Source organism: Capsicum annuum, chromosome 10 (genome assembly GCF_002878395.1).
Source record: "Capsicum annuum cultivar UCD-10X-F1 chromosome 10, UCD10Xv1.1, whole genome shotgun sequence".
In the NCBI taxonomy this organism is placed as follows: domain Eukaryota; kingdom Viridiplantae; phylum Streptophyta; class Magnoliopsida; order Solanales; family Solanaceae; genus Capsicum; species Capsicum annuum.
In genome coordinates this window covers 201342345-201414433 of record NC_061120.1, presented here as the reverse complement: position 1 = coordinate 201414433, position 72089 = coordinate 201342345, and the positions used below count along the sequence as shown (strand labels likewise).

General features: G+C 33.8%; 1 long non-coding RNA gene across 7 annotated transcripts; it reads right to left on the bottom strand.

Annotated features, from left to right (window-relative positions):
* Positions 1–47315: 47315 nt before the first annotated feature.
* On the bottom strand, positions 47316–56497 carry LOC107855232. Of its 7 annotated transcripts, none has more exons than XR_007046013.1 (3): positions 55913–56374; positions 48141–54621; positions 47316–47989 (listed from the first exon to the last, which is right to left on the bottom strand). It is a non-coding gene; the product is annotated as an uncharacterized LOC107855232 (long non-coding RNA). The 7 variants fall into 7 exon arrangements; XR_007046012.1 differs by having other exon boundaries at positions 48428–54621; XR_007046015.1 differs by having other exon boundaries at positions 47316–48631; positions 48718–54621.
* Between the last annotated feature and the right edge of the window lie 15592 nt (positions 56498–72089).

Below are 72089 nucleotides of genomic sequence, written 5' to 3'. Positions count from 1 at the left end.
AGGTCTAGAGGTGTCCTACCAATTGACATAATTTCTAACCCAAAGAATGACACACATGTCCTAAAAATTGTTATAAGAAGTGGAAAGGTACGTGATAAGCCCTTAAGAGGAGACTTGAATGAAAACTTGACCAAGGCTAAAGCAAAAGAGGTGATACCTCAAAGAAGAGAATCAAATGATGAGAAAGAGATTGAGAAAAGTGATGACAAAGTGGTTCAAGTTAAAAAGTCACAAGGTGAAGTAAGGACAATCATCCAAGTTCCTCTCTCGTTTCCTTAACGATTGCATAAAAAAGAGAAAGGTGACAAATTGAGGAAGTTTATGGAAAAACTTAGCAATTTGTCGATAAATATCTCATTGCTTAAAGAAATTAAAGAGATCTCGGGATACACTAATTTGATATAAAAATTAATGTCTGAAAAGAAACTTGTTGAAGGTGAAACCATTGAGGTTACTCATGGGTGTAGTGCTATCATGGATAGTAAAGTTGAAGAATAGAAAGATGACCCCAGAGTGTTCACCATTACTTGTACCATTGGGACACATGAGTTTGCAAAAGCTATATGTGACCTTGGTGCAAGCATCAACATAATGCCCTTTTTCATCTATAAGAATCTTTGCTTGGATACCCTTACACCGACCTCGATGTGTCTCTTGATGGTGGACTGGTCCATAAAAAGGCTGGTAGGTATATTGTTTGATGTACTTGTTAAAGTGGACAAGTTCATTCTCCTAGCAGATTTCATAGTATTAGATTATAAAACGGACTAAGATGTGTCTATTATCCTTGGTCATCCATTTTTGGCCACCGAGAGAGACATTGTCGATCTATAGATGGGGGATATAAAATTTAGGGTGCAAGAGGATGAGGTCTCTTTCAAAATTTGCAAGTCAAAAAAGCTAACCGCGGAGCTTTAAGTAGTATCTGTGGTAGATGTTGAAAATGAGGTAGTGAATGAAGAGGGGTTTGAGGACCCACCTTGAGAATGAATGAATGAAGATGTCGTGCCATGGCGATAACTAAGGCGCTAGGTGGGAGGCAACCCACAAATTCTATAAGAGTGACTCATATCCTTTTTATTATGTTTTTATAGTATAGATATTATCTTTTGCATTTGGATAACCCATGCATTTGTGGCACTTTGGAGTGCATTGGATAAGCTTGAAAAAGGGAAAGTGTGTAATTCTACTTTCAAAATTGAACAGGGAAAAATTTTGTGAAAATTGGGTAAAATACTGAACAGGGGAAAAGAGGGAAGCAGAATTGCACTCAGTTACTGTAATCGCGGTTCCTATGCGCTATCGCGATTACATGAGTGTCCGCAATCATGGTCCCCTGCCACGCGATCGCGGCTACTTTAGTCTTTTAATCCCTCGTTTTCCCATTTCTGTCACACTCCCTTTCAAAATTGTAATCTCTAATTTGGGCTGAAATCTGGCCAAGTTTGTGAGTTCAAAACAGCATCCTTGCATCCCTCATGTGTCACAACTCTGGTAAGTGTCATGAATCTGTGCTTTTATTTTTGAAAATAGGCCCTAGTATGCATGATTAATAAAGGTCCTAAGTTTTTATTATTATGCTTTCCATGTTGTCATACTTGGTATTAGTGTGATATTGGCTGCTTGATTAAGGTGTGCACATAAGTGGAGAAATCTTGATTACCCAATGATGTGTGAAAGAGGTAGACAAATAAGATATGCATACCAGGTATTTGATAAATTTCTCAAATGAACTTTCAATAGTGATATTTGTTTTCTAAAGGGCACATTTGCATACTTTTTAGGATTGTTCAAATGATTTTCATATACATCCATATATACATCCATATTGTAGAACACACTAGTAGCCTAAATTTGGAAGAGATCTGAGCATGCAGAGCTGATACGAAACCAGCCTAAGGTATCACAACTGCGGCCATGTACCGTGATCACGCCAATGCAAACGTAGTCCTGACTCGCGATCGGGCTAACTAAGGCTAGTTTCCTACCATGCCAAAAATCCAACACTTTTAATTTTTAGTCAAGCAATACCAAGCACCTAGCCCAATGAACTCTACTGAGTCATTAGGCATAGTTTGCATGATTAAAATGTCATTGAATGATATAATGTGTACTTAGTGCTTTCAGAAAAATCTCATGGACAAGTATGATCACATCTGATTCATGGCACCCAAAGGCTACACTCACTGCTACAGTGATTTTTCAAAGACAAAATTGCTCCTGAAAAGAGGGATTTTCTTGGAGAATGTGCTGGAGAAACTACCGGCCTTTCATGACAAACTTGAAGCCATAGGGTAGAAGTACTTCGCCTTGGATCCATGCATTACAAATGAATAATGGGTCCATGAATTTTATGATAATATCAATGAAGTATCTCTTTCGGACCCACTCAATGTGACTGTCAAGATTTGGGAAAAGCCGGTGAAAGTTGGGGATAAGAAAATCAATAATGTTTATGGGCTCAAGCATGCAGACATGGGTGAATTCAAAGCGAAGGGGTGTAAATCGGGGGGTTGGTTAGCACAATGCCTATGAACCGGAAGGGAAGTCTCTTGGACCAAGACTAAAAGCAACATCTCCATGAACGACTTCACTTTCAAGGATCGAATATGGTTACACATCATTTGTAGCCAAGTTTCTCTTTACACCTACATGACAACAGTCCCAAAATTACGCACTTGAATGGTTGCTTGTATTTTAGATGGCGTCCCATTGAATGTTGGTCAACTTGTGGTCAATGAAATAGATCATTTCAAGAACCAAGGTGGTACGAATCTCTTTTAATCCTCTTTGATAATTGAACTATGCAGGAGAGTGGGGGTAGAAGAGTATGCTAGTGATATATGGGTGTGCCCGAGTGCACCCATCTACCCATTGAGGATTTGAGGAGAGGGTGTACCCGACAAAAGCAAGGAAAAAAATATTGGCTTTGAAAATCCGACATATAGTGAGCCTGAGCCTCATAGGCCAACCACCATGGGACCTCTTGAAGAGATTGGAGTTAATATTACAACCATTAAAGAGTTTATGGCTAGTTTGCCCTAAGGATCGGGAGAACTCTCCACCACCCATCATTCATACATGTCACGTTCTAATCATGATGAGTACAAGGAGGACCAAAAAATCAAAAAGCTACCATTGATGGGCTTGATAAAGCCTACTCCTCATTTGAGGAGTCACACCAGGACCTCAGGAGCGTACATGAAAAAATTATCATAAGGGATAAAAATAAAGATGAATTCTTTATCAACATGTGGAAAGGGGTGAAGGGTTAATGGAAGGTCCTAAAACCCTGAGATAGACTTCTTTTTTCTTGGGTGGAGAGTGATAATAAGGCCCCGACTGAGTGGTCTGATGTTGAGGAAGATGGTGATGATGCAGAGTCCGGGAGTGATAGAAGCTCTTGATGTGGTTCCAAAGAGCACCCTTATCTCTTTTATCCTTGATTATTTATGCAGTGGGGACACTGCTACCTTTTTAGTTGGGGGTGTATCCTTTTCATTTGATTTGATCCTGTATTATTGATATTCTTGCATACTTTTATGCTCTTTTAGATAATTCTTATTTTCTTAATTTTGGATTATAATATTCGGCACTCTGATGGTGACCACATTTGCATGGATTAGTTACTTTGTTCTTGTTTTGTTAATTTGTGATTTGGGTTTCTAACCATAGATGCAAGGAAAGTTTGAGTACCTATGGCATTGATGATTTGGGATCACATTTACACTCATTGGTGAATTCTGAGTAACTATACGAGAGTTTTGCCCATACTATAGTTTGTAATATGAGACTATATCTTGGGTTGTTACTATGATTAGCAAATTATGCGTGGTGCTATACAAAATAAAGCAACCCCCTCCGTTTAAAATTTTTTGCAAAATTCAAAGGCATGGACATGAGTAATTTTGTGACGACACTCTCCCTCTTTCTATGACTCCAAAAGTTGACTATAGAAACATAGTAAATACTCCATCTTTGTCTTAAGTGGGAAGAGTAATTGGACCCCCTTGACAATATTCACATGCTATGTGAGTGAGCTTAATTGTCTACATCTCATGTGTACTTATACCATCTAGAACTTGCCCCATTAGCCTTTCAAAGTTAAATTTTGATTGTACTTGGTTGGAAAAATGATCATAGGCCAATTTGTGATTCTGGAAGCCCACTTTAGCCTAAAAGCCCTACCAATACATAGGAGTTACCCCTAGCCACCCTCTTTAAGCCTTTTGGCTTTTCTTTGGAAAATGCATTATAAGCCGTGACCCTTCTATTCATCCTCTCTTGAACCCTATCCTCTTTGAACTTAAGATTAAAAATTGAGGCTAAAATTCTAAGTTGGGGAAAAGAAAGTATAGTTGAGCCACGAAGTCATACAAAAGTGCCTACGAGCTTAAATAAGTAAGCATTTTGCTTTGGAGGAAGGAAGAGTCCATCAAAAGAATGAAGTTGCATGAAGCATGATGCAAATGTACAGAGTGAAGAAAAAAGGTGAAAAGAAATTAGGAAAAGAAAAAAAGAAAAATAGAAAAACTAGTAAAGTGAAAAGAAGTGGCCCAATAGCAAAGCATAAAAAGAGTTGATGTAGAATTTCAAGGAGGGTTTAACCTTATTGTCCTAAGTTGATATCCTATCATACCCTAAACCTACATTACAAGCTCAAAAATCCCTTTGTGATTCCCAGCCAAGTATGTTCATTGTAGTGGTGATTGAAAAATAAGGGCAAGCCTATGGCATGGTACTTGCTAACATGGAGAATTTCTTGAGAGAGTGAGTGTTTGCACTTAAATATCCTAGTTGCATGATTGGTAATTAGGTGTGTGAATGTTTCTTTTCTTGTGAGGAGGCATGTGAACTAGTTGTGGTGAGTGATTTTGTCATCTTCCACACAATGAAGTAATCAGAAGTATAACATGATTTTATTCAACATGTGAGTCATTTATAGAGTGTTAGTAGTTGTCACATAGTTTCTCCCCAAAGTCCATTGCACCCTTCTTCAATCTATTTTGTGATGAGGGCACCATTAAAATTATTTTATCCATGTGTAACAAGCTTTTTATGGTAGCAACCAAGTTGGAGTCTTCATGGCTATTAGGAACATAAATGGGGACATACATGGAGAGGGTATCATAGCAAAGAGTAGTGTTGCGTGAGGAAAAGTAAGAGTCTAAGTTGGGGGTGTTGATGAGTGGTAATCCTACCAGTCATTCACACTAATTATGTATGCATACTACCATATTTTGTATTAGAAAATGATACATTGTGTGGATTTAAATGCATTAACATCCATATTTTGTAGGTATATAGTTAAAAAGGTGAACATATGTGGAATGGAGTTAAAAAGAGAGCAAATATAAGCAAAAGGAGTGCAGTTAAAGAACTGAACCGGTCATCCTTAGTTACCGCGACTGCGGTTCTCAGGCCGCAATCACGATTAGTCAAGATGGTCAACATAAGTACAGTCGTAAAATACAACTGCGGTCGTATAACCGCGATCGCGATCAGATCTGTGCAATCGTGGTTCTGCGGGAATATGCCCATGGAAAGATTTGTAATATTGCATAGACGAATTCTAAACAATATATAAGAAAAAGCCTTTCTTCTTTGGGTATTGCTCACCTCATAAGATACTTTTGAATTCCAAAATTAAAACCCTTATTGGGAAAGTGTGTAACTAACTTTGGAGGCTTAATTTCTTAGAATCTTGGTGAAGAATGAATTCTTTGGATAATCCTTATGGTATATCTCTTTTTATTTTCTCCATGAGTAGCTAAGTAATTTGGTCTTGGGATTATGTTGAACTAAAGTGTAATTTATGTGTGGGTGTTGTTGTGTTTGCATGATTTTTAGTTGTTGAGTATGGATTCCACCATTACTTGAGCTTATGGGTTAGAATTTGATCGGTGAAAATCCCAAATCTCTAAATGGGTTTGATGGGTGAAAACCCCAAACTCTATAAACCCTTTATCATCCTCGAAAAAGGGATGAAGGTGAATATTAGGTAACTCATAACATCCTCAAAAAAGGGTTCTAGAGGGACAAGGCAATGGTGGACAATTAAGTCTATGGTTTACTAACTTTTGCAATCTTAGAAATGAGTGTATTGGGAGTGTAAATCATGTCAAGAGCATCATCCTAGAAATAGGGATGCTTGATTGAGGTTTTAGATGATTACGAATTGCACACTTGTTAGGTGCTCGAAAAATCCAATGGGTGAAATCGTTGTGGTTTTATTGAAAGATTAACCATAATGACTTTCGACCTAGCCTATCCCTTAGTTAACAACTATATTTCATGCTAAACCATTATTTACCCACATATTTTTACCTTTAGGTAGACAGAATCTCAATATTTGCCCTAAATATTGTTGATAAAAACAAAAAGTGTCATCTACAAATTTATTGCTAAAGATTGTTGCAAAATTCCCCAAACAAATCCACCATTTTATTTTACATGTCATTTTTTGTTTTGCATTTTGGGGAATCCCATAGAAATTTGAGCACCCATAGGGTTTGAAGTCTATAGTTCGCTCCTTGAGATTGGACCCCAATTCAACTTGAGTTATTTGACAACGACCGCCTCACCCCTCACCTCAAACATGGGAGTGATTTGAGGGTTATCAGTTCCCGCATCATCAATCTTATATTTCTTTTCCAGAACATTCCATAATTCTTTAGATGTCTTCATTACGCTGTAGACGTTGTATAAGTTATCTTGGAGGCCACTTAGGATGTAATTCCTAGATAGGAAATCCGAATGTTTCGCTATCTCTGTTATAGCAAATCGTTATTGGTATGAAGTTCCTTCGAGAACTTCTGGAGCATCTTCTGAAATAAACCTTTGAATACATAAGGTTGTTAAGTAGAAGAACATCTTTTGTTGCCATCTCTTGAAATCAATTCTAGAAAACTTTTTAGGCTTTTTTGCTAGTGCCATAATGGGTGGCGCACTTGTGCGACTGTTTGTGGCAGTATTAGTCACTGCCTCACTTGTCACACCATCAACATGACCTTCTGTAGTGATTTTTCATGTCATAAAAAGACAGTTAGCTTTTAGTATAAAAAATATAATTATTACAAGTTCGTAACAACTTATAAATACCACTTGTTTCTAGTTTAACAATGAAGTTTTTATATCTTCCAGTCGTTAATCGAATGATATTTAAATTGTGATGAAGATTTTATTTCTTTAAATCATTTGTTAAGTTCAAATAGAGTAGAAAGTTAAAGCTTTAATCTCCAGAAACCAAAACTATACAGATTGTGAAAAATTATTTCCTTAAGATTGTTGTTTCGGGTACACAATCTGAATGTTATTTTACATAAACTTCAACTAAGTTCAAGACCAAACTTGTCAAGAACAACTAGAAGTTTCAACAGCTTCAACATAAGATCAAGATGATTTTTTAATAGAAGTGTGTTAATCATTATTTAAAGAAAAAGATGAAGCAGAATTGAGCCAAGTCCTCTGAGTTCATGGAGTGTCCTTAAGGAAATAATTCTCCTCAAGTACCTAAGGTTGCAAAATTTTCCTCCCAGGATAAAATGGCTAAACAACCCGACAATAGTGGAACCTCAAATGATCGGATTCTCTTCGAACTAACTCAACGGGAGATGATTACACAGAGTATTTTAGAAGTAAAGAAAATGTTTTTCAAGTGCATAAAAATTCATACCAAACCTGTGGGAAAATGCAGGTTTATATAGCCATATAGTGCCCCTTCCGAAAGGTGGCAATGATTTATCGAAAAGGTGTATCCTTTGAAACAGTCATGTCTGTCCATTCAAAACATTGTATTTTTTTAACAGTCACAACTATCCAAATTGTCATCCCTTTTCTAAAATAGTGTGTTATTTCGTTGAAGGGTTGCATCCCTTTCGAGGCTGCATTTCACATTTCTGCAATCATTTCTACACTGCATGCATACATTAATGGAGATACAAAACTTTTTCATTTTTACCTTGGATTTTAGGACTAGATTTCTTCCAAAGTTTCAAATAATTTTGTCTAAAAAGATTAATCTCATCGATTGATCATTTGCCAAATCCTAATCCAAATCTAAATCCAAATTCAAAGCCGAGCGAGTGATGACGACGACCCGAGGCACCTCTTAGTTCTTTCCTTACATACCATGTGGGGTTTGTGTTTCTTAATATAAACACATTAAAGTTTCATTCTCCCACCAATGTTGGGTGGGAGAATTAGTAGACTTTCCTTATTTTGAGTACATTTTCCATTTTAAGCAGTATCTCATTTTTCCCTCCACTTGATTCTCTCATTTTTCCATTCACACTTTTAACTTGAACCCAACACTAACATCAAGCTGGTAACAAGGAGGTTTTAGCAAAATATACACTTTGGAAAACTAAGGGGTCGTTTGGTTGGGAATGTAGTTATACTGGGATAAGTTATGATGGGATAAGTTATATTGTGATTAGTTATACTGGGATTATTTTTTATTGAGTGTTTGGTTTGTTGTATTCAAAGTAATATGCATGGTATATTTTCTAAGAATAAATTAATTGATTATCAATATATATATATATATATATATATATATATATATATATATATATTTCTTTTCAAGCTTTAAATATTTATTCTTAAAAATAAAACTTTCATCTTATTTAGCTTAATCTTTTTTGTGTGTGCATTTTCATAATTATATTGTGTGTATTTTAAAAATAAAACTTTCATCTTATTTAGCTTTAATTTGTTTTGCGTGTGCCTTCCCATGATTATGCCATGTGTGTTTAAAACTTTCATCTTATTTAGCTTTCATTATTTAGTATCATTAATATTTGGAGAGTCAAATTATATTTTTTAAAAAGTTAAATTTTCAAATATTTTTTGCTAAATATAAAAATATTTTTTATTTAATAATTAAGCATGTATTAAGTTAGAAAGGAAATGTCAACATACTTTAATAACTAGTCCATGATAAATTTGTTAGGAAAAATGAAATTTATGTCCATGATAAATTTTTTAGAAAAAATAAAAATCTGAAGTACGATTAATAAACCTTTCTACAAAATAGAACACAATAAATCCTTGCATCAATTTTGAACTTGATTGTATAAATAATTTTTATGGTGTCACTGTCATTTTTCTATTACTCATCACTTTTGTAGCATTTTAAGCTCATATAATTGTTCAAATTTATCAAAATGAATGAAATTTTTTAGAGTAATTAAAATTTAAATTAGGGATAAAATGATTTAAAAAAAATTAATGCGAGGAAAACTAAAATCTCACATTATATATAGTAGTAAAGTAATATATATATATATATATATATCAGTAAAGTCATTTGAAAAAATGTTATTAGCTATAGTTTTGAAAAAGATTTTAAAATAATAGCTAGCTAGATTCTCCATTACTCAACAAAAAAAATTATTTATTTGATTCATATGATTTTTCTCTTTATTTGTAAGTTTGAACCTTTTACTTTCTCCAAAACATATTTTGAGTAAACTCGAATGAATAGTGTTAGATTTTTCTTTTTTGGATCTTTAGATAAAATTATTTGAGTAAATTGGTAGAAAAAGTAAAATAAAAACGATGAAAAAATTGTGTAGAAACAACAAATCATCATACACAAAATTTTGTATTTTATTTTTCATTTCATTTAAAAATTTGAAATTCGCATGATAAGTTTCATATTCATTTGCATTAAAATCTAACTTATCTCCTTATACAAATACCTTATATTTTATATAAGAAAAAGTAAAGTAGAGTAATATATATATATATATATATATATATATATATTGATAATCTAAGAATTTGGAGGGAAATTGTGTCCTTTTCTAATTTTATCCCAAGAATAAATAATGATGGGATTGTTATCCCACCAACTGGGTGGATAACTTATCCTGGTACTATTTATTAGTCCCGGGATAAGTTATCCTGGATATTGCCAACCAAAAACACATTAAAAATTTTATCCCGGGATTATTGTTTTATCCCAAAATTATTTTTTTTGTACCTTACACCAAATAACCCCTAAATGTAACATTTAGTGTCAAGCTTTAAAAAATGTAGTGGATAGACACATTTATAATGTCATTCATTTGACTTTGAAAAAGCATCCCAACCTAACACATAGGTTTTAAAATTTACACTTTAGTCCCCAACCTCATCCAACAAATATCTAATATTTTTCCCATTTTTCATATTTTTATTTTTAATTAAAAAATTATCCAAGAAACCACCAAAATGCTCCCAATTTTCACCTACTTTTTCTGATTCCGGTGACTATTCCGGCGAAATCTTCCTCCCCCCAACTGAAAATCTCTATGTTGTTCCATCTTTAAAAAAATTACAAAGAACATTTTCTCACCTTTTTTACTAGCTTGAAAAGCTTTCAAAGTCCATTCAATACCTCGTTATTAGATAGATTTCACTAGTTTAGAAGCCCTACATATACATTTTTTATTCCCAGAACTAGCAGGGCCTCGTTTATATTCAATTCTGTTTATTCACATTTTTGTATGAAGGATTTCATACCAATCATCGACCAGTTATAATCGATACCATAATCTATGATCGATCAGTGTGGTCTATAATGGTAGTAGCTAAAGTAATTATAGTCGATGGTGAGTATATGGGTGTGTTGGAGGAGGCTCCCAAATATTAAATTTGAAAATCATCTAGTAATGAGACAGTGTCATCCCATTGCGTTGCAATAGTTCATATGATGACATGGTTTGAAGTGTAATTGAGAATGGAGAATTAGATTGCAATTCAAATGATGTTGTGATTAGTTATTTAATGAATAAGAGAGGAAAATTACATCCCACATTCATAAAGAATGATAGAAAGGTGTCCTTATACATATTGGATGTTGTTGCGGATGTCTCTAGGCTATTATTGAGGATAAATGTCATCGCGAGGTCTCCGGTAACTTTTCCACTGCACCCGACAGTCGATGAAGATTAGAGCTCCGGTGTTCATCCAATGGATACTGAAGATAGTTCAATGGAATTGAAAGATCCCAAACTGTTTCAAGAAGAGCAAGAAGAGTGCAGATCATAATTACGATCCAACCACACATTCTCCGATGGAACTAATTTTCATATAGAACAAAGATTTAGTAGAAAGAAAGAGCTAAAATTATTATTAGATGTATCATTAATGAAAAAGTGTTTTGATTATGCTATGTTGAAAAGTTGTAGCAAATACTTTAAGGTAAAATGTGTATCTCTTAGCTGTGCATGGATGTTGCAGGAGAGGATGTATGGATGCATGAATAGATTTTACATCTACAAATATGTCAGTGATCATACTTACAACGTCGAACACGCCATATGCATGCATAAGAATATCTCGGCCAAAGTCATTGCATCGCTCTGTGTGAATTTGTATCACGATGGCAAGGGTTCAAACACTAGAGAGATTCAAAGGATTATTTTCAAGAACTTTTACAGTAATCTAATATATTGAAAATGTTGGATGGGGGGTGTGATTGCCGAGTAAATTGATTGAGGGAAACTGTAGCACAACTATTTTTGCTAGTAGACTTTTTTCTACATGATTGACACTGTTAATATTGGTTCTACCTATTCCATTATGGTGAACAAGGATAGTTGTAGGTTTATGTACTATTTTTTAGACTTGGGTGCTTTCTTAGGGGATTTGACCATATGAGAAAGGTTATTGTGGTTGATGACACTCATTTATAAGATAAGTACGAGGACGTGATAGTAAGCGCAGTTGCACAGCTTTGAGAACCTGAAGTCTATAGTGGTCAATGAACTAGATTTGTGCTTTATCTCTGATAGACATAAGAGCATCGCCAATGGCATTATGAGGGATTATAACCATTCTCATCAAGAGTATTGCATATAGAACCTTGGTGAAAATCTCTAAATAAACCACTAATGTGGAGATTACCTATATATATTCTACCATGCGGCAAAGGCATATTCTTTTAAGGAGTTTAGAGATCCTTTTGCAGAATTCAAGAACTATTGTCCCGAGGCAACCTTTTTCCTCGAACATGAACTTAGTTTTGAGAAGTGGAGCAGGGTACATTTATCTAGCAACAGGTATGATTTGATAACCACAAATATTGTCGATTCATTTAATGCTATGTTGATGGACGAAAGAAAGTGCTCCGTGGCATCCATGTTCAATTCGATTGCAAAGAGGTTTGGTGAGAAGTTTAGGGAGAGGCGTTCAATGTCCTCAACTATAAGAAGAATAATTTTTTTCCTATAGTCGGAAAGATCGCAAGGGATAATATGAGTGAGGACGAATCCTTCTATGTAGAGAACGACACATGGATAACAACCAATTCACCGTGTTCGACATGGCCGTACTGCCAAAGTAAACCTACTAAAAAAGTAATGTTCTTGTAGGAAGAATGACTTGGTAAATATACCGTGTGCTCACATAATGATCGCTTTGCAGTCGAAGTACGGATATGATTATGGTTTGACCATCTACGAGAACTCTTTGCCAATGTATAAAGTCGAAGTATACCTCCTTGCGTATCCAAAATCAATTAAGGTTTCCCCTAAAGTCCGAATGGTGTGTGCCACTGGAATTGTTAAACGTGAATTTTCTTGCATCCCTTGTCGATAACAATCTTTGAAAAAAGAAAAGAAATGCATTAATGGCATAGGCCAGGCTTTCAATACCAAGAAGAGGAACAAGTGTTCGCTGTACAAGAGACCCGGACACAAGAGAACCACATGTAATAACTAAAAATCCTAGATATGCATGTATCACTTTGTTTTTTTAAGTCAAGCTAATGTATTTTGACAACCTTGGAGTTTGGCTTGATTAATATCATGTTAGTTTTATCAATTTTGGTTTGTTTCTACTATTGACCAGCTAACTTATAGCATATATTGTGCATATTATCTATTAGGTTTATTATTTATATCCCACTTCATTTATTATCTATCACTTTTTAAGTCTATTGAAAAACCCTAACTATTCAATTGATCAGATGAACAGACGGGTATTTATGACTCCTCAACAAAGATATTGAACCTTCACTCAAATGTTATATTGATTGGGTATACACTACCTACTCGAATTTCGTTTATCCATGCATCGACCAACCATTGGACGGGCAAACCAAAGGCCTTTTATTTTGGTCTATATAAACATCCATTTATTCTATAAAATATTTAACTTCTTCAATAAAAAAATTAAGAAATAGAAGCAATTGTCGGGAATCACACTCCAACGTCTCAGGAGAATGCATTCTCAGTGCTACAATGTCCTCCTCTTCCTCTGAAATGACCTGGACCATCTTTTCTATGATCTAGGTCAGGATTGTGAATGCATACATCAAAAACTCTAGTGTATCACCCATTTTTTTGGGGCGATTATCGAGAGGTTGAATTTGGAGCCCAATAGCTACACCACCCCACCCCCCACCCCACCCTCCACCCCACCACCACCACCCCATTGGTTTAGGATATAATTTTGATGTTTATATAGTTCTACTTCACTTCACAGAAGTTTCCATGCTTAGAAATTTTGTTAGATGAAAGCTTCTTCATTTTGCCCTTTTCGCCCATATGTTGGTGTTGATATTATGTTAAACTATGTAGCAATGAACTAATGAAATTCCCTATTTTCTGTTTCATACATATTATTTTTACATGAATTTTGTAATTTTATTGTTGTTGAATTTTGTAATTCTGTTAGAAGATGAATGGACTATGAATCTGGTCTATCAACGATTATGTTGATTTATACTAAATTAATTTCTAGGTCGATAGAGTCAATGATTGACTGAGATCATTATGTATGCTAGACTGTCTATTTAATTGGTGAAATGGTAAAGAAAACCCTAGTACTTGGATAAAAATATAAATAATTAAATAAATTAATTGAATTATGGGCCATCAATTGCGTCCAGTGTAAATAATAGACTACACTCTTTGTTAATAATATACCGTAATAGTTTGTTGCCCTTATTAGCATATTGTGAAAAAAATGAATAATTAAATTTTAATAAAAAAAATAAATTATTGGATCTTTTGCAATTAAATGGGCTTAAATAAATTATTGAGCCCTTTTATTTATCCAATAAAGAAAAAGTTTCCCCCTCTTGTCTCTTTAGTGCATGTATTAGTCTATAGGTTTTTATCTAAGGAATTTTTCTTTATTTTAAGCAAAATATAAAGACATTTATCCAAGGATGAAAAATCCAACCCATCATCTCAAGTGTTACCTTTTTTAAAGGCGATGAGATCTTGACTTGATTGCTTTATTGCTTTATATATTAAAATAATTTATCTAACTTATGATTGCGGACTATATTAAATAATTTATAAAATATAGGCATCGATATGTAATTACAGAAAAATGTAAAAAAAATTAAAATATAATTAATTTGAAAATGTGATGCATTGTAAAAAAATAATGTCATGTCGTGTACATGTGCAGATGATTGTGAAAATGTTAAAATGATAATAAATCGATAAAGATCTTAATATAAGGAGAATTATCAATAAGTTGTTAACAACTGTAAAAAATTGTGTGAAAATCATATTTTTTGACCTTTAATGATCAGGAAGTTTGATGACGTTAATTTTATGTGCGGAAAGACAAAATTAGGTGTCAACAATAAGATTTTTTAATTTTTTCTCTCACATTTGAGGTAGAATTTTAACCAAATCTTGTCAAAGTTACTTTTGTAAAAGATGAGGTAAAGTTAAATGACTTTCATGTGACAAAATAAAGAATAATAACTTTTAGATAATGAAAACAAAATTTAATGACCGCCCATAAAATTTATTCAAGAAAGGGGGAAGACAGAGATTTTGTTTTGAAACAATGCTAATTACTCATTTTGTTGCTAAGTGTGTGTGGGATAATTAATGAATTTATTCAGGAAAAAATAGATAAAATTAAAAGAATTTAATCTAGATGAGAGAAAGCTCCCCCAAAAATAGTAAAAATATAAATTCTACTTCTAAATTTATAAGCATGTCACATAGGGGTTTGAGTTGTAGGTGACAAAAGAGTTTTAAAATGAGGTGTAGGTGACACAAGTATTACCAATTGAGTGGAAGTGACAATTACTTTATTATGGATTAAGAAAGTTGGAAAAGTTTGAAAATAGCCCAGAATTTTTTAAATTTACACTTAGATCCAAATATTAGTTAATATAACAAAAACGGAGGGAAAAAGGCATGTTTCTCTCTCTTCTCATCCGTTGTTATTTTCTCTCTCTTTACGATTATTGTTGTTCATTCTTGCTGCTGCTTTATTCATCATCTTCTGCTTCAATATCATCATCTTCTACTTCATTATCATATTCATCTTCTTCTTGTCGACCATTGTTATTGTTGTTATCGCTACTGCTGCTATCTGACCAATTTCTTAGGTCAAATTTTATTTCCTACATCACTTTCCACTTTAGCATTACTTCATATCTGACTTTGGTAAGTAAAATTATGATTTTTATTCAAATTTGTCATCTAGTTACACTAGTTACTACTATTTTTTCAACAATGGATAGAACCCGATTATCAATCCAACATAAGTGCCTATAATTTAAACAGATTACTCATTTGATGCATCAGATAAGTAATTTGTTGCAAAAAAAATATTTTTCTGTTGCATTAAACTAGTTATTTGTTGCATCAGACTGATTATCTGTTGCACCAGACTGATTATCTATTTCATAAACTTCATATCTGTTGCAACAAATGATTAATCTATTTGAAACAACACAAATTAGCCCCTGCCACAAACCCAACAGATAATAAATATGTTTCAACTCTTTCTATTGCTATTGGATTCAAAATTATTCCTTACGTCCAATTACCCGTCCCAAATTTCCTAATTTGATTTCTCAGTTTACTTGTCTCTTTTCATTAATCAAGAAGAGATTAAAAATATCTACGTTTTACCCTTTGGATTAATCACTTTTTCTTCAAATTAAAATGTAAACATCATTCAGTAGGGAGACTATACGCCGACACACGTTAAAAGCTTTCTTCTCTTATGAAATTTTGATTGAGTAGAAAACAATGGTTATTTCAAACAACGTCTATTGTCCCACCAATTGATCAGCCCCTGCCACAAACCCAACAGATAAATCTTGCTATTGCTACTGGATTCTAAATTATCCCTTTTTACGTCCAATTGAAGGCATGTTTGTCGAGAAGATAATAGACATAATGAAAATTAAATATGAATTAAAACGTCAATGTTGTTCAAACATAATTTTTTTATTAAACAAAATAAAAATAAAAATACATATACATAGACTAAAAGAAAAACATAGTCTAATTATTATTATTATTATCATCATTCTCAGCCATCCAATCTTTACCCGGAAGTAGCAAGGCCCTCCTCAGCCTGCGGATCTCATGGAGTATTCTTGTTCTACCTGCTCCCAGTTCCCATTGCAGGTCACGAACCTGATTCCGAAGTTCATTCACGGCGTCTTGAAGAAAAGCAACATCCCACACTGGATCAACCATAATCTAGAACACATATGAATTGACAAAAAACTTGAAAACAAAAGTAAAGATCTTAAGAATATCTAAATGTAATACAACGTATACTATAAATTGGAAAGAAAAAAACTTATCTTAGTCAGGGAAGAGAAAGTGGTGGAAGTCCAGGTGTAATATGAAAGACGAGATGCAATAAATAAATAGAGTGTAGTTAAATGAACGATTGAGTAAAGAGAGACCTATTTATAGAGGATTGAATTTAAATGAGAGGGAAAAAGGCACGACCATTCACCTCCATTTATTAATTATATTTTTGATTTTGATTACTGTGAATAGTTATGACTTAATTAATTTAAGAAAATAAATATTGTGATAAGTCATGACTTTTCAGATTATTATTATTATTAATTAGTTGTTTCCAAGAGTCATTTTTATTGAGTTATGACAATAGATTCTATATCTGTTGCATCAGATAATTCATTTGTGACAACAAATATTTCATCTGTTGCAACAAATATAAAACCTGTTGCATCAGATAACCTATCTATTGCAATATATAATCTAACTGTTCACCTTCATTTATTAATTACATTTTTTATTACTGTGAAAAGTCATGACTTAATTAAATTATGAAATATTGTGATAAGTCATGACTTTTCATATTATTATTATTATTAATTAGTTCTTTTCAAGAATCATTTTATTGAGTTGTGACAACAGATTCTATATCTGTCGCATCAGATAACTCAGCTGTGACAACAGATATATCATCTGTTTCAACAATAAAGAACCTGTTGCATCAGATAATATATCTGTTGCAACATATAATCTATATTTTTTATTAAAAAAAACTATCATCATATCATTAATTCAAATTTGCTGACTTTTTTATTATATAAATTAAAAAAAATGCCTTTTCAATAATTGTTTCGTTAATAAAATACTAACTATTTTTATTTTCTGGCAACAGATATAATGGACAATCTTTTTTAATAGCTTTTTTAATTTCTTCTAACAGCTGATACATCAGTCGCAACAAATAAGGAATTTGATGCATCAACAACATTATGTATACGTTTTTGTTTTAGACAACAAGTCACGACTCTTCACCCTTTTCTTAACAATCATCATATAACTTAATTAATCAAATGTTGCAAATTTTTAAAAATTAAATAATCTTTCTTTTACGGTTATAAATTGTGTATATCATTTAGTTTCTTATTATTTATTAATGAACTATTTTTAGGAGAATCATGACTTTTTACCACCCTTTGTTGCTACGAGTGCTCAATCCCTACCTCTAACCGTCGACATGTTGAAAACAGGGAATAAATAGAATGATAATTAAATATTAAATAAGAATTAAAAATTTAGAGTCGATCAAATTGAACCAAACAAAACATATACATAGATTTTTGAATCCCTTATAGGTAGATCTGATATAAAACTAGAAAATACATACTCTAAAAGATAGAAAAAATATAACCTAATTATTATTACTACTAGTATTATTATTATTATTATTATTATTATTATTATTATTATTATTATTACTATTATTATTGTCAATCGGACAATTTTCATCCGGCAGCAGCAGGGCCGCCCTCCTCAGCCTTGCTCTGAAGTCGGCCAAATCCCTCTGGAGTTCATCAAACTGCCTTTGAAGTTCCTGCAAGGACTCGATATGAATCTTCTTGTACGAATCTGGATCAACCATATTTGTATTGTAAGTATATTAGAATGAAATGAGTGAGAGTAAGGAAAGGAGGCCAGAGGGGCCTATTTATAAATGATTGAACTAGAAGAGGTATAAATAAAAACCACGACTATTCATATATCCCTTAATTAAATAAAACTGTTAACTTTTTGAATATGTAAATTAAAAAAATAGATCTAAATACAAATTTTATCTTTTTATTATATTTCGAAAAGAAAAGAAAATTGCTTTAAAATAAATCTAACAGATGGGTAATCTATTGCAAAAGATATCCTTCTATCAGATAACTTACAACATATTGACAATCTGTTGCAACAGATGGATATATCAGTTTACTTTTCCAACAGATGTGGCGTCTGTTGCAACGTGCTAGTCATCTGTTTTCTAATTAAAGCCATAGATGGGCTAGAAACAATAAGGTACATGCAGATGGATCCACTATCATATGTGTGTGAGTTACGAAGTATTACTGATAAGGTCACCTGGACAACACACACAAAGTACAATGTTTCTATGAATGCTATTTTTAACTGACTAGGCACTGATCATTCAAACAAGATCCAACATTGTACAGTTAAGTTTGATGGGTTTGAATTGACAAGGTTGAGGGCCTCATGAAGATGGTGCAGATGCCCTATTACAAATTACTGACGGTAGTTGCTCATATTTATGCATGTCAAATTTTAAGAAGGGATCAATATTTAGTGTCAATGCAGAGAACCAATAGTGATTGGACTTAAATTTAATTGTGCATTGGACTCTGAGAACACCTTCAAAGCCTCGCACTACATCAAATAAGAACGAAAAGCTAATAGAAATTCCCCTGTCCCAAATTTATATGTAAGGGTTGATCGAGAAGATGATTATACGCCAGAAGGAGCCGAAGGAGAATGCCTGCGAGGGAAATGAGAGTTGATGAAAATTGAAGAGGAGACATAGGGTAGAAAGTAACTTTTAGCAAATCAGGCAGATGGAATTATCTTAAAACAACATGAAAAATATGAATCAAGTGCAAATATAAGTGTTTTCGGCAATGTAAATTCGTCTGTTGTCTCTCTAAAAGAAAAATAATGCAGATGGACACTTTGCTAGGGAGATGCGACTAGGTAGTGTGGTCGGAATTATCACCTAGATAGAAAATAATAGAAGACCAAAAAAGCAACCTTAAGGGTATCGAGGGTTAAAATTATGTACAATAAGTCTAGAAAACTTATGCCAAAAACAACTGCAGTTAAAGTAAGAAATCTAAGCGAAGGTAGTAATTTATGAATTTTAAATTTCATTCTATGCCTCCTTATTTGTGGTTTCGATTAGGTTTATTACTGTTGACCTGATCGGAATCACAAACGAGATTGACAAATTGAGTGTCATTAATTCCTTAGTAATATGGATTAATTGATTGTGTTTTCTTTCCTTAGAATGCTTTCAACATTTCTTGGAGAAGATCATAGGCTTGCTCTAGTTTGTGAATTTTGATAATTTTCAACCTTGCCTCCAGCTTGCTGATTCTGTATTCAAGCTGGTCGTTGCCGTCTTCAAAGTTGGTATAGAGTTCCTGATCTTTTGTGAGCTCGATTAGGAACACTATCTTCAAAGTTGTGGCATTGAAGAAGGCCTTCAGAATACTTTTTTCAGAATCCTTAAAGGATACACAGAGGGTCACTGTGTTTATTTCAGGTCAAAATATGTTGATGCACACTCAAGATATGGTCCCAACCGTTGAACAACTCACTTTGATTGAGCGTTGCTCAATGCAACTTGCTCAACCAATTTGATAAATTAATAAGCAAGATTTATATAGCATGTGACATAAACCGACTCTACCAAACCCATCAAACATTACTTAACTACAGGCTCATTACCTTATTAAAAAATTGACAGAGTTGGTGCACACATCAAATGAGCTAAATCTCTCAGCCTTTCTGCTGATCGATCTTCTCCAATTGTAGATGATAAGATATCTGGTACGCAAAATTCTACATCATAATCTATCTATATCACTTAGTATTGAGAGAATATTGATGATGCTTCAGAAGACCTTTCGCCCTGGCAAACATTTCTGGCAATAGTGTAGACTTTTACCTAGCAGATATCTTGTCATCTATATTGGAGAAAAGCTTTTAGCAGAAAGCCTGAGAGATTGAGCTCGCTTGATTTATGCACTAGCATGAGCTAATTATTTTTAATAGTGTAATAGGCTTGGAGTTACGTAACGTTTGATAGGCTTGGTAGAGTCAGTTTAGATCGCACACTATGTAAGTCCTTGCTTATTAATTTATCAAATTGGTTGAGCAATTTGAATTGATCAACGTTCGATAAAAGTGAGTTGTTCAATGGTTGGGACCATATCTTGGGTGTGCATCAACATATTTTGACCTAAAATAAACACAACGACTCTCCATGTATCCTTTAAGGCTTCTGAGAAAGTGTTCTGAAGTCCTTCTAAAATGCCACAACTTTGAAGGTGGTGTTCCTGATCGAGCTCACAAGAGATCAAGAACACTTGACCAACTTCGAAGAAGGCAACGACCAGCTTGAATACAGAATAAGCAAGCTGGAGGCAAGCTTGAAAATTATCGAGATTCATGTACAACAGCAAAGCCTCCGATCTTCTCCAAGAAATGTTAAAAGCATGCTAAGGCTATAAAACACAATCAATTAATCCATATGCTAAGGAAGTAATGACACTCAATCTGTGTTTCAATATCATTTGTGGTTCCGATCAGGTTAACAAAAGTGGACCTAATCGAAACCACAAACAAGAAGGCATGGGATGAAATTTAAAATTCAGAAATTTCCGCCTTCTCTTATATTCCTTACTTTAACTACAGTTGCTGTTAGCGGAAGTTTTTTAGACTTACTGTACATCATTTCAATCCTTGATGCCCTTAAGGCTGCTTTCTTAGTCTTCTATTATTTTCTATTTAGGTTATAATCCCGACCACACTACCTAGTCGCAACTCCCTAGGAAAGTGTCTATCTACACTATTTTTCTTTCAGAGAGACAACAGACGAATTTACATTGTCGGATACACTTTTATATTTGCACTTGATTCAGATTTCTCATGTTGTTTTAAGATAATTCCATTAGCCAGATTTGCTAGAAGTTACTTTCTACCCTATGTCTCCTCTTCAATTAGCGCTTAGATGATATAGTCTTTCATCAACCACCATTTTTCCTCGAAGGCATTCTCCTAACGCACCTACTGGAGTATAATCATCACCCCGAGTAACCCAACCATATAAATTTAGGCTAGGACAATAACTATATTGGGTTTTCGTTCTTGTTAGATTAGTGCTAGGCTTCGAAGGCCTTTTCAGAGTCCAATGCACCCTAAAAGTTAGTCCAATCGCTATTGAATCTCTTTACAACGATACCAAAACTAGATCCCTTCACATTACTTTATAAATAAACATGAGCAACAACCGACATTAAATCTTAGCAGGGTATTAGAACCATATTCATGGTCCCTCAGCCTTATCAGTTCGGACCTACCAAACTTAACTGTAAAATTATAGATATCTTGTTTGAATGATCTATGACTAATCGATAAAAACAACATTCACAAAATCAGTGTACTCTATGTCTGTTTTCACAATAATATTATCAATAATGCATACTTCCCATATATGAAGTGGTTCCATCTGCATGCAACTTATTCTTCTGAACCCATCTTTAATGCAGCCTCTTGTGATGGTCGGGCAAAAGTTGATCAACTGTCAGTTCCTGATATCTACAAAAAATAGAAAAAAATTGATGTCACAGAAAGAATATTATTTATCTGTTCAACAGATGTAGAGTCTGTTGTATCAGATATGGAGTCTGTTGCAACAGATGTGGAGTTTGTTGCAACAAATGTGGAGTCTGTTGCAACAGATTTGGAGTCTATTAGAATACAACAAACTAGCCTTGCTGGTGGTTTGATTTGTTCCAACAGTTTTTTCGTTTGTTGCAGCATCAACAATAGCATAAACTACAAAGAAACAACAAATAAAAAAATATCAACAACAAAGAAACAACAACATTTGTTCCAACATTATCAATAATAAAGAAGCAACATCCTTTGTTCCAACACCATCAAAAAATCACACCACAACTTCCAAAAATTCCAACCCCACCAACAACATCAATAACAGCATAAACAACAAAGAAATAAACAAAATACATACCATAAAAATGATACTGCCAATAAGGCTTTAAACTTCTCCCAACAGAATGCTTTTTTCACATATTGTAATAAAAATTCTAGGTTAGTTTATTCAACACTTAAAAGTTCCTTCAAATTTTTTAAATAAATATCATATGGGTAAATGATAATTAAATAAAAAACATATGTAAATAACTTTCAAAGAATAAGACGAGGATGAAAGAGCAATAGTGAACCATACCTTAATGTCAAAATGGGATCAAAACAACAATTTTAGTTAAGGAAAGATATGGATCAATTTAGATCCAAAAGGAACTTTATGAGAAAGAGAGGAAAAAAGAGAGAAGAGAGAAAAAAGGTTGTGATAACCCTACGCTAAAGAGGATAGAAAGAAAAATATGAGAGATGAATAAAATAATTTTAGGTCTGAAGCTGAAGCTGAGGAGAGAAGAGATAATTCTAGATGTATCGTGTATGTAGATGTAGGTTTCAATATTAATTAATTAATATAATTAATATTCATTAATCATTTGAGGGGTACGAGGAAGACTAGTTAACATTGAATAGACAAGATAAGACTACTCAATGAACACATTTTTGAGTAATCCAAGAAAAAGAAACTCTTCATTTTTACTGCATTTTGTAATACTTACTACTTAATCTACTTAGACATAAGCTTGCTTTAAAATTAAAAGGAAAAAAAGATTTTCAAATAGATATGCCATCTGTTGCAACAGATAGCAATATCTATTTAAAAATTCTAATAACACAGTCATTTGTTACTACAGATACAAATATTTGTTTAATAAACCCTTTTTATTTGATAATTAAATATGTCAACTGTTACAACAGATATCAATATCTGTTTAAATATCCCAACAGCTAAGTCATCATCTATGACGACAGATGCAAATGTCCATTTGATAATTAAATATCTGTTGGTATCTGTTGTAACAGATAACTAGTGACATTGAAAAGATAAGATAAGACTACTCAATGAACACATTTTTGAGTTATTCAAGAAAAAGAAACTCTTTATTTTTTACCGCATTTTGTAGTACTTACTACTTTATCTACTCGGATAGAATCTTGCTTTAAATTGAAAGGAAAAAAATATTTTCAAACAGATATGTCATCTGTTGCAATAGATAGCAATATCTATTTAAAAATCCTAGCAGCACAGTCATCTGTTATAATAGATACAAATATTTGTTTAATAAACCCTTTCTATTTGATAATTAACTATGTCAACTATTACAATAGATATCAATATTTGTTTAAATATCCCAACAGCTCATTCATCTATGATGACAGATAAAAATATCCATTTGATAATTAAATCGGATATATCATCTATTACAATAGATACCAATATCTGTTTGAAAATTTTCAATAGCTCAGTCTTCTATCACAACATATTCAAATGTATATTTGTTAATTAAAGTAGATATGTCATCTGTTGCAACAGATGTGAATATCTGTTAGAAATTTCCACCAGCTCAGTCATTTGTTCCAATAGATTTCATTGCAATTGATTTAGCTGGAACTAGGTATAAATGTATAAGCTCATAGGGTCAACTACAACTTCAATTGGGTCTTTGCAATTGACGTTGGTATTGCGTTCATCATAACTCGGGTCGTCAATCGATCACTCTAAGTTGAATACGCTCTCATTAACTTAATGTAAGGATTAATATTACTTAAATTGATTTAGGTGGAATTAGGAATGAATGAATGAGCTCATAGGGTCAAATACAACTTCAATTGAGTCATTACAATTGACGTTGGTACTGCATTCATCCCGATCCGGGTGGTCGATCGATCACTCTGAGTTGAAATGAGCTCTCATTATCTTAATGTTAGGATTAATATTATCTACATTGATTTAGGTGGAACTAGGTATGACTGAATAAGCTCATAGGGTCAACTACAACTTTAATTAAGTCCTTGTAATTGGCGTTGGTATTGCATTCATCCTGACCTGGGTCGTCGATCGATCACTATGAGTTGAAATGAGCTCTCATTAACTTAATATTAGGATTAATATTACCTAAATTGATTTAGGTGGAACTAGGGATGAATGAATGAGCTCATAGGGTCAACTACAACTTCAATTGACTCTTTGCAATTGGCATTGGTATTGCGTTCATCCCGACCCGAGTCATCGATCGATCACTCTGAGTTGAAATAAGCTCTCATTAACTTAATGTTAGGATTAATATTACCTAAATTGACTTAGGTGAACTGGGGATGAATGAATAAGCTCATAGGGTCAACTACAACTTCAATTGAGTTTTTGCAATTGGGGTTGGGATTGCGTTCATCCTGACTCAGGCCGTTGATCGATCACCCTGAGTTTAAATGAGCTCTCATTAACTTAATGTTAGGATTAATATTACCTAAATTGATTTAGGTGGAACTAGGGATGTATGAATGAGCTCATAGGGTCAACTAAAACTTCAATTGAGTCTTTGCAATTGGCGTTGGTATTGCCTTCATCCTGACCATCCTGACCCGGGTCGTCGATCGATCACTCTAAGTTGAAATAAGCTCTCATTAAATTAATGTTTTCAAAAACTAGTATATATTTTGAAATTTTAAAAATTAATTAAGATCAATTCAGACCAAATTAACAATTTCAAAATTTGTCATTCTTTTCCAAAATTACAAATCAACCCATACAAATCATCCATTTGCAGAAAAAACTTTTCCTTATTTCAAATCTCAAGTTCTCGCTCCTTTCTCTCTCTTTTAAAAATACAGACAACAACTACAACATATTGCTCAACCCTTCAAAATAGATCAATTTTCTTCTCATTTTCGACCACATAGTTGTTATTTTTGACTTTATTCTCGCTTGTATCTATCATTTTCTCTGTCTTCACAGGTAACAGAGTTTGAGAAGAGTTCTACATTTATTCTTTATTCTAAAAATTAGGGTTTTTAAATTAATGATGAAAAAGAAGACTTTTAATTGTATTATTTGCGAGAATGGGTTAACAACTTTGTGTTTTGATGCTAAAAAGTAGAAAGCACCCAAGTAAACCCCAGTTTTTGTCTCAGTGTTTTGTTTACAATCGTGGTATTGTTGGATGGTATTGTTGGTGGATGTTGTTGTTAGTGTCGGTATTTGTGTTTTTCGTGGTGGTGTCGGTGGTCTTGGTATTGGTATTGGTGGCATTGGTTGTGGTGTTGGTGGTCCATCTATTGTAACAGGTGGAATATTTGTTGGGAGATATTAAATAGGTCTTCAAATAGATTCCCCATTTGTTCTAACTGATGGCTTATCCGTTGGAGTTTTTTTTTTGTAATGTGGCGTAGAATAATTTATTGAAATTTGTCTTACCTTTTTTTTTTTAAAAAAATTATGCAGACATCAAATGCAATGCATGTTTTGTTTTTCTATTGTGTTTATTTAAAAGATGTCTCCCAAAATAAAAGAAACTAAAAGTGAATCAACTTCTGACCACCCAACAAAAATGGCTAGAGTACAGATAGATTCGGAAAAACTTCTTGAACAATCTCAATCGGGGAAAATGAAGCCGAGGAAAATGATAACTCTTTCTCACCAATGAGGAGTGTAATAATATCAAAATCCCAATATAATTCTATCAAAACCATTAGTATCGACATGTTTTGAGTTGTGATGCTGATGGATAGCCCTGACAAAGTAACTGGTGATCTTGTACTTAAATGTCAGTTGAGGAAATATTTTGATGAATTAAGGAGAATTATGAAGAATGAAAACATAGCAGACTTTTTAACAGGAGCTTCTTTGCATACTTTCTTGAGTTACCTAAGGACTGCATCTTCGTTTTCCAATGATCATAGTATATGTTCTTCTCAAGCGTAGGATCAAGTATGTGAGGGATGATAAAAATTCGAAAGAGGGTGAAAAAAAGATGGATGAAATCTGGATCAACTACTATGGCATGCCGATTTGTTTTGGGTTGAAAGATTTTGCCATAGTGACGGGCTTGAGATGCGATCATCCAGAAGAACCTCTCATCAAGGAAACACCCCACAAAGGGTCCAACAAATGCAAGGTAAAAAAATGGATTGTTGGGCATTATTGGATGTAGTAGCTATAAAGTGAAATATTTGATAGCAGATCTTGAGGATAAAGACATACCAAAGCACTGTAGGGAGAAATTGTGCTTAGTTTGGTTTTTTCATTCCGTTTTACTGGCAAGAGACGTCAGAAAAGTCATAGAAGATGATTTGTTGGCGCTTGCTGATGAATTTGACAAATTCAATGATATCCCTAGGGATATGACAGCTACTAATTGGCTGTCCAATATTTACTAACAAAGCTATCTACAAGGACGATCACATTATACGGCTTTTGCTGGGCTTTCATGGTAAAATTGATCACTATTTTTACTCATCCATTAATTTATAATGAATATATTTTATGACTTTTTTTGCTTGCTTCCTGTTTACATTTTTTTGGCTTGGGCATGTAAAGATATTCCTCCCCTCCGAAAATAGTTCAAGGATTACTTAAATGAGGTTTCTCATCCAAGGATCCTTAGGTGGTTGGAGGCTAAAAAGGGAAGTAAAAAAAAAATATTAAGGAGTAGGACGCTAATCTATTTAACCCTCCGGATGATGTAGTATATCTTCTTTCAACTAAAATAATTTTCCTCAAAGAAAGATATTAAAACAGATGTTCCATCTATTATGACAGATGGGTCATCTATTGCAACAGATTACCCATCAACTATAACTGGTGCAACATATGGGTAATCCGTTATGATAGACAATCCATATTTCACAATAGATTAACCATCTATTGCTCTGGTTCTCTGAACCCGACTCAACAGATTACCCATCTGATGTAAATTATGCAACAGATGTGTAATCTGATGCACAATATTGTCAATATATTGCAACATACAGATCAGCTGTTGCGGCAGCTAGATCATTTATTGCATATGTGATAACATCCATGTAACCCAACCGACTACAAATTATTGTTATATGATTTAAATTCCTCCTATTTTGTATATATTGTGCATCCTTGGTTCGTGCCTACCAAGGATGAGCTGGTGATGAATTCTTTTCTTACTGTGGGTCTTATTGATACAAAATAAGACCCAATGGTGGAGTTAATAAAGAAAGAATTAGCTGGAGCAACATCTATAAGAAGAGCAGTTAGGTAAGGTCAGCCTAATGTTAAAGCTCTTCATGACCAACCTTAAACGACAACAAATTCGGGTGCTTCTTCTGGGGGTGTTGCAGGTGGAGTTGTTTTTTATGGTGGAAACTATCCTGATGCTACTGCTGCTGCCAATCGTGATTATAAGTATGTTGGTGCTTGGCAAAAAATAAATACTTTTGAAAACACCCCTTGCACAGGTCCCTCTCACCCCTATACTGGTCCCTCATACCCTTACAGTGGTCCCTCTTACCCCTTCCCACCCTTATGTTCTTGTTGCAAATACAAAGTATGCAAGGATAGAGAGGATAAAATCTTTGAAAAGCTAGAGGCTATTGCTGAAGCTGTCGAGGATTTAAAATCCAGGAGGAGTGTCATACCATCCAACGAGGTAAGGGAGCCATGCACTCCTACAGTGGAGGTTAGGAGAAAGAGAAGAAAAATTAGATAAATTCTCTCTATTCTAAAAACAACAAAAACTGCAACTCCTCCCACTCCAAGAGTTGTTGAAGTTCAAGGGTCACTGAAGAAGGTGGACATATTTGCGACACTTGGCAAAGAGAAGAAGAAGGAACTACAAGAAATCATGAATGGCAGGACAAAGGTTAAAAAAGAATACACTATGCATTCATTTACCGCCAAAGACTTCACGAATATGACAAATATGCGTGTGTGGTACGAGGACAATGTAAGTTTAATTTTGCTAACCTAGCCTTCCAATCTACTCCATGAAGAAGAATCTGCATAGCAGATATGTAATTTGTTGCAACAGCTTGGTATTCTGTTGCAACATAATACACATCTGTTGCATAAGTTGCGTTGGATGGGTAATCTATGAACTGGTTCAGAGAACTGTCTGTATCAGATTCTTTCCACTGTGTCTTTACAATTACTAATATATTTAAAAATTGTCTTCTTATACCATATTATGTTGATAAAATTCTCTGGCTCATGAGGGGCAGGCAATTAGCGTACCCGAATGCTTATGATGTTGCCGATAGGATAATGGACCTCAAATTCTACAACAATTTCAAGGATAGGTATGCTAATCTCTATAAGCTAGCTGATTTTGGTGGCCCAAGATTTGATAAGTTAGTTTCTACATTCCAATGGGATGAAGAAACGATTAAATATGTCAGAGAAAAGAGGCCATATCCACACGACAAGAGCTGGACTAAGGCAAAGAGAATTCTTGCAGTCATGAACGTGGAAGTCAAATATTTTCTCGCTGTTGAGATACTACTCTATGAGGGAAAGATTAAGGTTTATGATTACAACTTACCAGTCTTCAGCGAGGACACATTTTTAGCTAACATGCAGCCACTCTTGAAGTTGTTGCCCAAGTTATTAACGCAGAGTAAGCTGATGGATCATTTGCCGACTGAAGATTGACTAAGGAATTATGGAATTTTGAAGGTCGAAATAAGAACATTGAACTTTCAAAAAATAAAACCGGTGCAGCGTGCGGGTCATACTCACTTGCATAAATTGAGTGTTTGCTGATCGACACAAAAATGATATTTCCGATACTGTTGTGGGAAAGATGCAATGGGTCTGGGCTTATGGGGTACTAATTAAATGGTTGGATCTCGTGTATAAAAAAATGTACAAAGACAGAAACGAACACGATAACAATTTTTAATTTCAAGACATTTCACTTTACATGTAGTGGCAATAATTTTTAGGTCTGGCCAAGTTGAATTTTTATGATTCAATAGATTTTATATATGTTGTAAGAGATAAAAAACCTGTTGTGATAGATTGATTATTTGTTGGAATAGGTTTTTCATCTGTTATATTAATAGATGTTTCCCATTCTATCTATCACAATAGATATCCAATCTGTTACAACATATAATTTATCTGTTGTAATTGATAGGTAATCAGTTGGAAAAAATCAACAAAATATGAAGACCTATTATATAATTTCCAGCAGATGATCTATGTGTTGCAACATATGTCTAAATTTATTTGATAAGATAAGTCGCTTGTTGCAGCGGATGTATTATCTATTGCAATATTTGAATCTAGTATTCCATTTTAATTAACATGTTCAAAATTATGGATTAAATTATATTCATAGACAACTTAAAATAAGTTGAAGCCTTCAGAAATTACATGAAATAACTCAACAAATAAATGAAATGTAAAAAAAATCATTATAGGTACAAATGATCTACTCTACAAATAAATCAACAAGTTAAACCAAGGAGGATAGATTATTACATTGACAGACTCAAGCTATAAAGATCTAATCAATATGGACAAGTTGTTTTTCATACATTGTTATGGAATTCGATTTTGGTCGTCGTGGATATTTAATGTCGCTTTCATACGGCTTCTGAGCTTTCACTTCTCCGTATTTCCATAAAAGAGCAACATATATTTTGTGGAGTAATTTAGCATCAAGTACATCATTTGGTACTTGTAATCCATAGCACAAATACTCGGCGTAAGCGACAATAAAAGGACTGCAATTCCTGTGTTTTAAAAAATATATAATCCGTATCTTTAGTTCATGCAAGCGTTGTGTAATTTATGAAATAAAAATAAATCATGACACTTATACTTACAGTCTACCAATGGTTTATTGAGCAATTCCTTTAATATATTGTACATCAAATGGATTACCCATTTTATTCCAGTATGCTTCAATCATCGACCAATCAGTATGAACCTTTTGGTCCAAAAAACCACTCATATCAAGGTAAGTAGGCAATATTTTGGCTAGCTTTTGTATCTTAGACGAAGGACAACAATGTCTCCTTTGCGGCATCAAGTCATAAACTCGAATGTGCCTCTCTTTTAGAACAATGACAGTCAACACCCAATGAAATTCATTACCACAATTGATTGGGATGTACAGTTCATCGACAAAATACTAAGGTAAGCCAGCCGAAATGGTAAAACCTTTGATGATGTTGATTAAGTGTTCCTCATTTCGGGAAACTTTCGACTGTTGTTGACAATACCTATCATGGACATTATTGATGTAAACTTTGTACAAACAATTGGTTGTCATGTATCTATACTATTCTTGTGTTTGTAACTTGGACTTCTTTTGGAGGTAGTAAAAAATGACATCGATATGTTGTGCATATTATCAAACATTTGAGATTACGTGATGAAAAAAATAATACGCAGATGTAATTAAATAAAGTTTTAATTAATAGTAATATGTATGACATTTAAACCTCATAATTCCAGCAAGTTTGGGGCTGTGACATCAAATAGAACCAATTCTTTATTTTGGAATATGCAACAACAAAGTCGAACTTATCAAAACTAAGACTCAATTCATTCACTTTACAGCGTTCATCATTTTGTTTTCTACATGATAATTTATATGTGTTAATGTCACATTCTTACAACAAGAATCGTATAAACTAATATCTTTAAAAATTGATTTATGTACCTTCCGGCATAGTGCTTTAACATTCCATTGACAATCCATTTTGAATAGTCATTGATCAACTGTGTTAGTTTTTTTGGAGCCTCATCGGAGATGTTGAACCCTTTAAATGGGTAATTCTTCCGTTCTCCTGAACTGACAGGCTCCACTTTTTCTTATTATTTGGAACCGGTTGATGGATTATCAACTGTAATATTATGCTCTTCAGCAGTGGTGTAAAACCCCACAAAATTTTCAAGCTTAATTCAGTCCTTTAGGCTTGTGAAGGGGTCCCAAAATTAGAAAATTCTAGCTAACATTTCAGACTTAGTTTATTTTTGGCCTTCGAAAGTTGGCAATCTCATTTTGCAACCTTAACATCCTTTAGTGGTCTGTATTTTTATTGATTCATGATCAGAACGGTCATTAGGTGTTCTCGAATAAGTTTTGGATTTTTCATACCTCGTTTAGACCATGTTTGGTGTCCCAAAATAGTGGACCAGTGCGATCTTGGCGCGACGCGTCGCCTATCACGTTGGTTAACATTGTTGCAGGTTGCCAGAGTCAAAACTACTAAGGCTTGGTGCGATTATGGTGCAGCGCGTCGGGTATCGCATCGAAGCCATTGATGCGCCGCGTCGCTCAATGCGTTGGTGCTCAGTTTTAGTCATTAAATGATTGCATCCTTAAGGGTAATTAGGTTATTTTCCTCAACACTCAGCCCTCATAAATATGAAATTTAGTCTTCTTTTGGCTAAATACATTCTTTATTCCACAATTGCTCAAGAACAAGAAACCCTAGGTGCTTAATTTCAAGTCAAGAATTCTAGCTTTCCTCCATTAATCTCCAAGAAACTTCCATCAAAGGTATGTTAAGTGTTGATTCATAGGTTCCTTTCACCCATGAAGCTCAAGAAACCCTTTCAAAAATATAAACTTTGAATTCCATGTTATGAATTGAATTATATCCATATTTATGTTGTTGTTTGATTTCGAAGTTGGAATCTTGAATAAACATCATGAAAATATGTTAGTATATGGTTGGAATTCTTGAATTTGGATGTGTAAGATGTTGCCATAATGTGTTGTTTTAATATTCATGCCTAAGCCTACAGTTATGCATGCAAGGTGTTTGATAAAATGCCTAGGAGAATAGGAATTACGCCTTATGACTTAATTGTGACCAAATTGATGAACCCATGTTTTACCCTTATGTTCAAAATGACTCCCATGTTATTGTTATGCCTTGAAATGGATTGATGTAATTCTCATGAGATTAGGCCTATGAAATTATGACATGTTTATATGCATTCGTATTTATGTGTAAGCTTATGGCATGCAAATACTTCATGAAAATCCCCAATGATTGTACTATGAATCATTGACTATGGTCAGTCTCAAGAAGTATCATGGCTTGTTAGTTTCATGCTATTGAGTCCTGGGGTTACTTGTACCCGATAATTTAGTTGTATGCCTAGAGCCAGTGTCAGTTTTTATAATACTCTCAATTAAGCCATGATCATTAGTATTCAGTTAAGTTCTCAGTAAACTCAGTCAGTAACAGATCTTATAGTGTTTCTTCAGTAAATAAAACTCAGTGAACTCAGTTTAGTTCAGTGTCTATTTAGATGGGAGTAAGATTCAACACCGAGTGAGCCCAAGGATGGGAACTCACCTGTTAGTAGAGGGTTTGATTCTTAGAAGCAATCCTTGCGCTCTAAAACTACGTAGCCAGCATAGGTTGAGACATCAAACCTACTAGATGAGTGTTGATGAAGTGGCTTAGCCTGTTAGATGAGGGTCCCGCCATTCTCGTTAAAGTACCTGTCAGATAACTCACAGCTTATCCTTACTAGTGGCGCAGTATTGACACCCTTCTAATTGGAGTTACAGATTGGACCCCAACTCAGCTATAATAGCTTATTAGGGGCATGTCGGTTAGATGACTATTTCCCATAGTCTCAGTCTCAGTCTCAGTAATAGAACTCAGATAGTTCTATAGAATTCAAGACTTTCAGATACAGTCCCTCAACTAGTACGAAACTCAGTTAGTTCCATCAGAACCTAGATTATTAGACATAATCATTCAGTATCAGTTAGAACAGTTATTAGAAATCCATGTTATCAGTATTCAGAATTAGTAATCAGTGTTGTTACAATTTCAGTTACAGTTACGTATTCATGCATGTATTCTCACATTCATGTTACTCAGTCAGTTGGTAACGTTCATGTATATTAACCCTTGCATTCAGCCTCACCTCACTTGTATACTAGTATATTTCCACGTACTAACGCATACTTTTCTACCATAGGTTCAAAATCACGAGATCCAGAGCACCCTTAGTAGATAACACATTCAGCAGTCAGACTAACAGTGAGTCTTCATCATTCGAGGATATTATTATTTGACTATTTCATTCTTTCAGCACTTAGTTTATTTAGCAATTGGAGTTAGTTGGGGACATGTCTCATCAACTCCTTATTCAGAGAGTTTAAAGGCTTTCAGACTAGATGTTCAGACTTCAGTATTTATAACTAGTTTTGTTATTGTTATACCACATTTCACTTTTACATTAGTATTACAGTTTTGAACCTTATGGCATGTTTTCAGTCCATTATTTTACATTTATTGTATTATTATACAGTTATTACAGTAGGTACCAGTCATGGGTTAGCTAGTGGTCCTTCGAGATTATTAGCACCGTGTAGCATCCAGGGTCAGGATCAGGGCATTACAAACTTGGTATCAGAGCCTAAGATTCAATAGTGTCCTGGGAAGTCTGAAAGCCACACTTGGTAGAGTCTTGTGGATAGGTGTGTTGCGCGCCATATTTATGTATAGGAGGCTATATGACGTTTTAGGAATAGTTTCCCTTCTTTAAATATTCATGTCGTGCAAGTGAGCATGAGCTTAAATTTAAATCCCAATCTAATTCTCTTCCCCCCTTTTGCTTACAGAACATGCCTCCCAAAAAAAGAAATGAAAATAGTCAGCCCCTTAGCCCTTCCAAGCAGATCCCTTGGATGAACATGTCTCTTATATAGAGTTCAAAGCTGCATTTACAACTCTTCCTAATTCAATTGCTGCTCAAAATGAATAGCCAGCTACTGTTTTGGCTAACCCAATGGCCAACACTGCTGTAGCTAAGATTCGGGACTTCACCCGAATGATTCCTCCATCCTCTTTTGGGTTTAAGACAGATGATGACCCTTAGGAATTCCTCGATCAAGTTTAGAAGGTTACAGCTATCATAGGTGTTACTACTAGTGAGAGTGATGAGCTAGCTGCATACCAGTTACAGGATATATGGCTTACACATAGTTCAAGCAGTGGAAAACAGAGAGGGCTATAGATGCAGGGCCTATTGAGTGAGAGGAGTTTTCCACTGCCTTCTCAGACAGATTCTTTCCCCTAGAACTGAGGAAAGCTAAGTTGTTAGAGTTTATCAACCACAGGTAGGGCAACATAATAGTGAAAGAGTATTCCCTTAAGTTTACTCAACTAGATAGATATGCTCCTCATGTGGTGACAAATAGCAGGGCTAAGATGAGTAAGTTTATTTCTGAGGTGAATGATAGTATGGTCAAGGAGCGCAGGACTACCATGTTGATTAGTGAGATGGACATAGCCAAGCTTATGATCCATGCTCAACAGATAGAGGAACAGAAGATTAAGGAGAAGGAAAAGTAAAATAAGAGAGCTAGGATAAGTAGCTTCAACTTTAATTAGCCTAAGTCAGAGGGTGGTAATCATTCTTAGTTCCACAAAAAGTCATCTATTCCATCCCCTTCGCCAGCTAGTTTTCCAGTTCCTAAGTTCAGGGATGGTAATAGAGATAGGGAGCTAGGCTCTAAATCTCAAGGCAGTGTTAGCAGTTCCCAAACCAATCCTCTTTGTCAGACCTGTGGTAAGAATCACAAGGGTATTTACAGAGCTGGCAGTGATGTGTGTCTTGGATGTGGTAAGCCAGGCTACAAAGTTAGGGATTGTCCTCAGTCTGGTCCTCAGGGTCAGCATAACCATTCCTCAGCTCAGTCCAGTAGCTCGAATCAGCAGGGTGCCACCTCCAGTGCTACTAGTGGCCAATGTCCAAACAGACTTTATGCTCTTCATTCCCAACAAGATTAGGAAAATTCTCCTGATGTGGTCACTAATACATTACAGATCTTTCCCTTGTATGTTTATACTTTTCTAGATCCATAAGATTCTTTGTATTTTATTACTCCTCATATAGCTGTTGATTTCAGAGTCAGTCCTGAAATTCTAGCAGAGCTCTTTTTAGTCTCTACCTAGTGGGTAAAACTATTATAGCCCTACGGGTATATAGGAACTGTCCGATTGTGATATCTCGGAAAGTCACTTCAGCAGACTTAGTCAAATTAGATATGACTGATTTTGATGTCATTCTCGGCATGGATTGACTTCATTCCTGCTATGCCACAGTTGACTACAAAAATACATTTGTCTAATTTTATTTTTTGAATGAACCTATCCTAGAGTGGAGGGGTAGTACTTCAGTGTTCAGAGGTTAGTTTGTTTCCTACCTTCGGGTAAGGAAAATGATATCTAAGGGATGTATCTATCATCCTATTCGAGTTAAGGACACTAGTTTGAAACTCCCAGCCTAGAATTATTCCCAATAGTGAATGAATATTTAGATGTCTTTCCCAAAGATCTTTCAGGAATTCCTCCCAAAAGGAAAATAAACTTCGGCATTAATCTTCTTCCAAATACTTAGCCCATTTCTACTTCGTCATACAGAATGGCACCAGTAAAACTCAGTGAATTGAAAGTACAGTTGATGGATCTCCTGGATAAAGGATTCATCAGACCCAGTGCGTCCCCGTGGGGTGCACCAATCTTATTTGTGTAAAAAAAATAGTTCTCTCAGAATGTGCATAGATTACCGCCAGCTCAATAAAGTCACGATCAAGAATAAGTATCCACTTCCTATAATCGATGATTTGTTTGACCAACTTTAGGGTGCCAGCTATTTCTCTAAGATAGACCTTAGATCAGGCTATCATCAGCTCAGAGTCAGAGAATGTGACATTTCAAAAACAGTCTTCCGTACTCGATATCATTACTTTGAGTTCTTGGTTATGTCCTTTGGTCTTACCAATGCCCCAGCAGCTTTCACGGACTTGATGAACCATGTGTTCAAGTAGTACTTGGACATGTTCATCATAGTCTTTATAGATGACATCTTTGTTTACTTTCATAGTGAATGTGATCATGTAGACTATCTCAGAATAGTGTTTCAGACTCTCAAAGATCATTATTTTTTCACCAAATTCAGTAAGTGAAAATTTTGGCTAAGGTCAGTAGCATTCCTTGGTCATATCATTTCTGATTATGGAATAAAAGTTGATCCTTAAAAGATCGAAGCAGTAAGAAACTGGCCTTGCCCTATCTCTCCATTATACATCAGGAGTTTCTTGGTTCTAGTTGGCTATTACAGACAGTTTGTTGAGGGATTTTATTCTATTTCATCTCCTATGTCCAGATTGACTCAGAAGAAAGTCAAGTTTCAACGGTTAGATCCTTGTGAGAAGAGTTTTCAGGAGTTGAAGACTCGACTCACCTCAGCTCTAGTTTTGGCTGTTCCAAATGGTTTAGATAGATCCATAGTGTACTATGATACATCTAGAGTAGGTTTGGGTTGTGTCCTCATGCAACATGATAAGGTCATAGCCTACGACTCCAGACAACTTAAACCCCATGAGAAGAATTATCCGACTCATGATCTTGAGTTAGCGGCTGTAGTTTTTGCTTTAAAAATTTGGAGGCACTACTTGTATGGGGTACATGTAGATGTGTTCACAGATCATAAAATCCTTCAGTACATATTTTCTCAAAAAAATTTTAATCTTCGTTAGAGAATTTGGTTAGAACTCTTGAAAGATTAAGACATAAGTGTCCTTTATTATCTGAGCAAGGCTAATATAGTGGCCGACACTCTCAGTAGGCTATCTATGGGTAGTGTTGCTCATATTGAGGATAATAAGAAGAATTTAGCTTAGGAATTCCATCATCTTGTCATACTAGGTGTCCGCTTAGTCGATTCTGCAGAAGGTAGTATATGGGTTCAGAACAACTCAAAATCATCTCTAGTTTCTAATGTGAATGAAAAACAAGATAGATATTCCAGTCTTGTTAAGTTGAAAGAGTCAATCAAAGATCAGAAGGTTGAGATTTTCTCCCAAGGGGGAGATGGTGTATTGCATTATCAGGGTCATTTGTGTGTTCCAGGCATAGATAACTTGAGATAGAGAATTCTTCCACAAACACATAGTGCACGCTACTCTATTCATCTAGGGTCCACTAAGATATACTGCAATTTGTGAGAGATCTATTGGTGAAGTGGGATAAAGAAAGATGTTACAGAGTTTGTGGCTAAGTGCTCAATATGCCAGCAGGTTAAGATTAAGCATTAGAAGCCTAGTGGGTCTATGCAGGAGTTCAATAGTCCCACTTGGAAGTGGGAAGAAGTGAACATGGACTTTGTGATAGGTTTGCCTCATACTCATCATCAACATGATTCAGTTTGGGTCATTGTAGATAGGATGACCAAATCAGCTTATTTTCTTCCAGTCCATACCTCTTATTCATTCAAGGATTATGCTAAACTCTATATCAGGAAGTTGGTTAGATTACATGGTGTTCCATTTTCCATTGCCTCAAATAGAGGTACCCATTTCACCTCTCATTTCTGGAACGCATTCCAAAAGGGTCTTGGTACCCGAGTTTATCTCAGTACAGCCTTCCATCCTCAGATAGATGGTCAAGCAAAAAGGACCATCCATACTTTGGAAGATATTCTAAGGGCATGTGTAATTTATTTCAAGGGTAATTGGGATGACCACTTGCCTTTAATTGAGTTTGCATACAACAACAACTATCATTTCAATATTCAGATGGCTCCATTCGAACCTCTCTATGGTAGGAGATGTAGATCTCCAATCGGTTGGTTCAAAATCGGTGAGGACACAGTGATAGGGCCTGATGTAGTATTCGATGCCTTAGAAAAAGTCTAGTAAAGAATTTGGGCTACTCAGAGCCGACAGAAGTCTTATGTCGATGTGCACAGTAAGGATCTCGAGTTCAATATTGGTAATTATGTTTTTCTAAAGATCTCTCCCATGAAGGGAGTGAAGAAGTTCAGCAAGAATGGAAAAGGTCAGTCCCCTATATGTCGATCCCTTCAAAATTCTCAGTCGCTTCGACAAGGTAGCTTATGAACTCGAATTGCCTTCAGATCTAGCCTCAGTCCATCTAATATTTCATGTCTCCTTGCTTAAGAAGTGCATAGGTGACCCAGCAGTTGTAGTCCCTGTTGAGGGCGGAGATAATAAGAATAGTCTCTCTTATGAAAAGATTCCAGTCGAAATTCTTGACTACTAAATTTGCAGACTAAGGAACAAAGAAGTCCCTCTAGTGAAAGTTTTTAGGTAGAATCAGTCCGTTGAGGGAGCTACTTGGGAAGCAGAAGCAGACATGCGGACCAAGTATCCTCACCTCTTCTCCATAAATTTAGACTCAGCCCAAGGTAATAGCTTTCCCATTTTAGTTATAAACCAGTTTCATGCTCAAATTCGCATTATAAACTTGGTATCCATTTACCATTGCATATTCAATCATATGTTCATGCATCGGACATGTATTCTCATTGTGAGAGACTCAGTTTATCAAAAATCTCAGTCATGTATTCATGAGTCAGATCAGTCATGAAATCATGCATCAGATATGCATGGTCAGTATGAACCTCAGTAAAACAGTAATGTCAGTCATGTAGTCATCTTGTAGTATGTACTTTAGCTTATCATTTCTCCCATTTTAGTTAGTCTCATTCGAGGAATAATGTTCCCAAGAGGGAGATATTATAAGACCCCACAAAATTTTCAAGCTTAATTCAGTCCTTTAGGTTTGTCAAGGGGTCCCAGACTTAGAAAATTCTAGCTAAGATTTCAGACTTAGTTTATTTTTGGACTTCAAAAGTTGAAAATCTTATTTTGTGACCTTAACATCCTTTAATGGTCCGTATTTTTGTTGATTCATAATCAGAAAGGTCATTATTTGTTCCCATACAAGTTTCAAATTTTTTGAACCTCGTTTAGACCACGTTTGGTGTCCCAAAATAGTAGACAAATGCGATCTTGGTGCACCGCATCGCCTATTGCATTGGTTAACATTGTTAAAGGTTGCCATAGTAAAAACTACTAAGTCTTGGTTTAATCATGGCGCAATGCGTTGGGTATCACATCAAACCTATCAACGCACCGCGTCACTCAACGCGTTGGTGCCTAGTTTAGTCCTTAAATGACAACATCCTTTAGGGTAATTAGGTTATTTTCCCCAACTTCAGCCCTTATAAACACAAAATTTATCCCTCTTTTGGCTAAATACATTCTTTATTCCACAATTTCTCAAGAACAAAAAACCCTAGGTGCTTAATTTCAAGTCAATAATTCAAGATTTCCTCCATCAATCTCCAAGAAACTTCCATCTAAGGTATGTTAAGTGTTGATACATAGGTTCCTTTCACCCATGAAGCTCAAGAAACCCTTTTAAAAATATAAACTTTGAATTCTATGTCAGACACAGTCGCTTAGTATCAGTTATAACAGTTATCAAAAATCCATGTTATCAGTATTCAGAATCAGTAATCAGTGTTGTCACGATTTTAGTTACAGTTATGTATTCATGCATAGATTCTCACGTTCATGTTACTCAGTCAGTTGGTAACGTTAATACATATGAATCCTTTCATTCAGCCTCACCTCACTTGCATACCAGTACATTTCCATGTATTGACATATACTTTTCTCTTGAGCTATGGTGTTTATACCATAGGTTCAGTAGCACGAGATCGAGAGCACCCTTAGTAGATCAGACGTTCAGCAGACAGACTAGCAGTGAGTACTCATCATTCGAGGATGTTATTATTTGACTATTTCGTTCTTTCAACACTTAGTTTATTTAGCAGTTGGAGTTAGTTGGGGACATGTCCCATCAACTCCTTATTCAGATAGTTTAGAGGCTTTCGGACTAGATGTTCAGACTTCAGTATTTATAACCAGTTTTGGTATTATTATACTAAATTTCACTTTTATATCAGTATTACAGTTTCAAACATTATGGTATGTTTTCAGCCTATTATTCCATATTTACAATGTTATTATACAGTTATTGCAGTAGGTACCAGTCATGGGTTAGCTAGTGGTCCTTCGGGATTGTTAGCACCATGTAGCGTCTGGGGCATCAGGCTCAGGGCATTGTAAGTGGATTTTACTGTGACATCTACCTAGAAAGCCATAATTGTCAATGCTAATTACAGATATACAACAGATTGTCCATCTGTTGCAACAGAAGAGCCTTGTGTTGTAATAGATGGAACATCTATTGGGATGAATTCGAACATGTAAATTAGAGAAGTACAATAATTTTGAATAGATGACCCATCTATTGCAACATAAGACTTATCTGTTGTAATTAACAACGCATCTGATGAAATGGGTTAGACAGCAGTTGCAATAGATGTATATATCTATTTGATAATTTTTAGTAGATATATCATTTGTTGAAACAGATATGTACCTATTTATTTGTTGGAACAGGTGATGTACATTCACCTTCTTCGGCTCATGCTGCTCTCCTGTGTTCCTTGCACACTGAACATCGATGCAAGCCAAAGATAGAGGAATTGCAATTTTGCTTTTTTCGATGCTTGATTATGCCTTGGAAGTATCTTTCCTTCTTCTCTTAGCCGCCTTGATCTCTAGTGGAGTGTTTGGATATGAAATTCTCTTTAATGGAATGACACTCCTCTTAGATGTCATTTCCTTTACAGAAGCAGTTAGTGCATTAATAGCATTAATTACTCCATCATGTTTTGCCTTGCAGTTTTGATATTTGCATGCAGAACATTCGCTAGATGTGGCAAAATCTTGAGAAAAATCTGTACAACTAGTATGATCATAATCATAATGTCTTGTTGTTTCAAAAAAGGTAAGAGAAACATCATTAGCCCCAACAGCAACACCACACCACTACCACTACCACTACCACTACCACTACGACTACCATCGTCAACAGCAACAAGCCTACTCTCCAAAATTGTTTTTCTTGTGATGGTTGTTGCTCTAAACAATTCCATTTTTATTCCACCAATGACCTTAGGGTCCGGTAAAGTTTTCACAAACCGTAAGTAAGAAAAATAGTATCTTCAACTCTCGATTGGTCGGAACAAGCCACAGATGGACAATCTAAAATAAATCGGTACATATATTAGAATGCTGATGAAATCATTTAAAATAATCATTAATTAAAACAAAAACTTGATTAGAATTGGACTTACTGCTTTCTTAGGGGGGATTGAAAAGATCAAAAAATTTTGCATTTCTATTGGTTTTGGCCGACAACCATCTCAGGATTCTTGGACAGGAAACTTCTTCCTGGTAGTTTACTAGTTGTATCAAATAAGGAATGGATTCAAATTCCCAAGCCTATAACATAATGCCAATAAATCAAAAGTATTATTGAATAAAAAATGATGAATTATATCATGATAAAAGAAATATTTACCATGAAGGCCCATGGAAAGCTATATAAGTTGACTGTCTTTGGTGTTAACGAAGTCAACAAATATTGGATAGTCATTTTGAAGCTTTCATAACCCCAAGGATAGCTGTTAAATGCCTCAATATCCTCGGAGATCTTTATTAAACCAATGCTTATGTTATTGTTAACATCTCTCTGCCAAAGAATATTATGTACAAACCAAAACCAAGCATAATGATTTCTTGTGCTTCTTTGAGAGTCCTTTACCTTTCAACGCTTCTATAAAATTTTTGTTTTTAAAGCTTGGACCAACAATTGACACCAGGTCATCATGATCATTCAACCTCTCTTTACCTTTTTTGGGTGTGCGGGATGCTTGTTTTTAGGTCAACGTAGTTATAACTTGAGAAAGAGAAGGAGGATAACATTTTAGTTCGATAACTATGGAAAAATCCTTTCAACCAAAACAAACAGGCATGCCACAGTAATTTATCCACACCTCATCCATCTTGTCTTTTTTTTTCATACATAAACCTACGCTTGAGAAGATCGTATACCATTTTCATCTGAAAACTAGCATTGTTGTCCTCCGACAAATTAAGATATTTCCCAAAGCAGCTTTCCCTGAAATAAGCATCCAATTTTTATTCTCAAAGTATTTTTCTGAAGGCGTCGGAAGATTTTCCTATGGCTGACTTAACAACGAAATCACCCGTTAAATTTATGGCACCATCGCACTGTATTCTCATAGGATAACGATCAATAATGATGATTTTGACCAACTCTTCATCGAAAGGGCTATTAACATTTGGATCATTTCTTTTGAGATATTCCTCCTCCTCGTGTTCATTATCTTCTGCTCCTGATTGAGATAACGCTTGTAAAGCAAGATCATAGAGTGGTGGATGTAGCCGAGCTACTGCACTTGTTCCTTTACTTGGACTTGATTCGATTTCTTTTCTTTTGGGAGCCATATTATCTTAAATTAAAAAAAAATTATAATTGATTAATGCATCATTAAAAAGGGATAATAGTAAATCTAACATGTACAATGGTAAAATAATAATTCCAACAGACCACACATCTATTACACCAGGTATGTTATCGGTTTCAATATATAATCGTTCTGTTACAACGGATGAGTAAGCCGTTGGAAATAATAAAAATAAATCTCTAATCTATTGCACCAGGTACTATCTATTGCAACATATAACCAACCTGTTGTAAGGATGAGTAATTCATTAGAAACAGTAAAATTAGATCACTAATCTGTTGCACCAGGTAGCTTATCTGTTGCAACATATAACCAACCTGTTGCAACGGATGAGTAATCCATTGGAAATAGTAAAAATAGATCACACATCTGTTGCACCAGGTATGTTATCTGTTACAACATATAACCGACTTGTTGCAACGGATAAGTAAACTATTGTAAACAATAAAAATAGATCACTAATCTATTATACTAGGTAGTTATCTGTTGCAACATATAACCAACATGTTACAACGGATGAGTAATCCATTGAAAATCATAAAAACTCTTCACTAATCTGTTGCATCAAATATGTTATCTATTGCAACATATAACCGACTTGTTACAACGGATGAGTAAATCATTGGAAATAATAAAAATAAATCACTAATCTGTTGAAACATATCACTCATATGTTGAAAAATAAGTTATTTGTTGGATCAATATTTTTTAGATTTCTTCTAAACAAAAGAGTCATCTGTCACAACCAGTGTAGGCGCTCGCCACATCGACAATGGAGAATGGCGAGGCGAGGCCTGGTCGCCTCTTCAGTTCATGGCGTTGTAAAAATCAAAAGGCATCGCCTTTGCGATAAAGGTGACATGGAAAGGCGAGGCGGCAAGGTGACAATGGCGTCGCCTTTTATTTTTTTAAAAAAAAATTAGGATTTTCGGTATATAGACTAATTTTAGGGCTTATTTACACATTTTTGGCTCTACCAACTTGCTCAGTGGTGACTGCGGCTGCTACTATCTATCTCACAAATTTGATTTCGGTGACCAACGAATACTCCGATGACATACTCTGGCGACTCCAGTAAGTAGTGAGCCAGTGAACTATTAATTTTTATTTTTTTCTTCTTTGTTCTTCTTCTTCTTAATCCAACAACTATACTTGTACTTTGGTGCTTTTTTTTTTCCTATTTTCTCTTCTTCCCTTTTCCTTCCACTATATTTTGTAACAGTGAACTTGTCTTAGAGACTTAAACACTGTTACTGTAACAGTAACTAGTAAGCTTGTGCCTTGTAGCCTTATTATGTAATTTTTTTTTTAACAACTTATATAGAATTCAATTAACATAGTATGATGGTAATATACTAATTAAATGACTTGATCATTAACAACTAGTTCAATTTCAATGGCACCTCAATAAACTTTAAAGTTTTAGTATTGCTTGTTTTATGGATATTGAATTGTTGAGTCATTCAAGTTCTAGACTTTTAGTATCTATCTACTATCTATTTTTAATTTTTGACTTGAAATATTTCCTAATATATTAGTGTTATTGAAATTTTGATCATTTATATATTATTTTAATTTTTTTATATCAATTGTCATTGTACATTTAAAGGGCGCTTGCCTCGCCGTGTGACGAGGCGGGACCTTATCGCCTTTTGCCGTCCAAAACATTGGTCGTAAAAGATGAATGATATGTTAGATTGTTCATCTGTTGCATCAGATTTTAATCTGGTACATCAGATGTCTTCATCTATTACATCAGATGTTTCATCTGTTGCAACACCATTTTTACTAAGACAACCCAGCAATGCCAACACATCATACACACACACACTAAGAAGGGGTCTCCACTAAGAACATCAACTGTGAACAAAAATCACCAACAAATCCGAATCAACAGTGCGACAACAAGAAGAAGAAATGCCAGAAATTAGAGCTTTATTCAGTCCATATTTCAATACTAAAAGAGTAGTTGGCTAAAGTTCCTCTGTTTCTTCATAATTTTTTACTTGTGAAAAAGGAAATGGGATGACGAAGAACTCGAAGTTGTTGTCGCCAAAGAAGTCTTCACGTCGATTAATGGTTGAAAGTCGAAAGACAACTTGTCCGATAATTTTTCGCCGGAGGTTGAAGTCACCGGGAATTGAAGTGAGAATTTTGCAGAACTGTTGGTTGAGAGAGAGTTGAGAGAAGCTGTCAAGAGAGACTGGTTGATTTGGATTGAAGAGGGGTATGGGTTGATTTATATTTTTGAAAAGATTAGAAAGTTTTGAAAATATTAATCAAGTTCATAATTAACTTAATCAAGTTTCCTAATGATGTTTGACCATTTAAGTTGGTCAATGTCACCAATCCTTCATTCAAGACTTAAAAGGCACCTTTTCTTCAATTTTCTCATGTCACATCAACATTTTCATATTTTTTCTTTATATAAGAGTGAGATTTTTATTTTTATCTTTCAATTTCTTGCTACTAGCGCAAAGCTAAGTCGTAATGCACGCTTTTAATCAACTTAAAGATTTAATTGAAGATTTGTGTATATTTTATCTATTGAAGTACTCTAAATATATTATTATTGGTAAACATATTTATTATTGTATTACTTTCTACCAAAACAATATTTGAACTAAAGGATGAGCTATAGCTTGTCTTGCTTTATAGTAATGCATCTGTAATTCTTATACTTATCAATTAATTCGATTATTGCGAGGTTTGGAACAAATAATGTAAGAAAAAAAAATTAAAATCGATTATCTATATATCTATATCTATACTATATTAAAAGCGTGAAGGGCCTTAGAAATATTGTTTGAATTTTTTGTTCTTCATTAAAAGTTTTTGCCAAAATCATCTTTTCACTATTTTGCTAATATTTAAGAGTTGAAAATTAATTAAATATTTATAGTAAAATCTTTCTTTTTTAGAAGTCATCAAAATTAATGACAACTAGCATCTTTTTCATTAGTTTAAGAATTCTGAATCAACTTAAGTTGATTTTAAGAAGATTTAAAAAATCTAAAAAAATAATAAATAAATAAATAAATTAAAAAGAGAAAGAAAAAAGAAGTGTAAAAAGAAGGGGGGGGGGGGGAATAATAGAATTTGAGAGAAAAATGAGCTTGGAAAGAGTAAAAACATTTGAGGTGTAGATGAGTTAAAATGTACTTATTCTATATATAAAAGGGAAGAAAGACTAGTCTTTAAAGACTTTTTTTATGGGGGACAATACAAAGCCACCCACTATGGAGTACACCCCATGTAATTTTCTTGTTTATGTTTTGTACAAATAAATTCAAAGAGATGGTACATATATTTAACGAAAAAAGTATAAATATACCCTCAAATTATGATAAATAATAAGTATATACCTTCCGTCATACTTTCTATACCGCTATCATTAATAAAATGACATGTCTATGCCCCTCACACTAAAGGTAGGGGCACATGTGTACCCAAAGTATGACGAGTGGTATATACGTATCATTTATCATAGTTCAGGGGTATATTTATCTCAAATAATTAACACAAACCAACTATCTGGCCCACTAAACCCATCAAGTCTAATTTCAAACCAACTCGATCCGACCTCTATTTTTTGTTTCAAAAAGAGCGCAGGTTGGTGTTGTAGGTCATCCAAACCCGATAGTCCCTCTGTTTTTTCTCTTAAATGTGAACCCCAATCAAATTACAGTGATTGGTCGTTCTTATTAATTGGTGTTTACTGATTAAAGAGAGTGGAGATTAGGTCGAAAGTGGCTGGAGCTAGGAATGCGGAGATGGTTTGCCGGCGGGTGTTTTCAGTTCGATGAAGATGGTGACTATGTGGTATTGACCGATAGTGGGTACTGTTTATCAATAAAAAAATTTCGAAAATTGAAACGTGAGCGGTTCTATTTATTTGGTGTATTTTTTGGTTGGTATGGGTTAATGGTTCTTTTTTTTTTTCCTGAAATTAATAGTAGTGGGTGTTAGTGTATCGTGTGTGCATATATTGTTATAGGGGTGAGAAAAATGTGTCTGTTAAATAGGCGTATCTTTAATTTTAATTGAGATCGGGACGAGTAGTAGATTTATTGGATCGAATAGTCGGTTTGGATTAATTATTTGAGATAAACAAAATTAAAACAAAAAATAACGAATATACCTCTGAACTATGATAAATGGGATGTATATACCCTTTGTCATACTTTGGGTATACACATGTCCCTACTTTTAGTATGAGGGGCATATGTGTATCTAAAGTATGACGGAGGGTGTAGACGCACCATTTATCAGTGTTCGAGTATATATTTATCAATTTATTTATGATTTTTCACTTATTTAGTAAAATTTCATAAGAATTAAGAAAATTTTAATAGTTTTCATAACTTATAGTTTTTATGTTTATGAAAAAACTACTACTTAATAAATTCAAATTGCATGTTCAAATAAAACTTCAACTTCATCTCAGTGATTTCATATTATGATTTCATACCGCATGGCCAAATGGGTCTGAAAAATTCACTAGAGTAGTGGTAATTATCCGACTCCAATAACTTGTATTTTGTAATTTTAATTTAACTAATATACGAATAATATATAAAGTTAATGTTGATATTGCACTAATACCGGATAGATTAGATTAAATTGATATTGGATACATCAAATTGATAATGAATACACCTTAATACTGCATGCAGATACAACAGATGCATGAAATTGAAAAATATAGACGCACAGTCGTTCAAGCCAATTTATTCCCTTAATTTCAGCATGATATCTGTGCTGAACTAATTAGTCGGAACGTTAAACATTTTCAATAATTTTCTAAATTATGGTGCCGCCTAGCTATTAGGGCCTAAACATCTATGCTTTATATTGTTACTAGTGGGAGATTACCCGTGCTGTGCACGGGCCCAATGAGTTGGTAGTGAAACTTGAATGTATCTCTAATTGTATTGATAGAGGCAATGTGAAATTTTGAGATGAAGTTACACTTACAAAATAGTTCAAAGAAAGCAACTAAAATTCAAGTGCAGACTTCACATCACTAAAGCGTGTCCTTGGTCTTTTTTCCCACTTGCGCTGTAGTTTTTGCTGCTCACTGATGTTTCCACTCTTGTTAATGTATACTAGAAGAAAATATCTTGCATCAATATCTCTATCTTATATCAACATATGCTTCCAAGTAAGTTATTAATAGGATATGAATAAATTTTTTTTCTTTGATAAGATTTCTGTCCTGTAGAACACTCGAATACAAGGAGACAGCCACAGAGATCAAGGGCTCTGAGATCAGGACACCCATAGGCCAAACTCATTACCCTTTCATCACACCAACCTAGATTTACATGCAGTGTGCCTGCAAGGAGTAATAAGAGTCATTTTAGTCGGATGAAGCAACGGTTTAGTACTCACTCCTATAGGTCATTTGAGAGGTCAAGACATATAACTTCAATGCCCTATCAGTTGTAGCTTTTATACACCCACAAAGGTTTAAGAATCTTAGGTTTCGGTAACGCTCAGCAAGATTCGCAATTGCACCATAAAGGGTAGAGTTGTCTTTTGGTATCAAGAAAATTACTCAAGCAGAACATCAGTGAGCCTGTAATAGCAACAGAAAAAAAGTAAGCTTAGCTAAAAGACACATTTCTTAGCTAAAATAACAAACTATTATACTGTAGCTAGCAAGTCACCAGTTGAAAACACACAATGAAACAACAGAGAGGTAGAAATTGCCACATAATGTGCCTCACCGTGAGCAAAAATCATCGTCGTGGTCATCATTCCAGTCCAGAAATACTCAATGATGCGGTGATCGACATTAATGCTTTGGCCGTGCAAATATAACATGAAATGATGCTCAAGAAACTGGAAATAAAACTGAAATTTTGAATAACAAGTTTCGTATTTCCTAGATACACGCCAAACATTACCTTCTTGTATCTCCCCAAGTCCCAACATTGTATAATAAAAGAAAACAAAGGAGCTACAAAACAACTTCCAGATGTCAATTATTCTATTTATGGAGGAAGAGACGAACCTAAAAAACCATCTTTCATGTTCAACATTGGCCAAGGGCAATTTGTTGAAATTCCAAACCTTGTGCATGCAGTTTGCTCTCCGATGCATTGATTAGAATGTTGGAAACATTTTGAAGGGCACGGACAGTCGATCTAGCTGTAGAGATGGAATATTGAGGATATAAAGGTAGTACAACAAGCTTTGTAATGCCATCTCTTTTTATCTGCACCACAACAGGGAACTCAAATTCAGATCAAACTTAAGACCAACATTATTTCAAGTTAGTTAAAAAAAAACAGACTGCCCCACCCATTAACACTACAATTCTTATCATCTGTTTCGGGGATATTGCCCAGGCATAAACTCCAGGAGCTAAAGAGCTTCTCAAGCTAGCAAAGTACTTCACTGTCTGACCAGAGAAAATAAGAAAAACATTTGCAGCAAGTCCAAACAAAGGATAGAATCTCTTAGCCTCATCAACAGTTATAATTTGCAAAGAAATTATCCAAAATAATCACTACTAGGTTCAATAATAGTGATTTCCCTCGCTTGAGGTGAAGGGCAATGTTTATACAGGTAGATATGTTGATGAATATATTAAAAGTGTTCAACGCAATCGGTTTGTCTCCTCACTTAGAGGAATTGGGCAGGAGGAACTATCATGATATATATAGTTTGGTATTTGAATAAGATAGCTGTGTAATTGTGTGCTAAGTGAATAAAGAACAAAGCTGTTACCCAAATTGTTCCACTCAAATATAAAATGTGTTTGAATGCAAAAAAATGTCGGAATTACATTACTAACTTTTGTTGTATGCCTTGAGGGGATAAAGTGGGTGAAACAATTTAGAATGCCACCCTTATGCTATACTACGCTGCCTCCTCGCTCTACAAAACAACACCAGGAAGAGAGAGTCTAGGAGCACATGTATTATCAGACTGTCTCCTGCTCTAAATAGATGGTACATACAATTTATCTATACAATAAGACTATGTATCCATAAAATGGTTATTAATGCACAGAATGTATTCAAAGACACTGTTTTACCTGATTAGCAAATCCCCAAAAGAGTACTGAAACTACCACATTTCCTCAAAGCTCAGCCATGACATAGAACAAACAAACTTGAGGGGCAACAACTTCTTTTGTGAAAGCTCGCCGATGAAGTAGGAAGAGATTAACAAGTGGAGGCAACATAAGCAGTACATACTTGTAGACATTAGTTAGTATATTTCATGACAAATATATTAAAAATAAAAATTCTTATGTCATTAGTTAACTAAATGCCTTTTTGATAATTTCATCATAAACAACATTGTACATTGAGTGATCATCTTTGCTATCTGATGTCAATGGCCTAATCAACAATTTCACTCCTTTTGAACTTTTAGCTCTAGACAAAGCCACATAAAGACGACCGTGAAAAAAATAGGTTCATGCAAATAAATTCCAATATAGTCTAAAGTTTGACCGTGAAGCTTTATTTATAGTCATAGCAAAACATAATCGTATTGGAAATTGTATTCTCTTGAAAGGAGCTGACAGATTCTCATCTGCTGAAGCTGATAGTGGTATGCGAGGAATAAAGATATGTTTTTTTTTTAAAATCACCGCTAGCAATTTTAGCACTTATAACATGTATTTTAAAATTACAACACGTTAATCGCATACCATTACATAAACCTTCAGAAGGATTTAAGTTTCATAGTAATATCACTGGGCAATTTTCTTTTAAAGTTAATTTGTAAGGTGGCAAATTAGCGGGATTTATGGTATGTAGATAATTTTCAAATTGACTTTGATCATTTGGTTCAATGATTTCATCAATCGCAACAAATGTTTTTGCAGTATTTGGAAATTTTAATATAAGCATATCATTTATTTCATGAACGTAATTATTTTTTGTTGTTAAAATAACACGGGACGCTAAAGCGAAAGAGTCATGAAATAACAAATTTATATTAGGATATGTTACCTTGAATAATTCATTTAGAGATTGTTCTTCGGTAGTAAAAGGAATGAGAAAGATTTGGGAATTTCAACTTTGTCGTTGGAGTTAAGTTTTTATTTTCCGTTGCCAATCCTCATTAGATACTCAGAAAAATCTGGATTTGTTCTTGCACACATATTCTCGGAGAGGTACAATTTTTCTAGTTGGTTTCAAATTTGTGAGTATAGTGAAGTTTATGAAATGACGTCTTCCTTTTTTCCGTTTCGCATAATAGGAAGAGTTTGTCTAAAATCACCGCCAAAAACAACAACTTTTCCGCCAAAGAGTATCCTCATATCCATGAGATCTTTTAAGAGTAAATGAAAAGCTTCAATAGTTTTTCCTTTAGCCATTGATGCTTCATCCCATACAATTAATTTTGCATCTCAAATTAAATAAGCAAGTGAACTTTGTTCGCTGACATTGCAATTAATATTTTCATCAACATCAATAGATATTTTAAAGCGTGAATGAGCAGTTCGTCCTCCAGGAAGAATAGAGGCTACGACACCAAAACTTGCAGTTGCTAATGCAACAAATCCTTTTGATCTTATCGTTGCTAATATACTTCGATATAAGAAACTCTTACCAGTTCCTCCAGGTCCATCAATAAAAAATCTCTTGGTTTATTTGAAAAAACACTATCTATTATTATGGTATAAACTCTTATTTGTTTAATATTAAGTTTTTTTTCTAATAATAAATCCTCTTCGCAAACTTTTATATTTCTCTGAAACTGAACTTCTTTTGCTTCTTTGGCAATTGTAGAAGCTTTAATATTTTCTAGAACAAGTTTGCACTCATTAATATCATGTCCCATCGAGTGTAATTCATCATTAATATGATCCAAAACTTGACGGCGAATATCTTTAAGTTCAATGTTTCTCAAGTTTTTAAAATCTTCAGACATAGACTCTTCAAATTGTTCCCATAATTCTTTAGGATTGGTAGGATTACAATAGACTAATAATGTAGCGAATAATCTTCTCAAACTATATGGTAATTGGTAACCCACAACTTCAGTCTTACAATCAATCAAATTGTTATCGGAGTGTAGTAATCCTCTTTTTTCTGCTGCTTCTTTAAAAGTAGAACAATATCTTTCGTCGACTTTACGAAGATCTTTATATGACTTTGGCGCTTGCACGTTCATTAATAATAATCTTAGATAATATCTTTCTCCTTCTATTGGATGACATGTCACAATGCGTCTGATAACTAAACATTGTTTTTGACGTGTCCACATTTTATATGTGTTTGACCATACAAAATATTCAGGAAATTCTTTGTATAATAGTTTAAGTTCTTTAGCGTCTTTATTTGTTTAGTTCATTACAAAGAATTCGGTTAGCATTGTTTTTCTAATCATTGGATTTCTTATAATTGAATTTATACTTTGAGAACTTTTAAAAGAAACATATTGTTGGCCCTCAAGATGTAATTGAAGATGATATACACTTGGTGTCATTTCGCTTATAGGAAAACTAAATAAACTCCACGTACCTTCAGGCGGAGATACCCACCGAGCAGATTGATACTATTTTATTTCATCAATTTCTGTTTGTTTGTCATGTTTATGCATATAAAAAGCAATTTTATCATGTCTTTTGCAAATATATTTGTAAAGATACTTCACAACTTTAATGTCAGAGCATATTTCAACATTCATATGACAATTAAATTTACCAAGTAAAAATGAATTGTAGGTACCACCCATGAATTATCGAGAGATTGTTGTCTAACTTTTATAGTACGTCCCGTATGTCATCTTTTATAAGTTGGATATGAGTTTCCCTTTTGATGTTTGCTTAGTAAAATCTCTAGGGTAGTGAAATTTACAGTATCCATTTTTCATGCATGGATTTGTAGGATTTAAGTGGCCACAAGGACCGCGTATCATATGATGTACAACAACTGAATATAAGTAAGCATCTTTGTTAGAATCAGGTAGTTCAACACAAATAAATTATCATAGGACTCAAGTGTCAACAATTTGTATTGATTAGCAAGAATTATAAGAAAATGTGCATGTGGGAGGCCGCATTTTTGAAATTCTATACTGTAAATGAAAGCAACAACCTTTCCGAATACATTTCTCTTTAGTATATTAGATTTTAGTTCTTCAACTTTTGCTCTAAATATTTTGTTTATTAAATCAAGTCTGTTTTGTGTTTCATCAGTAGGTAACAAATGTTCTTTTATCTCTAACCATGTTGGGTTACATGTCATTGTTAAAAATAAATCAGGTTTTCTAAAACGTTGGACTAAAGCAATAGCATCACGATATAGTCGGCGCATGTCTCTTGGTCCTCCTGTAAACGTAATAGGAAGGAATGTTTGTTTTCCAATTTTTGCAGCATCTCTTTCACCATGTCTTAAGACATCAAGAAGACCTTGTAAAACTTCCATTCGAAATAATTCTGGATTGAAGAAAAAGAAATCTAATCTTTGTGTTTCAAGTTTTATGAACATATCAACAATATATTGTTGGAATGCTCTTCCAGTATGTAAGAGTTCATCATTTTCATCGTTTCTCATTTGAATTTTGTAGCAATAATACTCACGACAAGAGACAGTGTTCCTTTTCTTCTTTTGTTGTTCGAGCATTTGAGCTTCCATATCAAGAAAGTTATCTATTGAGCACATATTTTTAACACCTGATAAATGTTCCTGTTCACAAGGGGCACTATGTTTGGTAGTATTATTTGGCAGTAGTATTTTTTTATACCACAATGCCAACCATCTTGACCATATAGAAATAACAATGGGTATTGCAAGGGATCATAACATCCATAGTAGTAGTTAACTAACTAACTTTGATTATTGTGAGTATAAATTCGAATATGAGGTGTGGACATAGAATTCGTATCTCCATCAACCCATATTGTTGAAATCTCAGATGTAGTAGGAAGGTTATATACATGTTGATCTAAACCAGAGTCACATTTTAGTGCAATATAAAAGCGTGATAATTCTGGAATATCGAATAGAGATTTAAGGAAAAAAGAGTATGGATTAACTTGCAAGATACTCATCAATTTTCTTACTATTATTTCTAAAATTTCAGTCGAACAACCAATTCTATTTTCCAATTCATTTTCATTGTCATAAAAATATAGTTGTAGATTTTTTCCTTTTCCAGTTGTTGGGTATAAATTGTCAATGAAGTGGTACATTTTTCCTTGAACTCTGAAGGTATAAATTCCATGATATCTTTGAGCCAAGGCTTTGACATATGTTACTCCAAGTGAAGTGAATGCAAATATATTATTGAATTTCTTAACGTATGTTCGAAAATATTCTGATTCTTCAGAAGTATGTATGAATAAATTTCGTAGCTCAGTAGGCATTTTATGTGCTGTAAGCTTAATTGAACCATTATCGCAGCAAAATCCAGGTGATTCGTATTGAAATCTTTTGGCACCACATAATTTACAATTTGGCACAACTTTCAAATCTACATATTCAGTTTGTAATCGACTGATGTTAATGTGACGACCTCTAGTTATCTTATGTCATGGATAGTGCAGGAAAAGTTAGAAATAAATTTAAAGTTGAAGTAAGAGTACTAAATACTGTTGTATATCAACGTAGATACAAACCTCTGTCTATTAGATTTTTCGAACCAAGATCACATTGGCCATTAGGTGTATGTGATGAAGAGACTGATATAAGACCAACCATATGGTTGGAACACTTGCCTTTCTCGAAGAAGCAGAAAGGCTGAAGTAAACTTTTCCCTTTAGGAGAAGTGTCAGGTGATATATTAACTTCAGATGTAGTAGCTAATAAATAAATGGAGAATGTGTTAAAGTCATCATCTTCAAAAAGAGTAAAAGAAGGTATATATATATATTCAAATAGATGTGTATTTCCATACATTTTGATGTGTAACCAGCGGAAGTTTAATTTACTAACCTTGTGTTTCCGTAACGCAGACATTTCTTATTATAAGAGGTCTGTTTTGCTGAAATGTTGAATTAGATGCAGAAGATGTTGATGTCGCAGAATAATTCGGTGCACAAATTTGTGCAAGACGCCTCCTTGAATCGAGTTCTCTGGTGTGCCTTTGCAATAATAATTCCTCCTTTTTAGTTGGAGAAATTTCGTTATATCTTTTACGCTGCCTGAATTATATTTCAGCATTTGTAGCAGACAGACATGGACGTTTGCTATTTTGTATTGAATGTGTTGCAGAGGCCCTTTTATTATCTCCAGACATCTGCAGCCAATGTAAGTGGGAAACTGTATAAAATCAGGCATGAATACGGAATGCACTACAAAACATCTCAGAATAGAGCAGAATACACAGTCCATATCGCTACGTTCGAAGAAGTAGGGAGGTTGTTTCCGATAAACCCTTGGCTCAAGACAAAAATAGTAAACAAGGTTGTAATAAAACATGGGTTTGACAAAACAACGATGACCCAGTCAGCAACAAGATCACAAAGCAACAGGTGAGGTAGCTTCATTAGAATGATAATCCATTTCTACAACTTTATTCCAAAATTTAACATGAATATGGCCAATTTACTAAGATGAAATTCTAATGTTTATCTTTCTATTTCAATTAGAGAGCAAATGGAAAGCTAATCATAAGAAGAATAACAATGGGATTTGTCTTTCATGGCGATGATGCATGGTCAAAGCGCTTTCAACTCTCATGTAGGAAGTAAGAAAAAGTTAAAAACTTCAGAAGTTTCAAAGTAAAGACAGGCAACACTTTTATGTGTATAATTTTGTGTAACTGCGACGAATTCGCCATTGCAGGAAAACTGATAGAATAAACTCCAAAGCAACAACTTTATCCTGCACCTACTCAAGCTGATCATTTCGTCTTGGGATTCAAAAATTGGCTTAGACGGCAAGGCAATAGTGAACCTGAATGGTTCGGCAGCACAGACAACCAACCACTGCCATCTACTGTCTAGTCCAAGCGTCAGGTACTCCTCTTGGACTCCAATCCCGCTACTCTTCCTTTGTTCCATCGCGACTAAATTTTCATGGTGCCAAAAACATTCAAAAACTACTACTACTTAATCTGAAACAATATGTTCTACAGATGATGGACAAATTCGAGCAATGCAAAAACTCTTCAGAGAGCTAAAATACTTGCAACTAAAAGCAACATGTGGTTTTAATCCAATCCAAAGAAATACTAGGACAAATAATACATTTATACCATACAATTTTCCAGCGATTATATCACTGAAACTTTGATTCATTATTCTTTTATAAGTTAAGTTCTTTATGTCCTCTGTTGTTCTCATGTTAATGGTCGGATTGTAAGAGGAAGTAATTCTATCAAACACTTTACCTGCAATTTTAACTCATTCCTACCATTCACCTTTCAAGCCCCAAATAAATGTAACTATGTAAAATAAATCAACCAAACCTATACCTAAGCGCAGTCAGTTAAGCCGTAGCAGTCAGCAGAACAAAAGTGAAGACGCAAAGTAAACGCAAAATCCATCGAACAAATCGAAATAGTGAAGTAAAAATTGGAAACTAACCACGATGAAATTGAAAGATTGTGACAACAATGACGTACCAACTCTCAAGAACAGAAGCTGGACAGCTTAATCATTTTTGTCATTTCCTGGTAGATAAGTTGTGTCAATTTTTGCGTAAGACACAACTATTGTACGTCTCTGTTTACTATGTAATTGCAAAATTGATGAAATTGGCACAAGCAAGAGAGACGATGGAATCTCTACATAGACGTACAATCATTGTGTCCTACACAGAACTGGACACAACTTAGCTACCAGGAAATGATAAAAATGCCCCAGCATGCTTCAACAGGGCATGTTGACCGGAAGGAGGCTGCTTAGAGCCTGAGAACATCTATGTTTTATATTGTTTACTCGATTTTAAATTAAAAATTAAATAGAACAATACATCCAAGTTATTAATTTTTTTTTTGAGGGGGTTGGGGGTGGGGGAGGATGGAATAAACATCCTTAGATTGAATATTCCAAGTAACGACATAATTCTAGATTGCAACTAATACCAACTTAAAAAAAATTAATAAGACTTTTAAAACAAATAAAATTCTTCAAAAATGCTTTTTCCTTTTTTGTTAAAAAAATATACCTTTTAAAATAGATGTGAGTTATTAAAGAATGTCAATCACTTCTAATTTCTCTCAAAAGTATTCTTCTTCTCCAAAAATGATTTCTTCTTCTCCAAAATCGGTTTCTTCTCCACATATTCTTTTTCTCCAAATATGATTTTTTTTCTTCAACCACCCTTTTTTTTTTTTTTTATCTTAATCGTCAATTTCTTTTATTAAAATACAAATTTACACGTTTTTTTGTTTGTCCTCCAAAAATCATAAATCAAATTCTGAGTGAAACCCAATATTATCCAAATATTTATCACAACAGTCGAAAAAATTCATCAAAACACAAATTTATATATTTTGATTGCAACATCGAAAAAAATATTATCATGATCTATGATGTTTATTTCAATATCATTTTCATCCACTAAAAACCTTAATAAGTATGCATCATTCTTGTATATCATTTTACATATCAATTTCATAGATCAAAAAGCATTTCATATATGATATCGATAGATAACATGATTTAAACTTGATTTAAAAAAATTAAAAGAAATATAAACTGATTTCTTATAAATTTCTTATAATTTATAATATCATTCCTCATTTCAATATCATTTTCATACACAATTCATACACTAAAATATATACAAAATTCTTGCATATTAACATATACAAATTTAAAAAAATGTATGTTTTAATGGAAATTCCAGACCCAAAAAATTAAAGCACATCGAACTAGTTAGATAACATATTTCATACACAGTCAATACACTAATTTTGTTTGTATTTAGACTTATATTGAAAAACATTAAGTAAAATAATTTTATACACTCATTCCATACATATAAAAATAAAACAAATTTAATAAACTCAAATACAAATATGTATTACTTGGAAAAAGTAAATAATTGTAACTTTTTTCTATAAATATAAGAACTGATATTTAAGTAATGATAATTGTAAATTCCTAATTTAAGTTTACAAATTAGAGGTATATATTTTTGGATAAAAATAACACAGTTAGTAAGGAGAGAGAAAAGAGATACACATAAAAAAATTAGGAGGGATTTTATAAAATATTTTAATAAATACACATCGCAAAACAATTTTTTTAAAATTTTTTTTTTTAATAAATGTTAAAAATTCAGGAAATTGCATGTCATAGACCTAAATATGGGTGACTTTAGATATTTGACCCCAAATAAGAATATCCTTGAAGAATAATCTTCCTTACTTTTTAATATACTAAAAGTACCATTTTGCTCCTCTACAGCTCAAATATATTTTTAGACTTTCCATACTCATTTATCTCTCAAATTTAATTTTTTTGTTATTTTCACTTTTTTATTTTTCCTTTACTTTTTTATTATTCTACTTTTTTTTCAATTTTTATTTTTTTCCTTAAATTTATTATTCTACTTTTTATTATTTTCACTTTTTATATATTAGGCTTTGCAATTAACTCTTTCGTGATTAATACAATATGTTAGTTGCCAAACTAAAATTTAAAAAATAGGATGGTAGTAAAAGAAATTATTTTTTCGTTGAAATTTATATTATATATGTTTTATGTTTTTTTCCTTTATAATAATGAAACAAAGATGGAAGACCTAACTACTTGTCAGTCAAATTTTAGTTTGAAAATAATCATTAGAATAATGAAAATATCAATTAATTTAGTATCATTTTGGACACCCAATTATGAATGGGTTTAGATATTTGATCCCAATAAGAACTATCATTAAAGAATAATCTTTCTTACTTTTTAAGTATAGTACAAGTAACATTTTGTCCCTCTACACCTCAAATATATTTTTTTTAACTTTCCATACTTATTTGTCTCTCAAATTTTATTTTTTATTATTTTCACTTTTTATTTTTTCTTTAATTTTTTTATTCTATTTTTTACGATTTTCACTTTTTTTTTATTATTATTCTATTTTTTATTATTTTCACTTTTTATTTTTTCTTTAATTTTATTTTCATGTTTTAATTAATTTGTCTCAACCTTTATTTTTTTTCTCTTTTTTTCTCAAGCATTATCTATTTTTTTTAATTAATTTGTCTTTAACCTTTATTTTTTTCATTTTTAATTTTTATCAGTTCTCTTTTTTTTTCTCATCTTTCTAAAAATTTATTTTTATTTTTTCCTCTCATTTTTTTATTTTCTCAATTTTTTTAATTCTTCATTTTTTTCTTAATCTTTATTTTTTTCTTGCCTTTTTTCTTCTCACTCTTTTTTTTATTTCTCTATTTTGTTTGATCTCTTTTTTCTTTTTTCAGTTCTTTTTTTTTTCCCTCATTTTTCTCAAACTTTATTTTTATTTTTCCTCTCATTTTTATTTTTCTCAATTTTTTTAATTCTTCACTTTTTTCTTGATATTTATTTTTTCTCTTTCCTTTTTTTCTCAATTTTTTTTATTTTCCTATTTTTCTTGATCACTTTTTTAATTTTTTTTTCAACTTCTATTATATTTTGCTAATAAATAAAAAAAATGGATAATCCGCAAAAGTATCTTTTTTTTTTGCTCTCAAAGTAAATTTAAGGACATGAATTATTGTTACTAAGTTCTTTGAAAATTCTTGAGATAAGTCGTGTCAATAAGGAGCGAGTTGTAGAATATCTCATAAATAAGGCATAATATAGTAGTGTCAATTCTTGCTCGTGGGGCATGATTTATTATTTAAAGTCCTTGAGCTAAGTCTTGCCTCTAAGGCAAGAGTTGTAGAACTTTCCATAAATAAAGACATAACGTGGTACTGTCAACTTTTGCCCATGGGCATAATTTGTAGTTTGAAAGTCTTTGAGCTAAGTCTTGCCTCTAAAGCAAGAGTTGTAGAACATCTCATAAATGAAAGATATAATGTGGTAGTGTCAACTTTTGCTCGTGGGGCATAATTTGTAGTTTGAAAGTCCTTGAGCTAAGTCTTGCCTCTAACGCAATAGTTGTAGAATATCTCATAAATGAAAACATAACATGGTAGAGTCAACTTTTGCCCATGGGGCATAATTTATAGTTTGAAAGTCTTTGAGCTAATTAAGTCTTGCCTCTAAGGCAATAGTCGTAGAACATCTCATAAATGAAAATATAACATGGTAAAGTCAGCTTTTTCCCATGAGACATAATTTGTAATTTGAAAGCCTTTGAGCTAATTAAGTCTTGCCTCTAAGGCAAGAGTTGTAGAACATTGCATAAATGAAAATATAACGTGGTAGTGTCAACTCTTGCTCGTGGGGCATAATTTGTAGTTTGAAAGTCCTTGAGTTAAGTCTTGCCTCTAAGGCAATAGTTGTAGAACATCTCATAAATGAAAATATAACAAGGTAGAGTCAACTTTTGCCCATGAGGCATAATTTGTAGTTTGAAAGTCTTTGTGCTAATTAAGTCTTTCCTCTAAGATAAGAGTTGTAGAACATCTCACAACTAAAAATATAATGTGGTAGTGTCAACTCTTGCCCTTGGGACATAATTTGTAGTTTGAAAGTCCTTGAGCTAAGTCTTGCCTCTAAGGCAATTATTGTAGAACATCTCATAAATAAAAATATAATATGATAGAGTCAACTTTTGCCCATAAGGCATAATTTGTAGTTTGAAAGTGTTTGAGCTAATTAAGTCTTGCCTCTAAGGCAAGAGTTGTAGAACATCTCATAAATAAAAACATAACGTGGTAGTGTCAACTTTTGCTCGTGGGGCATAATTTGTAGTTTGAAACTCCTTGAGCTAAGTCTTCCCTCTAAGCCAATAGTTTTAGAACATCTCATAAATGAAAATATAACTTCGTAGAATCGACTTTTGTCCGTGGGGCATAATTTGTAGTTTGAAAGTCCTTGAGCTAATTAAGTCTTGCCTCTAAGGCAATAGTTGTAGGACATCTCATAAATGAAAATATAACGTGGTAAAGTCAACTTTTGCTTGTAGGGTATAATTCGTAGTTTGAAAATCCTTGAGCTAAGTCTTGTCTTTAAGGCAATAATTGTAGAATATCTCATAAATAAAAATATAACGTGGTAGAGTTAACTCTTGCCCATATGGCATAATTTGTAGTTTAAAAGTCCTTGAGTCAAGTCTTGCCTCTAAGGCAAGAGTTGTAGAACATCTCATAAATAAAAATATAATATGGTAGAGTCAACTCTTGCCCGTAGGACATAATTTGTTATTTGAAAGTCCTTGAGCTAAGTCTTGTCTCTAAGGCAATAGTTGTAGAACATCTCATAAATGAAAATATAACGTGGTAGAGTCAACTCTTCCCCATGGAGCATAATTTGTTATTTGAAAGTCCTTGAGCTAAGTCTTACCTCTAAGGCAATAGTTGAAGAACATTTCATAAATGAAAACAAATGTGGCAGAGTTAACTCTTACCCGTGGGGCATAATTTGTTGTTTGAAAGTCCCTAAGCTAAGTATTGCCTCTAAGACAATAGTTGTAGAACATCTCATAAATCAAAATACAATGTGGTAGTGTCGATTCTTGCCCATGAAACATAACTTGTTGTTTGAAAGTCCTTGAGCTAAGTCTCGCCTCTAAGGCAACAGTTGTAGAATATCTCATAAATGAAACATAACGTGGTAGAGTCAACTCTTGCTCGTGGGTTATAATTTGTTGTTTGAAAGTTCATGAGCTAAATATTTCCTCTAATGTAAGAGTTATAAAATATCTCATAAATAAAAATACAATGTGGTAGTATTGACTCTTGCTCATGAAACATAACTTGTTGTTTGAAAGTCATAAGTCTTGCCTCTACAATGTAGTAATGCCAACTCTTGCCCATGAAACGTAGCTTATTGTTCGAAAGTCGTAAGTCTTGCCTTTATAATGTGATAGTGTCAACTCTTACTCATGAGATGTAACTTGAATGGAAAAATTCAAAGAAAAGAACAAAAATAATAAAAATTATGGAAAAAGAAGAAAAATATTAAAAAAAACAAAAATCAAAAAAAATGTAGAAGTTGAGAGAAAATAGGAAAAAAAATAAAGATTGATTAAAAAAATTAAATAAAAATAAAGGTCGAGAAAAATTTTAAAAGAAAAAAATTACAGATTTTTTTTTTATAAAAGTAGACTTTGAAAGGTGTATAGGAAAAAAGTAAGGGTTGAGAAAAACTAAAAAGAACAAAAAAAAGAGGAAAGAAAAAATAAAAAATAAAAAATAAAATAAAAAAAAGTTGAGAGGAAAAAAGAAAAAAGTTAGGGTTGAGAAAAATAAAAATAAAAAGAGAAAAGAAAAAAGAAAAATCAAAGTAAAATTAAAAAGAGAAAAAAAATAAAAGTTGAAAAATATAAATATGGAGTTGTTATCCATTATGAGGATCATTTATGTAATTACTTCATTGATCAGGGGTAATTTTGTCCAAAAAATATTAGCTAATAGATAAAAGTTATTTTAAGGAAGCTTATTTATTTGGGGCTAAAATTTGAAAGTCACTCCAATTTGGGTCTATTTTTGAGATTCACCCCAATTTGTTACAACCTGCCATAAACAACTTTTTAATTATATAAGACACTAGCGTCATTTGGCCCGGGCTAACGAACATTAACAAATAAATTTATAGATATTTCAAGTAAAATTTAGGATAAATTTAAAGCACGTTATAAGCAGTCTTTTGTAGAAATGTAAGGTGAGGTTGTATTCAATAGATCCTTGTGATTCAATTTTTTCCTAACCATGCACATATCGGGAGTTTTAATGCACCATACTGCCCATTTTTTTCATTTATAGGCACGTATTAGGTCACTAAAGAAACAAAAATATTAAAGATTGATATATTTTTTTGATGGTAAAAGAAAATTTTACTTCAAAAGTTGCTCATATTTCATCATTTTATATTTTAAAAGACTATTTGATAGAATTTGAAGCTACATTGTGTTAAGTTAATTAAATATTTAAAATTATAAATTAGCTATTCAAATATTTTATGAAAAATAAAAATTAATCACAACATTTTTATCAATTTAGTGATTTTTTTAAAGTATTGATTAAAATACATATAATTTGATTTTGGAAGAATGAAATGTGATAAATACTTTAAGCTAAAGAAAAAAAGATTTAAAAAATAAAAAAGATATATTGACTAATTAAAAAGATCCATGAGGAATTCTTAACAAAAGATAGAAGGGCAATTGAAAAAAAGATTAAAGTTATTTTTTATGATTTGTTAAACAAACAAATAAAATAACAAATTTTTAATATAAGAAACAGATTAAAAAAAATGAAAATGAAATAACGAAGGTACACTTTTTTTGCTTCTGCTTCTATATCTCTGTGTCTCTGTGTTTTTACCAGCTAACTCCTAACTTTATTGCAGGCAACTGCATTATGGAGCACATAGATGTTCAATTCAAATGTTCTAAATTGCGGAACACGTAAATCTCTGATCCTTACTTTGTAAACAAGCATCTCAATCATGCCAAGAATGATCCACATGCCCCAAAACTACTTTTTTTTTTTTTTTTTTACAAAATTTACTTTGAGGATAATACAACTTCCATTTATCCTTGTCCTTTATCGTACGTTCGACTGGTTGACAAACTATAAAACTTGATCCCCTCTTCAAGCTTTAGAACCGTAATCTTTTGTTCTTACAATGGCTTGGATATTATTCGTACTTTTAGTCAAACTGTTGAACAATACATACATATGTTGTGGAACCCCTCCATAAGAGAATCAATACTATTTCCTCAACTAGAATTTTCGTTGCAGGGTATTTGATATGGACAAATAAACCTCTTATCTTTTGATGACATCTTTGGAGGCCAACACATAGAGGCTCAAGACTTACTCACCTCGAGGATATAAGAGCATATATGTAGAGACCATTTTGGGCACTTGATGGAATAATATTGCGTGTGGAAGATTTCTTAATGCATTCGAGACTTGATGACTCACGGCCTTGGACAACACTTAATGGGTTACGACTTTGGACACCTTCATTAAGGGCATTTTGGTCACTTCATTTTGTCCAAATGCAGTTCATGGCCTCTCCTCCTCATTAAGGGCATTGTCGTCATTTTGTCTTGTTTTGTAATTGAATAAATAGAACATGTTGGGGTTTTTTCACTTAGTTGATGAAAGATTGAAACATTAAAAATTCTATCTCTTGAGAGTAGAACACTTAGTCTTAGTTTAGGGCTTGGAAAAGCTAATATTGTTCTTTGCTTGGAAATGGTGGATCTTGAGGTGAGTTGATTCCCTTGGAGGTCACCGTAAGAGTGTGGTTTTGATTATTACATTCATTAGGGGTTAATGTTGAAATATACTTGGTTCTTAATCTTGTAATAATTTTGGTCTCACTATCTATCCTATACTTTCTTGCAAATCGCGAATGTGTTGTGTAGTGGACTGTTTTGGGCCCTTCGTTGAATCCGAAACTTGTGTTATTGTTGTTCATCTTGTTCATCACATTTTGTAGCTATTTTGGTGTTAAAATACACTCTTGTATTCTTGTATTCTTGTTGTATTTGTTGAATCCGAGAGTTGGTCTCCAATAGGTCCTCGGATTTTGTGATTTATGGACTGTTTGGGGTATGTTTTGTCCTTCCATTGTCTTTATCATATCATTTGGTATCAAAGCATGGCTTAATCTTGTTCCTACAAGATCAAATCTTGGGCTATCTCACTTGAAAAAAAAATTGAAATTTGAAAATTCCAAAAAAAAAAAAGAACAATCTATCCATTTTGTGTTCTTGGCCAAAAATTGTGTTTTTGTTCTGTCTTGGCCTAGATTTTTACTTGTCTTTGTTGTCTCTAAGTGCTAGTTTTGTTCCTCTCTAGCACATTGAGTCAACATCTTGATTTGAGCTTGTATTTTGATGTTGTTGTTGTGAAAATAAGCTTGGCCCATTGTTGTTAAACATTGTTGTGGTAGACATTGTTGTTGAGAAACTTGACTAGCCGTGTGTTTGGTTGTTGTTGTTGAAAGGATTGTTGTTGTTTTTGTTCTTGGTGAATATTTTTGTTATTCTTGAAGTTCTTCACAACCTTTATCTCTTGTTAAAACCGAAGACACAACACCAAAGAGACTTGGTTGTTTGTTGTTGTGGATTGGAGTTGGCCGTTGGAATTGTTGTTGTTCTTGAAGATTGTTGTTATTGTTCTTGGTGTGGTTGTTGTTCTTTAAGTTCTTCACCTTCTTTCATATATTGTTAGAACATAAAGTGAATGATAGATCCTAAAAGGCGAAGGAAAGAGGTGTAAGTAATTGTTAGTCTTGAAAGACCCCCACAACCACCAAAAGACTTTACATCACTTCTTAACCACTTTTCCATGAAACAAGGGTCCATGTTTTAAGGAAAAGTACTACAAAAGTCAAGCCTTGAAATTTGAAACTTGAAAAAAGGCTCTAAGACTAATTCTTCCCTCCTTAAAACAAATTCCACTAATCTAAATTAAAATTGGTCAAGACTTGGGCTTTGGAAAATCAAAAATTGTAGAAAACACAACCAATACATGGCTGCCACATCATAAAGTTATTGTTCACGCATCAAATTTTGGCTCAAATTTTAGATTATTAGTTTCACTTTATTGTTTCCATAGTTTCCTGTCTTGATTCTAGAATTAATTAACAACTAGTAATCACCTACATAGTTGTAGATTAATTGTTGAATCCGTTCCTTTCATGTCTTCGTTATTTGTGTGCTTTTTCTCATTTTAAAATCGTAGTAACTTCTTTGTTTCAAGTTTGTAAGTAAATTTTGTTTTTGTGTCTTGAGTTGATCAAACAAGAATCTATTCCGGCCGCTAAGTAGAATTGACATCCTATTAACTATAGGAGTATAAACAACTTTCAATATTTGCCACTCCAATTGTAAGAATCACAAAGGTGAGTGTATACGAGTGTTAGTAAGAAGCTTTTACTACTAATCTTATTTGTTCATTGTGTAGGTACAAAGGTGATATAAGGGAAATATGTCTTCAATAGCCGGGGATTATTGTGACTACAACATGAAAGACTATGATTGTAGTGAGGGGTTTTATGGCTACGAAGTTGAGGGAGTTTGCGGAGGCTATGAAAATAGCCATGATAAAAACTTGGGCAGATTTGAGAGTTACGGTTTTGAGGGAGAAAATGAGGTGAATTAAGTGCCTAGTGCTTATGGTGACTTTAGAGATGATGTAGGACTTCGTGATGGATCTTATGATGATATTGGGGCATATGAGGAGTCTTACACTTCTCACTCCAAACCTAGATTTGGTATTAGGTATAACCCTTTCGTTCACAAAGCTTATGAGAGCTATGATGAGAGTACACGTGAAGAGTGTGAAGATTCATATTCTCCACCTTGTAGTATTTTTTATCAATGTCGATATAGTATAAATGGTTATACTAGCGCTAGTGGAGGTTGTCCAATGAGAAGAAGAGAGTATGTATCTCCAAAATTGAGGGGTACTTGTGTTCTTTACAATGTTGATTCGAGAAGGAGTGTACATTCCGCAAAGGTGACCATTTGTGGGATATCGGGATGCTTCGTTGTGTTAAATGATAGGTACTATAGAAACTACATCATTCCATCCATGGTTGACTACTTGGGATTGTTTCGCAAGCCTTTACTTGTCCCATACTTCTTGTACGGGTTTAAGGTTACCGAGAGGGTCAAAGTTATCTTCTACCAATTTGAATACCATGAGGAGGTGTGGTGTGATACGCTTCCATTGGAATACGGTCATATATGCTTAGGTGTCAATTGGTTTGCACAACATAGAGTTCCAAATGTGCAAAATTAGCCTAATATTGTAAGAGACCGGTGGAGAAATAACTTGTGACTTACATGCTGACTGAGCCACAAAAAAGAGTGAATACTTACTCTAATCCGAATGCTTATGAGAGACAAAAGGTTGAGAGGAGTAATGTTGTGCAAGGTGGTAATTCAAGAGTGGAAAAAGGAGAGGTTGTGCAGGGCAAAGTGAGGGGATTTCCACCAAAATGAGCTAACATTATTTGTCTTTCTATTTCTAAGAACATTTGTGTAGGTACCGACATGGAAAGTGAAGGAGCGCAATACCAAAGTGAAGTTGCTGCCCAATCTTGTGGAGGACTTTCACAACAAGAACTTCAAGGTAAAATAGCTAACTCTTACACTTTTATGCATGTGAATAATAATTGTGTGGCTAGTAGCCTATTGAGTGTGAGTAGTAGCTTACTTACCTGTAAGTCTAATGATTTTTTGCCTCTTTTTGATGATGTACATGTTGTGAGTGTGGATACACTAGTTGATCCTATTGATGATCAAATTGACTCTTCTTGTAAGATCAATTTATGTCCACCTAGTGTTGAAGCCTATATGTTGAACGGAAGTACATCGCCTTGTGTAATTGGTGTTGATCAACTTATTTGTAAAAATTATCCACCACTTGAGTATGTGTGTAATATGATTAATAAAACTCAAGTGAGTGAAGTACTTGAAAATATTGGTCAATAAAAAGGAAGTGAACCCGAGAGCTATTCTTGGGACAATCTTGTGCTTGAAACTGCTTTGAAACTTGATATTGATCTCTTAGATAGTAAGGAACTTGCTTGTTCCAAATCTGCCCGTGGGTTGGATCATCCACTCTTTAGGTATAATGTCTTGTTTGGAGATGATATAAACACTCTTAATGAGACTAGTGGTAAAAAAGATGGCATAGCTTACCTTGTAGGCTATAGCCTACATGTTAACTCACTATGGTGTGACAAAATTCCTACTAAAGATGGAAATCTCTTCTTAGAAGGGGAGAGTACTCTTAAGGGTAAGAAATGTGTAGTCTTGGAAGTTACTCCTTCTTCTACATCGCGTGACTTTATTGTCGAGAGTACTCATGGTGATGATTAGGAAGCTAGTAGTGAGTACGCACATGAGGGCCCCCTAGTAGAAGTCAATTTAAGTGATACTTTTCTCTACTCTCTATTTGCTTTGGATAATATGTACGCTATTGTTGAGAGTATGTCATTTAGTTTGGGTGGAGACCACGGGAAAGGGGAGTGTTGTCTAGACCTATGTCTATGGCCACTCTTCCCGTTTGACCCCGGTGCCAAATATGGAAATGGTGATGTTGGTACACCCAACTTGTTGCTTGGTCTCTATGACAAGCAAAATATCATTCTTGGTGATTCCTGTAACCAAATCCTTTGTGTACCTTTTATTGAGCTTTTAATATTTAATGCAAAGGACTTTTGGTTATATTGCAAATATGTGCAACCTTGGCATGTTGAGATGATTTGTTGTTCTAACCCTAACCCTCATGCCATGAGGAGTTTGTATTTTCTTGTCCTCTCTTTGATTTTGCAAGGTTTGGATTCAAGGTCGAATCCTTTTCAAGAAGAGGAGGATGATATGGGACAAATGACCCTCTTATATTTTGATGACATTTTTGGAGGCCAACACATAGAGGCTCAAGACTTGGTCACGTTGAGTATATGAGAGCATACATGTAGAGACCATTTTGGGCACTTGATGGAGCAATGTCGCGTGTGGAAGATTGGTTAATGCATTCGAGACTTGATGACTCATGGCCTTGGACCACACTTAACGGCTCACGACTTTGGATACCTTCATTAAGGGCATTTTGGTCACTTTACTTTGTCCAAATGCACTTCATGGCCTTCCTTCACCATTAAGGGCATTATTATCATTTTGTCTTATCTTGTAATTGAATAAATAGAACAGTTAGTTCTTTTTATACTTAGTTGATAAAAGATGAAATATTGAAACATTAAAAATCCTCTGTCTTAAGAGTAGAACACTTAGTCTTAGTTTAGGGCTTGGAAAAGCTAATATTGTTCTTTGCTTGGAAATGGTGGATCTTGAGATGAGTTGATTCCCTTGGAGGTCACCGTAAGAGTGTGGTTTTGATTATTACATTCATTAGGGGTTAATATTGAAATATACTTGGTTCTTAATCTTGTAATAATCTTGGTCTCACTATCTATCCTTTACTTTCTTGCAAACCGTGTATGTGTTGTGTAGTGGACTGTTTTGGGCCCTTCGTTGAATCCAAAACTTGTTTTATTGTTGTTCATCTTGTTCATCATGTTTTGTAGCTGTTTTGGTGTTAAAATACACTCTTGTATCTTGTATTCTTGTTGTATTTGTTGAATCCGAAAGTTGGTCTCCAATAGGTCCTCGGATCTTGTGATTTATGGACTGTTTGGGGTGTGTTTCGTCCTTCCATTGTCTTTATCGTATCAGTTACTATTGTTTGGGGTTGGGCTATGACTCAACTATTTGTGATTATAAGAGCCTAAAAATTCACAATCCCAATAAGGAAAGCAAAGTACCTGGTGAGATTCTCACGTTGAAAAGTGGTTCCTGGAGAAATATTGAGAAATTTTCTTATGGAATTATCAGTTGGGCGTATGGTATGGGTTCTACTTTGGCATTAGTAAACGATGCATTTCACTTGATCTGTATGTCTAGAGACTATTTTGCGATTTCAAGAACTTTCTCTTTGGTTTCATTTAGTATTTAAAATGAAGTGTACTCAAAGATAACGTTGCCAGATCAATTATTACGCATAAAGGGCAACATCGATGTTGGCATTTCTGAACTGAAAGGAATGTTTTGTGCTTATTGTACTCATGTTCCTTAGGGGCGTTGCACTTTTAAGTCATGGATATTGACAAGGTGTCAATGAATCTTGGAATTCATTATTTAGTATAGTTGATTATGACCTTTTTACAGCTATACCGGAATATTGGTTTGCAGAAGGTGATGTACTATTTTGGTCTTTATATTTGGTTGATAAATTGAGACATTCATTTAGGACATCCAGGGGGCCATTTGAAATAGGTGATGACATTTGCAATGGATATGTTTTTACAGAAAACTTGATCTCTCCAAAATCACTTATTTAGTGTTTTCTTATATATGATTGAGGAACTCTTTTCTTTTTCTAGTCTCCATGTTGTAACCTTGTACTCTTGTTAGTTTATCAATCAGAGTAATTTATAATAAGAATGGTTAACCCCATCTTTTCTTTAACTTATTAGTGCTTTTCTAGTATATTGGTAATCCTTATGAATATTGCATTGACTGAACTTGTTGAGGATGTTCGGCTCTAAGTCTTTAATATGGCATATGAGGAGGTTTCGTTGTTTTGTCAGAAGTAAAATGATTTATGCAAATAAGAAGAAGCAATCTTTCTTTTTGATTGGTTCTTGTTTGATCTCCCCTACTCAATACTAAAACAAGAAGATGGATGCATTGAATCTCCTAAAAAATAAGATCTATCTTGTTTTAAACTAGTATGTTGGAATTACACTAGCCATTTAGTGGTTAAATTTCAATGCTTAGTGTTTTATCCCTTTTTAACCCAAACGGTTGAAAAATGCTAGATTTTGACCTTTCAAACTATTTCAAAACTTTAAAGAAAACTTTGAAACAATTTAAGAAATAACAGAGTTTCCACTTAACTTATTTGAAAAAAGAAATTAAGAAAACTTTTAAAGAAAATCTTAAGTCTTCAAACAGAAAAAAGAATTAGGTTTTTAAAGAAAATTCCGAGTAGGAGATTCTAATTAACATCTTAGGAAGGTTTGTAAGGCACCTAAAATGTCCGCTAAATCCGGTCCATTTGAAAACTATTCCTTGACTAACTTGGAGAAAAGAAGTTGATTTTTTTGAAAGAAATTGATTAAGAAAACATTTTTTGAGGTTTATCCAAAAACAACTTTTGATGACTTAGTAGGGAATTTAACTAGTTTTAGGCAAGTTAAAGCACGTAAAGGGGGAAAGGGGGGGGGGGGATTAGAAGACTTAGGCTCGTAAGCCCAGATCCATCAATCATGTCCTAAATAATTGGGCTTTTGACCCACCTTCACCCATCCTAAACTATTCATTTGGGCTTTCTATGTATCATCATCTATCCTAATCTAAATATTGGGCTTTTGTGCCATACCTTGTCCTAAACAATCTTTTCGGACATTTTGGCTCAAAATTTATTTCACCTTTATTAATTTACAACTTTGACTTTGACACCCAAAATGAATAAATAAATAAATAAATAACTTAATGAATAAAGACAAGTAAAGCGATAAAAAGATAATGAGACTTTTCGAGTCTATTAGCTACTACAACATTGGTTTTTTGACCCATTTTTCTTCTTCTATCTTCTTGCATCGATAAGCTTGATGCCTTATGATCGACTTTTGGACTCAAACTTTTGAGGATATAGGCCTCATTGGCCCCTTCAAAAAATACAACGGGAGAGAGTCCCTCGTGGACTCCAAATAGGTCACATACAAACGAAAAAGAGAAAGAAGGATTAGAGTCTATTTGATATCCAAATCACTAATTTAATACACAGACAAACCAAAAAGAATAAGACAATTTCTATTTTTAATCAATGATTAATCTCAAACCAACTAAATTAAATCTTTATACAAACAGGGACCCGACTAAAAGGAGAACAACATAATATCAAATCACTTTTGGGGAAACTTTAATTCATTAGGCTAACTGGGGTACAATCAATCACAAATCTTGAACTTCTCGAAAAAATAATTAAAATCATGCATCTTTAGATCGGAGTAAATAAGTTTATAGACCAAGTTCTACCACAAAATACAAAATAGGTATCCATGGCCTTCTTGCACAAGAAAAAAGACTTAAAAGGCTCTAATGAACTTACACTCATAGTGCTTTCATGGTCCTATTAAATAATTATTAAAGGGAATAAAACATAAAAAGAAAAACTGGGAAGAGGACCCGAAAGATAAGAATATTTTCTATTCACATGGGTATGAACAAAATCTCTACACAGAGATAACCCAAAAGACAACAACAACTCCAAAGTAACGCTAGATGGAGTCTGGAAATACTGTTTCTAAATCGATCATGTGAATAAGCTAAACTTCAAAGAGAAACAAATAACAAATATTCAATTCAAACTCTTCAGACCAACATTTCCCTCCCTTTGGCAAGTCACGAAGAATCGTGAATCAAGAGTTCATCGGGGAGTTTGGACAACATTTTACTTGAAATAATGACAAAAGAAACCCCACAAATTCTGAGTAAAACAGGTAAACATGGAATATGAACTAGAAATCCAACAAAAAGCAAATTCTTCCCCCAAATTTAATGAACGGAATCTTAACTAGGACAATCGAATAGAAAAGACACCAATTAAGAGAGCCTTTAATAATACAAAGCATTTAGCTATAAAGCTAAGACTAACACATATTCAATTGATACGGCTGACAGTAAACCTAAAAGCATTCAAATCAAAGAAAAACCAAAGGAAGCATAATAGGTTGACATGGAAAATCTTGAAACCGAAAGAAATGACAGTAATACTAAAATTAATCACATAGCGATAATTTTGTGATACAGGCATAACAATTCTCTTGTAAGCAAAATCATATTAAATTCATGAAATTTTAAGTAAAATGCCAAGACAGTGAATCAAATACGGCCAAAATATTCATTCCATATAATGACGGACACCATTATCGTCACAAAAATCCTAAGGCCTTCGAGGCTTCTACAGAAAACAATTCCTAAGCATTTCTATAACTACTAACGGCACTAACAGATCGATGAAAAGAAAATATCAAAACTAAAAGGAACGATGTATTTACCTCTTTAGGGGCAGCAAAACGAGACTACGAGTTTCGTCAGAATCAACCACCACCAGAAAACGTCACCGTC